The sequence below is a fragment of the Brienomyrus brachyistius genome, chromosome 18 (genome assembly GCF_023856365.1).
Source record: "Brienomyrus brachyistius isolate T26 chromosome 18, BBRACH_0.4, whole genome shotgun sequence".
NCBI lineage: Eukaryota > Metazoa > Chordata > Actinopteri > Osteoglossiformes > Mormyridae > Brienomyrus > Brienomyrus brachyistius.
Genome location: NC_064550.1, coordinates 15,095,531 through 15,166,666, shown reverse-complemented (window position 1 = coordinate 15,166,666; position 71,136 = coordinate 15,095,531). Strand labels below are relative to the sequence as shown.

At 44.7% G+C, this 71,136-nt stretch overlaps 4 protein-coding genes, 1 long non-coding RNA gene and 1 other non-coding gene across 6 annotated transcripts in view; 2 read left to right on the top strand and 4 right to left on the bottom strand.

Moving 5' to 3' along the window:
• si:ch211-105j21.9 (sialomucin core protein 24-like) overlaps positions 1-3,647 on the bottom strand; it is a 4,160-nt gene extending 513 nt beyond the window's left edge. The window contains exons 1-2 of the mRNA XM_048984187.1: positions 3,427-3,647; positions 2,456-2,614 (exon numbers count right to left, since the gene is read on the bottom strand). Of these exons, the coding sequence (XP_048840144.1) occupies positions 2,456-2,614; positions 3,427-3,640 (373 nt within the window). The 5' untranslated portion in view covers positions 3,641-3,647. The remainder of the gene's footprint in view (positions 1-2,455; positions 2,615-3,426) is intronic.
• A 3,882-nt stretch (positions 3,648-7,529) lies between these two features.
• On the top strand, positions 7,530-7,602 carry trnar-ccu (transfer RNA arginine (anticodon CCU)). Its single transcript has one exon. It is a non-coding gene; the product is annotated as a tRNA-Arg (tRNA).
• A 16,989-nt stretch (positions 7,603-24,591) lies between these two features.
• LOC125713215 (mitochondrial glutamate carrier 1-like) lies at positions 24,592-31,691 on the top strand. Its single transcript, XM_048984185.1, has 9 exons — positions 24,592-24,717; positions 25,047-25,172; positions 25,520-25,575; positions 27,411-27,501; positions 28,017-28,135; positions 28,222-28,414; positions 28,484-28,638; positions 28,861-28,936; positions 29,246-31,691. The coding sequence occupies exons 1-9, from the start codon at positions 24,698-24,700 to the stop codon at positions 29,403-29,405; spliced, it is 996 nt and encodes a 331-aa protein (XP_048840142.1). The 5' UTR covers positions 24,592-24,697; the 3' UTR covers positions 29,406-31,691.
• A 2,854-nt stretch (positions 31,692-34,545) lies between these two features.
• LOC125713216 (CD9 antigen-like) lies at positions 34,546-49,652 on the bottom strand. The gene is made up of 8 exons (XM_048984186.1): positions 49,454-49,652; positions 42,906-43,008; positions 38,938-39,035; positions 38,760-38,834; positions 38,453-38,515; positions 36,296-36,334; positions 35,638-35,721; positions 34,546-35,238 (listed from the first exon to the last, which is right to left on the bottom strand). The coding sequence occupies exons 1-8, from the start codon at positions 49,520-49,522 to the stop codon at positions 35,173-35,175; spliced, it is 597 nt and encodes a 198-aa protein (XP_048840143.1). The 5' UTR covers positions 49,523-49,652; the 3' UTR covers positions 34,546-35,172.
• An 11,359-nt stretch (positions 49,653-61,011) lies between these two features.
• Positions 61,012-62,737, bottom strand: LOC125713245 (immunoglobulin superfamily member 1-like). Its single transcript, XM_048984226.1, has 5 exons — positions 62,688-62,737; positions 62,254-62,461; positions 61,854-62,144; positions 61,471-61,764; positions 61,012-61,361 (listed from the first exon to the last, which is right to left on the bottom strand). The coding sequence occupies exons 1-5, from the start codon at positions 62,688-62,690 to the stop codon at positions 61,012-61,014; spliced, it is 1,146 nt and encodes a 381-aa protein (XP_048840183.1). The 5' UTR covers positions 62,691-62,737.
• Positions 62,738-63,469: 732 nt separating this feature from the next.
• LOC125713331 (uncharacterized) lies at positions 63,470-64,913 on the bottom strand. The gene is made up of 3 exons (XR_007383556.1): positions 64,851-64,913; positions 64,200-64,235; positions 63,470-63,765 (listed from the first exon to the last, which is right to left on the bottom strand). It is a non-coding gene; the product is annotated as an uncharacterized LOC125713331 (long non-coding RNA).
• Between the last annotated feature and the right edge of the window lie 6,223 nt (positions 64,914-71,136).

The window sequence follows — 71,136 nt, the reverse complement described above, 5'->3', positions numbered from 1 at the left end:
AACCCTCTACTGTAAGTGGCTTTGGATAAAAGCACCAGATGAAGGTAAATGGTAACACTCTACTTGATGGGTCATAAATACTTAGCAATAACTCAATTACTACTGAAATACAAATCATGAACAAATATCATCACTACTTGAGATGAAAGACGTGTCGTGATTCATTCAAACAGAGATCAGTATTCATGCTATTCGTTACACGTTCTTCCAGTCGTTCCCTAGTAGTTCACAAACGTTTACAAAATTTACAGACACGGTAGCAAATATATTAACTGTTTCGCATAAAATATGCATTGTGGTTCATAAATGATGAACAAACATGAGATCAGTATTTAACTTTTGATATTCATGACTTGTTCCTTCAGTATAGTTCACAAAGGTTTACAGAATTAATATGATATAATACAGACATATACAACAGGCGGTTGGAAAGTAGGAAATATACTTCTAAAGCATGCTAAATGCTTGAGTAACTGCTTGACATAAAACCTGAATCACAATTCATTAACGATGAATTAACATGAGATCAGTATGTAATTCAGACTTAGTTTGTGGTTAATTAATACATAAGTAGTAGCATAATGAATATTATTCATGTCCTGTAAAGTATTACCATGTAAACAAATAAATGCATTGCGCTGCCTGAGAAAATTGACAAGATGACTCAGCCCTACCTTACATGCTTGAAATGCTTATTTAGCCATGACACAGATCTCACTTTGAATTGTAATTGACATTACTGTCATTTCTGCTGAGTAACAAAACAAAATAATTGCGTTGTGTTATTGGGACCTTAGCTTACAACTTTAGGGAGGGGGGGGGCAGAGGGAGCTAATGTTTTTCCTGGCTCACGCAACACCTAGTGCCACACCATCAATCCACATCACAACGTCTTGGAAACATTAAACGAATAATGAATTACTAAGGATGCAGCCTCAGTCGGGAGGGAATAATGATTGTTGTGGAGCTAGTGAGAGATGCAAAAAACATCTCCAACTAACCGAAACAGCCCAATCATATATAGTACTGTGGAAACAGCTTATAGTGATCACGTCTGTCTGGGTGAAATTGATCACTATAAGCAAATGGTAATTATAATAGATTTTTTTCTTTTCTTTATGTCTCATGCAGATTACCATCTAATTGACATTTGTATATTTATCGCATTAATATAAGGTAATAAAACGGACAGCATCGCAATCTACAGAATTTCATTGACTCATTGAAAATACAGTACATGTTTCAGACGTTACTGAACCATGTATAATTCAAATATGCTATTATACAGTACTGTACTGTACATAAAATATACCTTATTGTAGTTTCGCTGCTGCATTTCATTGGCTTGTTCTTTGGCAGTTTTTCATAAACTTCGATGAGTCTATATTTGTGATTAGAAATATTGAGTTTCTTTTTCTGTCAGGTTTTCTGTGCATGCAGCACTAACCTCAGGTAGCTAATCAGAAGCAGATGCGTTACAGCAAGGTAAAGTAGGGCAGTCAAAGTAAAGTTAAAAAACATACCGTAGTTTTAATTTTTTTCCATGTTTTCATCTTTAAAAAGACCAAAAATTAACACTGTAAGCAGACTACTTGAGTACTGTAAGCTGATTATTTAGACAGTATCTGTGCAGGAATGATTCTGTCACGAACTTTTTGATCTACATAAATTGTTGATCACTATAATCATAATCACTATAAGCAGTTTCCACTCTGTTTGTGTTTATGGGATGTTGCGCGTACATTTTCACCAGCACATACTGGCCACTCATCAGCCAATCCCTGTGGTTATTGCAGGCAGCTCGTACATGAGAACTGACGTCAGCCAAACCACGAAATCTTACTCTTATCTTAGGAGTTGGCTCTTTTCCTAACTAAAAGTTGCTCTCAGCCTCTTTGTGAATAGATTTTAGGAAAAAAGCTCTTAATTAAAAACTTTTAGTGCGATTTAGGAGTACTCTTAGCGCTAAGATAAAATACTTTGTGAATACAGGCCCAGGTTGTTACTCTGTTCAATGGAAGTCTTTCACTTGGACGTCCACAGGATAGCTCAGGAGGTGCTCCGTCCCCAGTATCTCCCACATCCCTCATCACATCTCTCTCTTGCACTTACTGTCTGTATTTTCACCTGAGTATGTTTTACTTGGACTCTGTGTATTTATCATGCAAGCTTGAAATACTGTGCATATGTAGTTCAGAGATACGTCACCGTGCTTCACTTTGCCTTGTGTTGTGCTGACACAGAAGTTTTCCATTTTAGGGTGAGTTTCCTCAACACATAGTTAAATACTTTTATGATTTGTTTAGCCATACAGGACAGAGGACACGTGTATTTGAATGTATCAATATGGCTTCCCAGACTGCATGTAAACACACATGCAAAACATCCCAAACAACTGATAAAAAGCAACAGCTTGAAAAAAGCAGTGAGATGGAATTTATGTAGGATGACTCACCCATTTCCTCTGCGTTGTTGTAGAGCGGTCGATGGATGAAGAGGTGCCTCTTCTGCTGGCATATGGAAAGGATGTATGCCGCCATCGTGAGAACGATGAGGCCGAGGACAATGCTGATGATTATCGTGATGATCTTCTCCTCGTATGTCAGCCCACTCTCTGCAACAGAGTTAAATTAACCTCCGTCAGTGAATGTGTAACAACTTATTATGGGGCACTGACCTACCCATTATTTACACACTGCTCTTGTCGCTAAAGGAAATTTCACCTTCAGCTACACCACTTGTTTCCTGTTTATGGTAGCAGGAGTGTATGAGAAACCGAGTGTTAGGAACATAACAGTTTAAAGAGCCTCTTCTTTCGTAGAAATATCATAATATTGGGTAACGATTTACATTAAGTGCACCATCGTAATGCATTTACAATGCAGTAATAGAACGTTAAGTGTATCTTCATAATGCATTTATAATAAGTTCATAGAACATTAATAAGCAACTTATAGGTATACCTTATCATGTCTTAAAGCTTTATATTTATAACACTTGACAAAACATGACAGTGTAAATATACATCAATAACAAACATAATTGTGTATATAATATAAGATGAGATTTTAATGACTCTGAGCTATTAGTTTAATTCTCCCCAAGCGAGCTTGATGGGCCGAATGGCCTCCTCTCGTTTGTATAGTTCTTATGTTCTTATGTTCTTATATGTACTGTAAGGTAACGTAACAGCCGATGTAACAAGTCAAACTTCTTTACTGATTCAAGAAAGCTAGCACTAATCGGATTTACAGTCTTCCGTTAATACAAAGTAGCAATAAGCTGCAGAGATGTTCATTGGTTGCTCTTTGTAGGACAAAACTGAAGTGGATTTTTTGGTAAGGAGTAACTAGTGCACTGTGCCAAAAAAGGTGGACATACAAGTGCTCTGCTGGATGGGGTTACAGTGGAGAGAGACAGCCTTACTCAGACTCTCTGTGGCACAAGGTGGCGAGGATGCTGTTGTCGGGGATGATGCTGTCGTCGGGGATGATGCTGTCGTCAGGGATGATGCTGTCATCGGGGATGATGCTGTTGTCGGGGATGATGCTGTCGTCGGGGATGATGCTGTCGTTGATATCGGATGCTGAGTGGTGGTGGACGTTTTGTTTCCATCAGTCGGCCTGCTGCTGTGGCTCATCGGTGCTGATGCAGAGTCAGTCGATGTTAAAGCTAAAGTCTGATAGGTGGTGGTGAGCCCATCGCTGGCATTGGTCGGCCTGATGCCATGATCCGTCGGAGGAGAGTCGGGTGACGTCGAAGCTACCGTTTGTTTGGTGGACGAGGGTGCAGAGATGGTTGACCCAGAGGTCTGGCTTGCTGATGGGCTCGATGACCCTGTTACTGCCGCACTGGTGGTCAGTTTCTGTGGTGTTAAGGGAATCAAACTGGTGAAAGCGCTCTGAGAGTCCGTAGAAGGTGATTCTGTAGAAGTCTTCATGCTTCTGCCGCTCGAGGTGGTGGAGCTTTGATATCCCTCAGTTTTACTTTGAAGAACCTGGTTCTGTGAGCTTGCTCGAGACAAACTCACTGTGGTAATAACTAAGACTAACAAAGCTGAAATTGTCATCTCGCCACAACGATGTGCAGGCCTCATTTTTTTTTTTATCCTGAGACAACCTAGGGGGAAATATAATTCAGGAGATTTTTTAAAATGGCATTTTGTGTTTGATGACTAAATAGATACATGAATGTATTTGCAATTAAAGAATTCACTTCAATCAAAGCAAATAAAGGCCAGAATCACTCTGGGATAAATCAATATCCATTATACTACTGACAACTACAGGTAGTCCCCGAAATACAACGGCTCGTAAAGACAGAGGAACACACTACTTTGCGATACGTGAAAATGTTGTACAATTTCAGCGATATGTTGGCTCAAGATTCAGTACAGGACCTTATGTAGTTACTTTATTACTGTAAAATACGAATTATTATCATGTATTGCATTATTATTTTTCCGACTAAACCAACAAATTCTGTTTAAAGACCGACTTATGGAACAGATCTCATTTGTAAGCTGTGGGCCGCCTGTATCTACTTTTTTCTATGAAATGTAAAAATTGAAAACAAGGAATTGTTGTCTGACATACGTAGATCCTTTTCTGTTCTGTTTGTGACATCAGAAAGGGCCCAGTATAAAGGAATAGATGCTATGTCATGGTGAGACTGAAATGTTCCGGAAGGTTTTCATAGTGCTGCCATACAGAAGATCTGCATAGGCCGTAAACGGCCGATCGCTCCTGCTTCGTGAATAAGCTGCACCTCGGGGAGCTCTCTGTCTCATCCAGCTCACTTAGCTTGGCCTGAACACTTCGCTAACTGAACCGTCTTCACCAGGACCCTTATCAAACATGACTACGTCTGATTTTGCTAACGACACTTTTCGAGGCCACAGGCCAGCGTACCATGCAAAAGTCTGGACCAACACATTGTTTGCATGTGTCTAAAACTAGAAACGTGGATGTAAGGTCTGTAACTCACCCGATTTCGCTTTTTTGCTCCTGGAAGGAAGCCCGCAAGATCCTTAAAAGCCCCTGTTGTCCAACTCGTCTTACTCTTAGCTGCAACTCTTACGGTAAGTGTGGGCGTGTTTGCCCTCTGTGGACTTATTTTACAACATCAACGCAACATTGTTTGATGTCTTCTAGGCTACATGGGGGAGGAGTGTCCAAAACCATAATTTCGAATAAGACATGCAAATTTATTTATTTTAGGACTTTATAAGCCTATGTGTAAGAGACCAACCATGCAAAAAATAGGGGTTAATTACAATAGTCAGTAATCATGTCCTTTTAGCAAAACAATTTAAAACTTCCACATATATTATATGACTATAAGTTAAATTAAAAATACACACACATATTATTTCATATCTATACATATGAACTAATTTGTTGAAAATAAGACAACAGGGAGTCTTCACATTTTGTGTGGTTTCTGCTCCTGGGAGGGAGCAAAAATGTGGACTGTCTGATATGGAGCTCAGAGGGAGTAAAAACACGGACCGACTATCGAACCCCAAGGACTGGATTGGGAAACAGTGAAGTAGAGTATTTTCCTGGAGATGTTGTTACTAAGTGTTACCGCTAGGAAACCCATTGAAAAGGCATTTTGCATCCTGTCATAGAAGTACTGCAGATTTTGCATCAAAATCCTGTCCAGAAATACAACGTGTTTCAGAATTGAAGCTGAAATGAAAGTGCTGACGCTCTGTGAGTAACTTCACTCTGATGTCATTTACAAGCTTAAACTAACGCATCCAGGATTGTCTCATTGTCCATCATCAGGCAGCCAGAAACTGGTGAGAGTATTTGAGTGAAGCCCATTTGGTTTCACAAAGTACCAGCACAGCCCATTATTTAAGTCATCTAGAATGACATTGTTCCCGTTGTTGGTAGGTGATTGGCATCCAAAGACATAGAAACACAACTGTCTGACCGGGAACTTCCTGGAGGTTTGTTCTAACAGACCTCAGAATTAAGTGATTTGCGTTCAAGTCTCCTTTTTAATCATTATGTGAATTGATTAATGATTAATACCTTTATATATGCCGCCATAATAATGCTACATGGGTAAATAGACTGTGGGTAAAAGTCCTTTTGCCTCGGAGTGATCGAGATATGACGTCTTTTCTCTCTGGTCGCTTTGAACGAATAACACAGGAAGACAGCAAAGTGCATGTTCTAGAATTTTCCTTCTTCAGTCTGGGATTAAGTAAACGTCATTACTGCCAGGTAGACACTACATGCTTAGAAAAAAAACACTGTATTGTGCAATTTAATATTTAACTTACCTTAATGTACTGTTCTAGTTAATAATAATAATAATGCTAAACTACAGTGAAAATGTCTTGTTTGCATTACGTGAGCAATGCAGAATAGCCCAGACAGCCACATGGCTCACCGATAGCCTTGGCACTACCTGCCAATCCACCTGACCCCAAAGGCACAGCTTTCAAAAATACCTTAGATAACGTCAACATAGTCACCTTCAGCAGCCTTGAGGAGAGGCTGCTGCAGGTCAGACCTCTGTCTCTGGGATCGGTAGGCTGCCAGTTGGAATCCTGTGCTTGGAGCTGTAGCCATCTCTGCTGGCTGGGGGCTGGATATTATGGGGGGATGGGGGGCTGTAACCCCCCCCCCCCCCAATAATCAAAACCATTGAATAAAACTCCCTGGACCCTCTTAAATGGGTGGAGACCTCAACCCCCCCCCCCCCCCCCCCCCCCAGTGCTTAACCCAAAGCTATGCCCTTGTGTGTATATATATCTTATAAAAGGAGAACATGATGGGATATGTGAAAACCGACGTATTTCGATGCTCCTGTATGATTGGCAGCTAAAGCTTCATTTCATTACTCTGTTTTGGGGACGCTGTAAATGTGTAAAATATAGGGAATGTTGTAGAACATGCCGTGACACCTGTGACATGTGGAGGGAAGGAAGGAAGAGGAACAATTTGGAGGCGCATGTAAGAAGAGCAGCCGGGAAAATCAGTGTCATGGTTCATCGTGAGGATGTAGGAGTCGGGTCACAGGAGGGCTGCAGCGGGGAGCTCAGCTGGGAAACATGGTCTAAGTGTGTTGACTGAGGCAGAGATATTAAAATTCAATCGTATGCAACAAATGGCAAGGCTGAGATCAACTGAATGGATCAGCTTGTCAGCTGACTTTGCTCCTCTCGAGGATGTTGACTAGTTTTAAATATTATGGAGTTATCTTCATCCTGTGTAATAATCTAGAAGCCAGTGAGCTCTATATGGTTAACGTCAGAGGAGGACAAAAAACCAGACCGATATCGCAAAGAGGTTTTTAGCATGGTGCCGTCTGGCTCTGAGGGACATTGTTAGATGTGCTTTTGCTATAGAGTTTACAAAAGTTCAGCTAAATGTCAGTTACTAATTTAATCAATGGTAAGTAAATACATCCCGGCCTTCAATGGATACTGGGTGGAATGAATAGCAAACTAGTCGGGCTGTATTCTGTTCATGGCCTCATTATTTCCCTGCATAACCATCTGAAGTACAGCCCCAGTGGCCTAATGGATAAGGCATTGGCCTCCTAAGCCAGGGGTTGTGGGTTCGAGTCCTGTCTGGGGTGTGGTTGCTTTTGAATGTGAATTAGGACTCAGAAGGTTACCAATTTAAACGGCCGGACCAGAAAAATGGTTTCACTAATAGGCAGTTGAATAAGGCTGTTAACCCTCAATTGCTCCAGGCACTGGCTAACAATGCTTTGTCCATTGTATGAAGCTTTGTTAAAAAGATAAAGTAAACTGAAATGTGCATAGAAAGTGCGACAAAGCGCGTTTGACTTGACTCTCCCCATATTTGCTCTGGGTTCGGTGAACAATGGCTGCTTTTTGTTGTAAACGCATGGTGTTAATGTAGAGCCTCACAGCCGAAGAGAGAAGGGATTCTTCAGCTCAGTGATCTCCCAGACATACTGAAGATATCCCACAGCAGAATGGACTCCTCGAAGGAGGTCCATATGCTGGTAACAGTGACGTCCTCTCAGCTGTTTTGGTGGAGTGTATTTTTGAGAGCGGCCCCGGAAATAACAAATCCGACCCTGATTGGTTGGCATGCTTTCTGAAGCGGGTTCATTTGATTTTGATTGATTTAATGTTCATTGATTTTTGCTCCATCTTATTCCACAACGTTAGCATTCTTCATATCTTCATATCTATTATTCATATCTAATGTCACAATGCTTCGGTTGCTATGGCCAGCAAACAAAGACTCCTTTTCTCAGCTGTCGATTGTTTAGTCTGTCTGCTTGGCAAACAGACAGACAGACAATACGGATTGTGTTCTCTGGCCGGGGGAGTGAAGACTGGGAGGGCGGAGACCTAACAGTCACAGCTATTCTCCGGGCTATACAATGGATGCATTACTTTGCGTAAAATAACATATCAACAAGAAATTTCTAATTAAAAATCCTTTTTCTGGCTTAAGTCAAAGTTCACTGTCATTTCAAAATTTGCAGGCATATAATGAAATGAAGTAGTGTTTATCCAAGGCTTTAAAAAGAGCTTCACGCATGAGACAACATAAAACACACAAGACAATTATGAATAAGTGAACATTTATTTATATCGTGCTTCTCAAGCCAGACAGCACAATGTGCTTCACATCAAGGCAGAACCATCCATCCATACATCTTCTGTACCCACTTGTCCTGTTCAGGGCCACGGAGGGTCCAGAGCCTATACCAGAGGTTACAGGCACAAGGCAGGGAACAATTAACCCAGGATGGGGGGCCAGCCTATCACAGGGTACACTCTCACACCAGTCACTCACATGCACACCTATGGGCAATTTGGTAACTTCAATTAGCCTCAGTATGTTTTTGGTCAGTGGGAGGAAACTGGGGTAACCAGAGGAAACCCCTCGACGACATGGGGAGAACATGCAAACCCCACACACATGTGACCCAGGCGGAGACTCAAACGCTCGTCCCTGAGGTGTGAGGCAGCAGTGCTAACCACTGTACCACTGTCTCACCCCCCCAGAACCAACAGAAGAATAAAATAAAAGAAATGGCGTTCCAGACAAACACTGAAATTAAATGAAAAGATTAAAACAAACACAGGAAAAATGACACAAATGAAATAAAAATTGGTTTTAAAAAATTAATGAAGAAGTGCATTTACAAAGGTTGAATGATAAAAGTGTGTTGAAAATGTAGTAAACCTGACTTTAAAATGTAATTCTAGGAGGCTAGTTGTTCTTAAGTCTAGGCGCCATCACTGAAAATGCTTGATCACCTTTGGTCTTTAGCCTGCAGTTTGGAATGACAAGTAAACTTTGGCCAGATTATCATAAAGGTGTAGCTCTTTGATAAGGCGCCACCAAATCAGACGCATATTCAAGGGCCAAACCATGCAAAGCCTAGCAAGTGATCAATAAGATTTTAAAATAAATTCTGAATTGATCCGGTAGCCAGTGAAGTGACGCCAAAATTAAGGCAATATGCTCATGAACTTTGACCTTGTACTGTAAGTAGTCTGGCTGCAGTGTTCTGCATCAACTGGAGACAAGCAGTGAAGGAGCTGTTCAGTGCAGCAGATCTGGCATGTCACTGGTCCAGATGAGATACATTAATTACAGGCATGATCTGTTCAGTGTCTGCAAAAGACGGAGATGCTCTAGCAATATTTCTCAGTTGATAAAAGTTGAAGCTTGTTTACATGAGGCTCAAAGTTTAAGCTCGAGTTTACGATCAATTGCCAAAATTTGTTTATTGAATCAATCACTCGTTTGGCAAAACTTTAAACATTGCTCAGCTAATTAGACACAATTTGCATTGTTTTCAGGCTTTTATACTTTTATACTTTTTAACATCAGTGTTGTGTGTTGCCACATACAGATGGTACATAGAAAGTATTGTTAGAAAGATTTTCTTTCATTTTCTATAATAAACGTTTTTCTTCTTTTGGGTCTGCATCCTCTGTCCATCTGAGTGTTTTCCATCTCTCCAATTTTTCTAAGGCATCATTATCATCAGTTTCATCATCATAATCATCACCGTCATCATCATCAGCATCATCACCGTCATCATCATCAGCATCATCATCATCACCTTCATCAGCATCATCACCTTCATCATCATCAGCGTCATCATCATCAGCATCATCACCGTCATCATCATCAGCATCATCACCGTCATCATCATCAGCATCATCACCATTATCATCATCACCGTCATCATCATCAGCATCATCACCGTCATCATCATCATCATCATCATCATCACCTTCATCAGCATCATCACCTTCATCATCATCAGCATCATCACCTTCATCATCATTGGCATTAACTTCTACAAGAGCACAATAGAGAGCATTCTCCGATACGGGGCTACAGTGTGGTACTCCAGCTGCATGGTAGAGAACTGGAGAGACTTGGCCGGGATAGTTAAGATTGCGCAGAGGATTGTGGGTACCAAGCTCCCAGATCTGAACCATGTTCATGCTAACCGACTATGTAGGAAGGCTAGCAACATCATCAAGGACCCCACCCACCCGGGTTACAAACTGTTTGTCCCCCTCCTATCGGGCAAAAGATTCAGGACCATCAAGTCACGAACAAGCAGACCGAGGAACAGCTGTTTCCCGAGAGCTGTGTCCTCCGTCACGCCCCTTTAAGTAACTTATACACCTTTTCTTTGCTGCTGATATGCACTTGGTCACTTTAAATCACATTGACTTGTAAATACCTAATAGTCCCCTCCTTGAGCCGACACCTTACCGTGGTGGAGGGGTTTGCGTGTTACAATGATCCCAGGAGCTATGTTGTCTGGGGCTTTATGCCCCTGGTAGGGTCACCCAAGGCAAACAGGTCCTGGGTGAGGAACCAGACGAAGTACGGCTCAAAAACCCCTTTATGATGAGAAAAATCTTGGATTTACGGTTTCCCTTGCCCGGACGCGGGTCACCGGGGCCCCCCCCTGGAGCCAGGCCTGGGGGTGGGGCTCGATGGCGAGCGCCTGGCGGCCAGGCCTACACCCATGGGGCCTGGTCGGGCGCAGCCCGAACAAGGCACGTGGGTCCCCCCTCCAATGGGCTCACCACCCATGGGAGGGGCCATAGGGGTCGGGTGCGAGGTGATCTGGGCGGCGGCCAAAGGCGGGGACCTTGGCGGTCCGATCCTCGGCTGCAGAAGCTAGCTCTAGGGACATGGAATGTCACCTCTCTGATGGGGAAAGAGCCTGAGCTGGTGCGCGAGGTTGTGAAGTTCCGGCTAGACATAGTCGGACTCACCTCGACGCACGGCTTGGGCTCTGGAACCAGTCTCCTTGAGGGGGGTTGGACCCTTTTCCACTCTGGAGTTGCCCGCGGGGAGAGGCGCCGAGCGGGCGTGGGCATACTTATTGCCCCCAGGCTGGGCGCCTGTACGTTGGGGTTTACCGCTGTGGACGAGAGGGTAGCCTCCCTCCGCCTTCGGGTGGGGGGACGGGTCCTGACTGTTGTTTGCGCTTATGCGCCAAACAGCAGTTCGGAATACCCACCCTTTTTGGAGTCCTTGGAAGGGGTGTTGGAGAGCGCTCCTCCTGGGGACTCCCTTGTTCTGCTGGGGGACTTCAATGCTCACGTGGGCAGCGACAGTGAGACCTGGAGGGGCGTGATTGGGAGGAACGGCCCCCCCGATCTGAACCCGAGCGGTGTTTTGTTATTGGACTTCTGTGCTCGTCACGGACTGTCCATAATGAACACCATGTTCAAGCATAAGGGTGTCCATATGTGCACTTGGCACCAGGACACCCTAGGCCGCAGTTCGATGATCGACTTTGTAGTCGTGTCGTCGGACTTGCGGCCGCATGTTTTGGACACTCGGGTGAAGAGAGGGGCGGAGCTGTCAACCGATCACTACCTGGTGGTGGGTTGGCTCCGCTGGTGGGGGAGGAAGCCGGCCAGGCCTGGCAGGCCCAAGCGTATAGTGAGGGTCTGCTGGGAACGTCTGGCGGAATCCCCTGTCAGGGAGAGTTTCAACTCCTACCTCCGGCAGAACTTCTCCCATATCCCGGGGGAGGCGGGGGACATTGAGTCCGAATGGGCCATGTTCCGTGCCTCCATTGTGGAGGCGGCTGACCGGAGCTGCGGCCGCAAGGTGGTCGGTGCCTGTCGCGGCGGTAATCCCCGAACCCGCTGGTGGACACCGGTGGTAAGGGATGCCGTCAAGCTGAAGAAGGAGTCTTATCGGGCCTTTCTGGCCTGTGGGACTCCAGACGCAGCTGACGGCTACCGGCAGGCCAAGCGGAATGCGGCTTTGGCGGTCGCTGAGGCAAAAACTCGGGTGTGGGAGGAGTTTGGTGAGGCCATGGAGAACGACTTCCGGACGGCTTCGAGGAGATTCTGGTCCACCATCCGGCGGCTCCGGGCGGGAAAGCGGTGCAGCATCGACACTATTTATGGTGGGGATGGTGCGCTGCTGACCTCAGCTCGGGACGTTTTGGGTCGGTGGAGGGAGTACTTCGAAGACCTCCTCAATCCCACCGACACGCCTTCCGATATGGAAGCAGAGTGTGGGGACTTGGGGGTGGACTCGCCTATCTCGGGGGTGGAGGTCGCTGAGGTGGTCAAAAAGCTCCTCGGTGGCCGGGCCCCGGGGGTGGACGAGATTCGCCCAGAGTTCCTCAAGGCTCTGGATGCTGCGGGGCTGTCTTGGTTGACACGCATCTGCAGCATCGCGTGGACATCGGGGGCAGTACCTCTGGACTGGCAGACCGGGGTGGTGGTCCCCCTCTTTAAGAAGGGGGACCGGAGGGTGTGCTCCAACTACAGGGGGATTACACTCCTCAGCCTCCCTGGTAAGGTCTATTCGGGGGTCCTGGAAAGGAGGGTCCGCCGGATTGTCGAACCTCGGATTCAGGAGGAGCAGTGTGGTTTTCGCCCTGGCCGTGGAACAGTGGACCAGCTCTATACTCTCAGCAGGGTTCTGGAGGGTTCATGGGAGTTTGCCCGACCAGTCTACATGTGTTTTGTGGACTTGGAAAAGGCATTCGACCGTGTCCCTCGTGGGGTCCTGTGGGGAGTGCTCCGGGAGTATGGGGTACCGGGCTCCCTTTTAAGGGCGGTTCGGTCCCTGTATGACCGGTGCCAGAGTTTGGTCCGCATGGGCGGCAATAAGTCGGACTCGTTTCCAGTGAGGGTTGGACTCCGTCAGGGCTGCCCTTTGTCACCGATTCTGTTCATAGTTTTTATGGACGGAATTTCTAGGCGCAGCCAGGGCGTTGAGGGCGTCCGGTTCGGTGACCTCAGGATTAGGTCTCTGCTTTTTGCGGATGATGTGGTTCTGTTGGCCTCATCGAGCCGTGACCTTCAGCTCTCACTGGAGCAGTTCGCAGCCGAGTGCGAAGCGGCTGGGATGAGAATCAGCACCTCCAAATCCGAGACCATGGTTCTCAGCCGGAAAAGGGTAGAGTGCTCTCTCCGGGTTGGGGATGGGGTCCTCCCCCAAGTGGAGGAGTTTAAGTATCTCGGGATCTTGTTCACGAGTGGGGGAACGATGGAGCGGGAGATCGACAGGCGGATCGGTGCGGCGTCAGCAGTCATGCGGGCGCTGCATCGGTCTGTCATGGTGAAGAGAGAGCTGAGCCAAAAGGCGAAGCTCTCGATTTACCAGTCGATCTACGTTCCTACCCTCACCTATGGTCATGAGCTTTGGGTAGTGACCGAAAGAACGAGATCGCGGGTACAAGCGGCCGAAATGAGTTTCCTCCGCAGGGTGGCTGGGCTCTCCCTTAGAGATAGGGTGAGGAGCTCAGTCATTCGGGAGGGACTCAGAGTAGAGCCGCTGCTCCTCCGCATCGAGAGGAGCCAGATGAGGTGGCTCGGGCATCTGATCAGGATGCCTCCGGGACGCCTCCCTGGGGAGGTATTCCGGGCATGTCCCACTGGGAGGAGGCCCCGGGGAAGACCCAGGACACGCTGGAGAGACTATGTCTCTCGGCTGGCCTGGGAACGCCTCGGGGTCCCCCCAGAGGAGCTAGACGAAGTGGCCGGGGAGAGGGAAGTCTGGGTCTCCCTGCTGAGGCTGCTGCCCCCGCGACCCGACTCCGGATTAAGCGGTAGATGATGGATGGATGGATGGATGGATACCTAATAGTTATCTTAGGTTTATTATATTTACACCACATCTACGAGACTGTATTCTGTATTAATGTGGTATATTGATGTATATTTCTTTGTTGCTGAGCCGCGAGCTTGCAAACAAATTTCGTTGTATTTCTGATACAGATTAAATAAGAGATTAAGTCTCTTACTGTTATCATCGTCGGTACATTCTTGCCGCTATGCAGTTGTTGCTGTATTTTTTTACCTGACGGTGTCACACATCACTTTCTCTTTGCGAAGTATGATCGGAATGTTCCGCCTGGTGTAGCAATGACGTTAATTGTTGTGTTCTTTGTCCTGCCCTGAGGTCCGCACCTAGCAGAGACAACTGGTCATAGGGCTCATGGTAATATACATGCCACTTCCGGACTGAAAATAATTCCTCTTTTGGGTTGAGGAAGGGTGAGAAAGGTGGTAAGAACCACTGACATGCGATCATGGGCAGTAAACCGTTCCTTGACAAGATTTTAGTGGTGAAAAACTGACATTTTTTTACAATGTCCCAAATTATTACATAATATGGAAAATCAGGTTTCACCACTCCACTCATTCTCAGGAATGAGAGCATTGCAAAGCCCTCCCAGGGAGTCAAGGAGAGAAGCTGTATTATAAAGGTCTGATGATGGTGGAACGTGGTGCATGACACCGTCCTCTGATAGGGCAGCACACATGGTTATAGTACCACCACCATGACCTGGCACATCCACTGAGACCTATTAGGTTTCAGTCACGTCGCCTGACTTGTTCAGGTTAAATCCTGCTTCAGCCCCGTACACAGACGCGTTTTCCGGTGTCAGTCGCTTCCAGCTCCATCACTTTCTGCACAGCAGAAATCAACATATCATATCAAATTGCAAATCCAACCGTATCGCTCCTCTCAGAGAAAACATCCATCCATCCATTTTCCTAACTGATTATCCTACTGGGTCGTGGGTGGTCTGGAGCCTATCCCGGAAGCAATGGGCACGAGGCAGGGAACAACCCAGGATGGGGGGCCAGCCAATCGCAGGGCACACTCACACACCATTCACTCACACATGCAATTTAGTAACTTCAATTTAGTAACTCCGGGAGTACCCAGAGGAAACCTCACGACTACATGGGGAGAACATGCAAACTCCACACACATGTCGAACCCGGGTCGCACAGGTGTGAGGCAACAGTGCTAACGACTGCACCACCATGCCGCCCCCTCAGAGAAAACAGCTGTTGTATTGTTACAGCATGTCCCTTCAGCACATTATTTATGGTAGAGATACTGACAGAGGTGACGTTATGAAAGGTGCTGTCATCTTGTAGAATGATGATTTGGATGTCAGGAAGTAGAATCGCTTTATTAGCCCTCAATATATTAACAACTGCTATCTCTTTTTCTGGTATAAAAAAAATTGACCTTTGCCACTCGAATGGGGAAGTGATACAACAAGCCATAACTTGCGCCTGTAGAATGGGGTAGAATGGGGAAGCTCATTATTCCCAGAAATCTTCAAACAAAATGTCTGTTCCTGTATGATAAAAAAGGGTAATCTCTTCTGATTGGTTTACACTTGTTTCTGATTGCTTACACACTAAAAGAAAAAGTCTCCCACATTTGGCATAACTTTACACTCAGTTAGCAAAACATTGGCCCAGAGTCAGCTTTCACACTTCTTGCAAAACTCAACACATGGTGATTTGCGAACCGCTAAACACGCTTGTCCATTTCAAAGCACTGGCATTCAAATAACCTCACCCATGAACCATTTGGTTAAACACAAACAGCAGGTGTACAAACACTTAGGTGCTCAATTATAGACACACAAATCAGGTTGAGGCACTATAAAAGGGAACAGGTTAGTTAACCTGTCATCAACAAACATGGAGGACATGAGAGGAAGGAGAAGAGTGAGAATGAGAGGAGGCATCCATGCAGGAGAAGCGGGTGGAGGCCAAGGTAGAAGCCATGGAAGAGGCCAAGGCTGAGGTCAAGGAAGAGGTTGAGGTAGACCTAGAGGAGGGAGAGGATAAAGAAGAAAAAGACCAAATTTGTCCAACAAATTTCATGCAACCCCTGTTGATTATGTAGTAAATAATGGGTTGCAATTGAGGAAGGCAGGACTTAGAGTCAGATATACAGTGGCATCTGCAATCGGGACATTTGGTCAACAGCATGGGTGAAAAACATCTCCTCTTTTTACAGTAAATTGGTAGCTTACAGTATATACTTCATCAGAACCTTGTGGTATCCATGCCTCATCATGTGATATTTTACTGTATAGCCTACATGTATTTTGTTCTGTCAACAAAGGATTGTAGGTCGAACGCCAAGGAGGAAGGGGCCTCATGGGGAAGGGCCCCCAAGGGGCCCCATGTTCCCAGAAGACCAAGAAAGAGCCATTATAAGTATGGTTTTGGCCAATAATGCAGTAAGACTCAGGGAGATTCAAACCAACATTGTCAGTGACCATGTTTTGGCAACATTCACTAGGTATCTGGCTCAAATCCTAAAAAAGAAAATCACGTCCAAATGAAACAACTGTACAAAGTGCCATTTGAAGGAAATTCAGACCAGGCGGAAAAAATCTGCAGCATGAGTACATGAAGGTAAGTATTGGTCACTGCATGTCGGTGTGTTGAAAGTGTTACAGTAAAACGTCGTGCAACTGCCAAGCCAGAGTCAAGGAATAATATTCATTCTGCCTCATCATCATGTCTTAGGGCTGGATCAGGACGCAGAACTTCGTCTACATCACAGGAAATGCTCTCCCTTGTTGGGTGATGCGGGAAGAATCCTCTGTGTGACCCATTTGTACCCTGACTTTGAAATTCAACCCGCCTATAGTACTTGCACTCTCATCCAGCATGTATTCCATGTCGTCACTCTTTGTAATTTAAGGCAGAAGCTGAGCTAATGACATTCTTTCTTTAGAAGAAAGACTGATCATAGTCATTGAGGCAGAGGTGAGAGAATTATGGAATTTTGGGATGCCAGGCTACAAAGAAAAAAACGTGAGAACTGAAACTGATGTGGAAGCACTCAGCCGGGAGCCTTTTGCTAAGAGGAAACAGTTAATGGTTTCCTAGACATTTTGATTTCAGGATTTATAGCGCCGCCTGGTGCCTAGGATTATGAATTTATAAGACTTTTTTTAAATTTACATCGCCATCTACTGGTCAACTGTGGTGATGTAGATATTTATGTGGAAAAGGACGAGGCAAATGAACACATGAAATCCGCGGATTTTGTATGACCACTTATCCAGTGGAGTCTCTGTGATGATGCGCAGGGAATGACATCCTCTGTGAGCATTACAGGGAACACACAACCTGTCACTATCGGTGAAAGCGGGTAAGGCGTACGGGCAGGCGAGCGGGCAGAAAGCAGGCAAGTACGCCAAAGTCGGGGGAAACGGGATTTTAATCACGGACGGGCAGGACAGATCAAGGGTACTGACGCTCACAAACATCAATGACGGACAGGGCAAACAGGTAAGACCAGGACTTAAATAAGACATGACTAATCAAAATAAGCAGACACAGATGGGTACAATCGGGAAATCACACGTGGGTAAGCAGGGGGCGTAGCACACACGAGGAGCGGACGAGCCGGGCATGACACAACCACATACTGTTTTCTTGTAAGACTTTATAATATAGAAACTTGACTCTAACTTGTAATTAAGCACGATATACTGCTCTACAAACGCAAAACACGGTAACTGCTTATTATATCAAGACTGAGTTATGGCCAAAACTGGGTCTCTTAGGCGCTGTTTTGTCTCGCGACAAAATATATCGAGCTATGCTCGGTTTCTCAGAAAACCCACTAAAAATCCACACTAAAACTAAGACAAAACCCTACTTTTCCCATTTCAGTGTCAGCATAGTTACTGTGTTTTGCTTTTGTAGCACAGTGTAGTAAGTTAATGTTATTACGAAAATAAGATAACTTCTACGCTGTGTCAAATTCACGTGCTGTGTCCTGCGAAGGTTCACGTAATGAATGACTGTTACGTTTAAATAACGCTTTTCAAGATGCCCAAAGCACTTGACAGAGCCAATGGGGGGCCACTTCAAGCACCACCACTGTGTAACCCCCACCTGGGTGATACGACGGCAGCCATTCTGCACCAGTACAGTCACCACACACTAGCTAAGGTGATGAAGGGGCAGGAGAGAATTCACCAATAGATACAGAAGATGATCAGGAGGCCAGATTTGATAGGGCCACAGTGGGCAATTTTAATAGGGCCACAGTGGGCAATTTTAGCCAGGTCTCCGGGGTATCACACTTATTCTTTGGAAGGATGCTCAGGGATATGTTTTAACCTCAGAGATTTAGGACCTTGGTTTTATATCGCAGCAGAAGGACGACAATTCAGCTTTTCTGGATCCAAACCAGCTTAATTTCAGATGGATTACCTAGTCTGAACTGCTGGCATGAACTGACATTGGCTGCTCACAATGAATTAGGGGATATGTAGGACTGAAAAAGAAGGACGTATTTCTAGGCCACATTTGAAGGAGCCTTTGAAATGGGGCAGCCTTGTCACGCCACTCTGACGTGTTCGGTCTTCAAATGCAACCTTAGATGGATGCAGCCCCTGAATTTAGACACGGGCCTAGTGTCATGCAAATGACCGAGTCCTTTGTGGCAGCCGAACAGTACACCAATCAAGGTGATGGAAAGACAGTCTTTTACCCATAGTCACCATTTTATTGTGGTTTTATTTTTTTTTACTGGCTGTGATTAATGTCCTCGGTTTTAGAGCCTTTATAAGACTCTGCTACACACACAAAGCTGGGGGAAGGTGGAGAGAATGTCTCTGTGAAATATCAATCAGGAACAAACTCCCAGCCCCAAAGAGCGCTTCTGTGTTAGTTACCTTATGTGAAATTTCACTGTGAGAAGACAGTCATCATCTAGAGGAACCAAGTCTAGTGACTCTTTAATTATCCATCCATCCATTTTCCGAAACAGCTTTATCCCAACTGGGGTCGAGCAACAGTTTAATTTAATAGAATATAGGAAGTAGGTTACATTTAGATTCATTAATTATGATTATTCCTGTAATTATTTAACCAGGAGTAATTTCAAACTTCAGTGCCAATGTAGCATGTGGAAGTAATTATCCGCAGCTTATCAAATGTAGAAAACACACACTTACAACACACCCATGCTTAACCAGGATCAGCACACACCTGAATCAATGGCAACAACATAATCACCTGACTGCCCCAACCTCACTAAATCACACCCATCAACATAATCAATTCACTGAACATCAATACAGATATAAAGACCTTCTGTTTTTTTTTTTAAATGCACTTTGTTGTATTGGATCGCGACTGGACAGCGCTAAATGCAAGCGCAAGCAACCAGCAAAACGCATTGGGATCCGATCACTCAAAACAGCTGGTCTGGGACGCATTTGACCACATATGTGTTGTGGCGTAAACATTACTGCGTCCCAGACAAAGATGCTTCAATAACTGTGCAGTAACGAAATCTGAACACGTGATCAGCTGAACACCTTCAAAATGCATCATAATCACGGCTGTAAACGGCGACGTGTCTCAGCAGTCTACTGCTCCGATCGCCCAAGACACATTTTTAAACTGAGCCTAAACAGCGCCAAACAGTTTGATAATAGGGTCATTACTAATTATGATAGACTCCAAGACTAATGTAAATGCTGACATGAAAATTTCAATTATCAAGATATAACTCTGTAATCACTGTAAATAAACCGGTCAAAGAAAAAAAAATATCATTACAGTTCACTCAGTCTGCCCCGCTTACTGTCATTTGTAAGAATAATGGCTGTAAAAGTAAATTTGCTTGACAAGGGCACGTTAATAGATAATGCGCTGCAATAAATTTTACTGCCTACTAGGCTATAAACGCAATTAATTACTAATCATTACAGGGTAGGACATTCAAATAAGTAATAAAAGGAAATGTAACCCGCCAGTAACATAAGGAGGAAAAGTATTTCTGTGATCACTAATTGTGAGTTTTATTCCACTGAATCTGTCAGCAAATGGCACTCCTATATTTCTTTGCGGAGGAGCGTATTGTGCATTTTAATGTAATTTAGACTCTACAATGTATATTACAATTCCTAGCCGTAAATAAGATTAGGTTGGGGTGCACTCCTTTTGAATGTTTTATACTTTCTGTGGTGTTTCTTGGCTGAACACCCGTATCAGGGGAACTGTCAGTGCATTTGCCCCGATAGAGGAGTCGCACTTACCAGAAGGTGGTGCTATTCGACTGTCCCTTGGGCGGCCAATACTTTAGCACGGCCGGTGGTTTTTAATCCCGGCATTAATCCCATTTAAACTCCGTGTGAGCGCCGAGACGGTGACGGAGGTGTGAAGTTAGCGAAAGGCGCCTCTGAAAGTCAAAAGAAATTGCGTGTCTCCAGCTATATTCAAATCGTTTAACTTGGCAAATGAATGACAATTTGAACATTTTATTTATAATGAAAGAAAATGACCTGCAGCTGTCCAATTTTTATCTATTGGAAACATTGTATTCATTATGTTTATTGGTCTTTAAAACTGGTAAATTAAGATCACAGGAATGTAATGAATTGTCTGCCAATGAATGAATAATCCATCATTTACTATTTCAACACATAGGCTGAACCCCTGTTATTATTAATGCATTGAGTGTGAGACACACAAAACAAACAAAATGTATTATCGTCGTCATCACCATAATTATTATTATTATTATTTATTGTTGTTGTTATTATAAATCAGCGATTGGTTGGAATTTTCTTGTGTTCGGTGTCTTTGGTAAGGAGGGACTGGGGAGGCTATCTGAGCCCAACCAAGTCATTGAGTTAGACACAAACAGCAGTGAAACCTCATTTAGGTCTCCGATTACACTGTAATTCTGAATAAGGGTAGAGTAAACAGGAGAATGCAGTCATCACACCGGCATGCAAATAATTATTTAAAAAAAGGGGGGGGGTCCAACTAATTTCAATGGAGGTCAAACAAACTGGTTGTTTCATTACCTGGTTATGTGCCTGGAAAGAGAATAACACCCAAAGAGTGGCTGGCTTGTCTGTTCATTTATTGGCTGTATCATGTAAGTATTATAATGGCAAAGAATTGGTTCAAGCTCAGTTTTAGAGAAATTCTCCCGAACCAGTGCATACTGAGGCAGGCGCTTCCATGAAGCACTGAGCATTTCGTTGACCTTTTGATGAGTCATCGGAGCTGCTATGACCTGGATAAGCATGATGTTCTGGTTCCGATGGCAGGATCCTGTCACTCTAAAACTAAGGGTTTTAACGTAATTAATTTAATATGAAGCTGGTCCACCTTGTGTTGCTGTAAAAATCTGAACATAATGTCATGATCACCAGCCAATAACATTACTGGCCCTACCATCATGAATGTGAACATGACATCATGATCACCAGCCAATAACATTACCGGCCTAAACATCATGAATGTGAACATGACATCATGATCATCAGCCAAGAACATTATTGGCCCTACCATTATGAATGTGAACATGACATCATGATCACCAGCCAATAACATTACTGGCCCTACCATCATGAATGTGAACATGACATCATGATCACCAGCCAATAACATTACTGGCCCTACCATCATGAATGTGAACATGACATCATGATCACCAGCCAATAACATTACCGGCCTAAACATCATGAATGTGAACATGACATCATGATCACCAGCCAATAACATTACTGGCCCTACCATCATGAATGTGAACATGACATCATGATCACCAGCCAATAACATTACCGGCCTAAACATCATGAATGTGTACATGACATCATGATCACCAGCCAATAACCTTACAGACCCATGGTATCTAACTATAGAAATTGTACTGCTGGGAATGAACTCTCTGGCTTCTTACCCACCCCAAGACACACGACACTCATGAAAGCTCATCAAATCAGAATCCTGGCTTGACACATAGAGCTTTTTCAGATGCTGATACAACCTGCCAGCTACTAGTGAAACCTTATTCACAGACAGAACAGTTCACGGAACGACGCTGGATGCCAGGCCGCCCCTGGGTGTTTTGGGAGAACACCCTGCTCCCCCCCACAGCAGCAAAAAATAGATTTAGTCAATCCATTTATATTAAAAGTATTTCAGTAGCACACAGAATCTGGCTGCTAACTGCCTAGCTTGCATTTGCTTAACAAGTAGTGAAATTTCAAAGCTAGCCAGTCGGTCTATAATGGCTGTAATGTCACAGAAGGCAACCAGAGGTAATTCCGCTGTTTTTGTTCAATTGCTCCTTTGCACCCCCTAATTAAAAAGTGCAGTAACAATCACCTATTTTCTTAAGTGTCACTAATTTTTCAGTCTGGGTCAGAAGACTAACTACCAGTGACAAACACTCAAAGCCAGATACAAAACATGCTCCCTTTCGAGGAAAGTACAAAGTTCCTACAGTACCTCGAAACGTGTTTCTAAGCTATACACGTCCATCATCTGCCTCAGCCGCACTCTCCAGCCTAATACAGTACATCACCGCCATTAAATAGTTGGGCCATTTCACATGACAACTTGATAATTACTTTTAATGCAATCTAATACAACATGTATGTATGTATACCTTATTGTACAGTAACATACCTTAACGGCTTTAATATACATGAATAACAAACATTATATACTGTATTAACAAACATTATAGTCATATAAGAATTAAGGTATATTGGGATGTTAAGGTATACATTCATGGTACTAATCAATGTTCTATGATTGCAGTATGAAGATGCACGGAATGTTCTATGAATGCATGAGTGCATTATGAAGATGCAGTTATTGTCAAGAATTACAAAAAATATATACAGCACGAGATATATAGAGAGAATGAAAGTATATAAGTTGTGATATAAATAATATTAACAACATTTTTGATTGCAATAAAGGCAAGCCAGAGTTTCTGTACATTGTATTAATACGTATATACAGCCGCGGAAAACATTAAGAGACCACAGAACAATTCTTTGTCTCACACATTTCTCAGCTTATGGGTGTGCATCTGAGAATAGTTTTCTTTTTTGCAAACTCCATCCTGGTTCTTCCCTCTTTCTCATTAATGAAGGGCTTCTTCCTTGCTTTGTGGGACTTCAGTCCTACTTCTAGAAGCCTGTTACAGAGTGTCCTAGCAGTGCTCCTCACACCTGCACTTAATGTTTCCCATTCCTTTTGAAGGTCACTTCATGTCATGAGATTCGTGAGAAACTCTCGGATTAGTTAACGGTCACATCTCTGCCGTTAGACAGTCGCTTCCACCCTTTACCTGGCTTGTTTCTGGTCGTTCCCAGTGTCTCCTGCTTCACCTTATTCTTCTGTCCTGCTGTCTCAGAAATTTTGAACCTGGAAGCATCCTGCTGCTCAGAAGAACCATGATTAAAGCAGGATTTAAAAATGCAGATTTGTATAAAAACGTAGCAGCTGTATACAGTATATCTAGATAGGTATGAAGTGGAGACCTGGGCGAAGCAGCCGATGTTACTGAGACTCCTGCAGGAGTCAGGCTGTATTTATGCTCCTGGGAAGGTCCGTTTTGCTCTAAAATTACTGTTTTGGAACATTTTTAACGGGCAAGTCCTTACAAGGCTGGTGAGCTGTCCTGCTGTCTGTGTTTTAGCACGTTTGCCTGTGGAATGGCATTTTCTCAGGAAGTCCTCCCTGGTAAGCCCACTTTCCTGCAGCTGTACCGAACCACCGTGCGTGATCCCCGTCACAACTGGTTGTTAGACAGATAATAAGCAAACAAACCAACGTTATTGTTCTTTTTTTTCTACCAAACATGCTTTATTTGCCATTTACACATGTACCGGGACATTGCACTTTGTCTCTTTGCCAACCACATCTTGCTCTCCATAGCTTGGGGGGGGGGGGGGGGGGGGGGGCATGTCACAGTACAGGGTCTGCCATCGTGCAGCAGTCCTGGAGCTGGGGCGGTTTTAGGATCTCACTGAAGGGCCCACTGGGGGGGGGGGGGGGTGTTTAGATCTCACTGAAGGGCCCATGGACGTGTGACTGTTATTCTGAGGCCAGGGCTCGAATGGGTGACCTTTTGATGACAAGCACATCATGCATCATCAGATAGATAATGAAGGTTCTGTGAAGGTAGATTGCTGCCTTCAGAAATACCGATACAACACTGAGCATGATCTGACCTTTCGGACCCATGACCCAGTGTGGGACCTCTCTGCCCTTTTGCTGTACCGCTCCTGCAGGTGCCTTCGCCGTCGGCCTCTGTGGGCGGAGGGGGCCGGCAGGCTTTACAGTGATCACACGCTCAGAGGATCCCCTTTCATGGCTAACGGGCATGTGTTGCGATTTCATCATGCAGCACCACTATCTTGAGTTGCAAAATCTGTGCCTGCCAATCACTGACTTTTCTGGAGTGGGATTAGTGGGCTGGACACGAAGGAGGCGGGACTTTCTAGGCCCCGCCCAGAGGGCAGGTTTATATATGACCCTATGTCCCTCTGCTGAGTCCGGCGCACGTTGTCTACGTCCAGCCGCAGCTCCTCCAGCTCCTACCTACTGCTCCACTTTGTTCTCAGCATGTCCCAGCAGCAGATCAGGTAAGCGGATATCCCCCCTGACCCCCCCCCCATAGTGCCCGGGTCACTATGTCACTTAATGCCGGACAGAATGTCAAAGAGGGATACAAACATGCGAACGCGATGAGCCAAAGATACAAGCGCAACGAGCCGCAAATGACGACAGGAGAACATGACAGTTAAGGGAGACATTGATCATTGATCCTAATATCAGGAATCAGTCTGATGCTAAACATATGGCAATTAATTACAGCCTGTGCGGTAATTGTGAGCTATATGGTATTTACAGCCTGTAAGATAATTACGTGTAATTTTAGCTTGTGTGGTGATTATAGTTCTCCTTCATCCAGCCTGCCAGCCAAGCTCATCAATGGTGGTGTTGCTGGTATCGTGGGGGTCACCTGCGTCTTCCCCATCGACCTGGCCAAGACAAGGCTTCAGAACCAGAGGCACGGGCAGCAGGTGTACCGGAGCATGTGAGTGTGACCTCGGCGGACCCTTCTCGAGGGTCCCGGCCCCACTGGTCGCAGAACACCTCCAGACAGAGCCGGGATTGAGTTTGAGGGTGACCACACGCCAGGGAGGTGTCATTGTGACCAAGCCGATGGTTCCGGATCAGCTGGATCACAGAGCGTTGGTGCTCTGGGAATCATGAGGAGGGACTCTCGCATTCCTATAGTTCCACGTTCAGCCGTTGCACTAGACTGTCATGTCAGCTGGGTCATTTATTCCCTTGAGGGCTGGGCGTTGGCATCAAGCTACAAAAGGAACATCTCGGTGGAGATCACTCTTCTGTCAAGCTAACTTCTGCTCCGTGTTGCAGGGTGGATTGCCTCTTGAAAACCGTCAGGTCTGAAGGTTACCTTGGGATGTATAGAGGTGAGACGCTTCTTCAAAAACGATCATCTGTCAATGGCATGGAAACTGGCCAAACTGCAATATACAAATCTAACATCCGCAGTCATCTTGAACCTTGGATTTTTGGCCAAAAACAGGAGTAATTAACTTTAGCTTGGGTGATACAAATAGTGAATATTTGGTCATTCCTACCAATTAAATACAAAAACATACAACTTTCACAGCTCAGCTGTATTTTATGTGCATATTTTTAGTGTCTGTAGTTTTATTTTTGAATTCTATCTACCTGCAAAAAGCCAACCTGTTAGCCTAAGATGTCTGTAAACACAAGCGGTATGTATTTTTGTAGATTTTTCCCTCATGTTTTCTGCCCCCGGTGGCCATTTGTTGCATGTGCGCATTGTGCCATCTGTGTGAGCTGAAACAGTAATGACGTTTTAGTTTGCTATCTCAGGCCCCGATTAGTCCTGTTAACTGGATTGTGATTGAGGATAGAGCTCAGTGGCGTAGGGTCTCGACACCCCCGCAATGCTCAACGCCCTTGTATATATGCATATTTTTGCAAATTTTAATTACAAATATCCAAGACTCTAAATGGGGCCCCGCCCAAGCATGAGCCCCTCCCATTGGGTGTGCTGTACGGGCCCTTCGCCTATGCCACTGTACTGTTGGTTATAGCACGATCACATTAGCCCCTCTCTGAAGATTTGTAGAGTGGTATACAGCGGGTGCGATGCATTTTTCAGGACGCTGAGCGTTTGGCTCAGTGTGCATTTCTGTATGGCTGCTTCTAGAAGCTCCAAGCCAGCTCGCAAAACAGAATTAGCCTTTCTGATAACCGTTCTGCAGTGTGTCTGCCTCACCTGTACTGATGCTGTTGCCGCAGGAAACTACAGTGATTTTAGCCACTACCTTGTAGTGATATAACAGCGACAGTCACACCCCAGCCTCTTCAAGAATTACTGGCCACTCAAGCCTTTCTTGTACAGGGTTTGTATCTTAGCTTGTCGGGGCTAGCTTGTCGCAAAATCAGACTGTTGTAGTTACCAGTTGTATTAGCTTTTTGACATCAGAGGCGACCACCTTGGGCCCATCTTCCGCTTTGTTTCAGATGAGGAGTGTTGGTAGTGAAGCTTGCTTAGGGCACCACATGTTCTTTGAGCGGTACCAGTAACAGCAGCTAACGGCGGAGTGGGATTAGTGGTCCCCTATATGCAAACGTGAGAGGAACTGGGTGGGCTGCTTGCTGACTCGTATGGATTCAGAATTGGGTCACTGTGTATGCCCACCTGTGATCTGACCCCACCCTGCCGGCGTTCAGGGCCTCTGGTTCTATTTCAAAGCCCCCCACCCCCCAGTACTGACCCTGCATTTTCTTCCTCCTCCCGTCCACTGTTGCTACCTGCTCTTCCCAGATTAGACCTTGAATGCAATGTCACCATGTGTCACTGTGTTTTACTCTCACTGTAACATGTGCATTTTAAACTTTGTCCCCAACGTATCATACACTTATAAAGAAAATTGAGTTTTTTTGCTTGAAGTGCTAAATGTGCTGGCATTTCTCTTTACTTCACATTTTTCCCCATGCCTGGTCTTCAGATCAACTTCAGCTTGCGGCTCTGCTGTTGAGCCGTTTTCAGGGCTGCCTTTTTCAGAGTTGCCTCCCTGCTACGCCTACTAATCCTACCAGGGCTTGTGCTGTTCTCGTAATTCGAGACGTGGTGCAGTCTTTCACCTGTGACCCATTTTGTCCTGGCCAGAGACCAGCTTGGCGCTAGACCTCCGCTGCATGGTTTCACAGTCAGGACAGGCCCTGGCATATTGCACGCTAATTCCTACCCTGAATTCCTTTGCAGGTGCTGCTGTCAACCTCACGTTGGTTACCCCCGAAAAAGCGATCAAGCTCGCTGCCAACGACTTCTTCCGCCACCACTTTGCCAGAGACGGGTATGTTTTGTTCACGATCAACCCCAACATTAATTGTCTTCAGCGGGCACTTTTGTCCAAGGTAGTGTACAAATAAGACATACAGCATACTACAAACATACAGTTGTGAAGGAGTCGATAAGTGAACTAGGCTGAGCTCCCAATGAAAGCCCAGATACAAGACAGTGTAAGCAGGATTGGAGCAGGAGCTACAAAACATCTTCCAACAAAGCAAGAACCTAACAAGACCAAACTCCTCGAATCAGCAGGAGGTACAACATTAAGAGGATTCAGGGAACATGGACTGGTGTCGGGTTAGTAGAGGCATTGCTGGAACAGATGGATTTTGAGGCCTTTCTTGAAGGTGAAGAGTAGCGGTGGTGAAAACAACATGAACCATTCGCTGCATTTTTTGACCCTACTAGATGGTTCATGAGGTTTGGCCATCACTAGAGAAGAGCCATTCACATTGTGACGGGTTCTTGAAATCGTAACTGAGTGCAGCAGCGGTTCAGGGGGCTGTGTCTGTCGTACAGGAGAGGACTGACGGTCTTTCGGGAGATGTTAGCGGGGTGCGGCGCAGGCATCTGCCAGGTCATCATCACCACCCCGATGGAGATGCTCAAAATCCAGCTACAGGATGCTGGGAGGCTGAGTAAGTCACAAGGCCACCTTGTGGGTGGGAATATGCTGGTGTCGTGCCGCCTGGCCCCTATGTGACTGTCCCACTCCTCATGACAGCGGCGCAGCAACGGAGCCCTGCCATGACCCCCCCGCTGAAGCTGAGCGTAGCTGGCACTGCCGTACCAGCCAGACAATACAATGCCGGGGTAGCAGCTGTGAGAAGTGTGTCGGCCTCCCAGATAGCGTGGGACCTCCTGCATAGCCAAGGTGTTGGGGGCCTCTACCGGGGACTGGGGGCCACACTCCTGAGGTAAGGCCCGAATCAACTATTCCCAGGCACTTCCTATCTGCCTCCTACCTGACCCACCTCCATTTGCAGGGATGTGCCTTTCTCTATGATCTACTTCCCGCTGTTTGCTCACCTACACCGGCTAGGCCAGGGACAGCCCTCAGAGGCCCCGCCCTTTTACTGGTCCTTCCTATCTGGCTGTGGTGCCGGCTGCATTGCTGCTGTGGCCGTCAACCCCTGCGATGGTGAGTACTTTGGGGGGGGGGGGGTGCAATGGCCAACAGGGGGCAACGTGGAGCCTAGCAGTTTATCCCTCCCTGTCCATGATCAGAAGGTCACTGGTTTGAATCCTGTGCTCAGCAGAGTAGCAAAACCACTGTTGGGTCCATAACCCTCCTAAGAAACCTGTTCTCTTACATGTACAGTTAGCCAATAAAGCTCCATCTCAAATGCTTCTCTCCCCACAGTCATCAAGACAAGATTACAGTCCCTCAGCAGAGGAGCTAATGAGGAGAGCTACAGCGGCATTGTGGACTGTGCCAGGTGGGCCACCCCTCCCCGGAAACTTACATGGGCTAGGTCTCTGTGCCTCTGATCAGAAGGATACTGGTTCAAATCCTGTGTTCAGAAGAATAGCTACATCTTCATTGGGCCCTTGATCAGGGCCCTTAACCCCCTGAAAAATGCCCCAGGGAAACTGGATGCACAGCCTACCCTGCACTCAGTCTCACCTCTATATGTGTGCGTCTCTTAAAATGGAGAGCAGGATGAGATATGTGAACACTGACACATTACAATGCGTCTGTACAGATGGCAAATAAAGCTCCCTTTCATTTCATCTCGTCCCCACAGAAAGATCCTGCGGAAAGAGGGTCCGTCCGCCTTCCTGAAGGGAGCCAGCTGTAGGGCGCTGCTCATCGCCCCACTCTTCGGCATTGCCCAGGTCGTGTATGTGCTCGGAGTCGGCGAGTTTGTGCTCGATTACACGCCCAACGCTCTCTTCTCCGCCTAAAGATAAGCGGTGCGCCCAGATGTATCATCAAGACCACGGCAGCTTCAAGCCTCAAGAGAGTTTGCGAAGGATTAAAAACGAAAAACAAAAAAAAATTCTGAGCTGAGTGTTTCTCTCGGGAAAAATATTATTTTTGCCGAACCGAACAGCCGTGATTGGCTAGAATGTGTCATGTGATGCCATTCAGTTGTCCCGCCCCTTCATTTCTTACTTGACGGGATAATTGGATGGCCGTTAAACTGTTTCACTTTGGAACCACTTTGGAAGGCTGCCAGTGATGTTTTTTTTCCTTCCATTGGGGAGGGACATCTATAAAATCATATTTAGATGCTCGTTTGATGCAAAACATCCAAGATGGACTCTGTCTATCGTGCCCAAGCTCACCTGCTTGGTGTCTGACATGACTTCTGGTGGGTTTCACCAGTTCTATGTCCTATTTCTCACTGTGGTGATGCTACATGGCGGTGAATTTGTAAATGATAGTGTGACTCACTGTGAGGGTTAAGTGATTAAACTAATCTTTAAAAATGGTGCAGGTAAACATCCCTCTGTCAAAGGACACCACTTCATTTAAAATGCAGCAGCCATCGTTGAGATGTGCAGCTCACCGTGTTTCAGGTCTGCTAAAGGATTCCTAAAGGAGATAGGATCTTCAGGACGGTTTAATGGCATGTTCCTGACCATGAACGACCACATTGTGACATTGATGTAGCTAGACTTTCAAACATCATAATGGTCTCATATGACTTTTAATTGAGTGAACAGAGTAATTATTAGCATACAGTATCAGTGAAATGTTTGGACATACCTATCCATAGCAAGGTTTCTTTGTACTATTCTCTGCCTCCATGTAACATATATGGACGTATGCACTGAATTTGGCCCCTAACCCCAATTGCTCCAAGGACTGGTTGACCCCACTGTCTCCTCTATGCCAGTTCCATGAGGTGGCCTCCTGGGATGCTTTTCCAACTGTCCTGAAGGAGGTCCACATATATTTCCAGCACTCACTGGCTGCTTTTCCCTTATTCTCTGGTCAAACTCCTCCAAAACCATTTACCACTGTCCTTTGTACACGGCTTAGTGGGTTCAAACATTTGACTGGTACTGTTGGAGCCGTTACACTTAGTGTTATATTCTGGGTAGAACTGAAGAATTTTTGTTACTACTCTATTGGGCTAGTTCAATGAGAACCTAGTTCGTCATGCAATATTTTTTACTAGCTAGTAGGCTATTGTTCATTCTGTTGTACTTGCCCTTAGTCTAATTGGCTTGTCTCAGGCAAGGGGGCAGGCTTAATTTCCAGCCTCAAAGCATGAAAGGAGCAGCAACAAAAGCCATATACTGATCCCTGGTCTTCTGTGCAAATGCATTTAAGCAAAGGTGTATAGTTCGGGTTCATAAAGTTAAAATCCAGACCAAGATTTTGATTCAACCAACCAAATGAGTTCTCTGTGACTGTGACTCAACTGGTTGGTTGAAACAAAATCTTGGTCTGGATTTGTTCTTTCTCGAACTGAACTGTCCAGCTCTGGATTTATGATCAGAGACACAGGGTTTCCTGTAAACATAGTTAGGCGTATCAATCTGAGAACCCATAGGGTGGCCACCGGAGGCGCTGTCTCCGAAATTCTGGGCCGGTCTGCGTTCCACAACGTGACATCATTCCTGTGAAGGAACGATAAAAGATGACAAAGGAGCAATCAAACCAACCTTTTAGGTAGATCTTAATTTTTTTCTCATTTATATTTAATAAACCACCGACGTTCCCATGACGTTGATAGTTGATAAGGACCAAACTGCATCAGTCTGGTGTGCGGTGTTGTCTCCAACTAATCGAAATAGTTCGTACAAACATTTTGGACTGCGTAACGTTTGAGGTTTCATGTGTTTATCCTGTCAACGCTGAACATCAGAAGACAATCCAGTAAAGAAAACTATAATCCATATATATTTATTCATTCTTAAAAGGTTGGTGTTTCTGGAATTTACAATTCATAGTGAATTTTGTCAAGCTGTACAACAACAAGCAAAAGAACAGCTATGAACCTGTAGATATTGTTAATGATGCTTCAACTGTAACCAACATCCCTTAGATACAGTTGGGTGAGATGCAGTGTGAGAAAATGTACATTTTTCTTCTTCTCTTACTAGTTTAACTGGTCATTTCACACTGCTTGGTTCTCCTGTGCGTTCAAAGAACACTTGTTCCTCTAACCTTCAGCCATTGTGTCTGACTGTCTTCCTTTGTATATATGTGTTTCAATAAAATCAAAAGATACTCTCTGTTCTGGTTTAATGACGTGCTGATTGAATATAGACCGACAGTACTGCTGCCTCTAGGGGTGAGAGGGTTCGATTCTCACACCTAGATCTGTGTACTTGGATTTTGCATGTTCTCCACATGTTCTCCCCATGTTTGCAGGGGTGCAGCAGAGATTTTTGAAGTGGGGGGGACCAAACAGTAAGCAAAAGGTCTTTAAGCTTATGTAGCCATGCTTGATGAGCCATGCATTCAGCGTGATTTAATACACTAAACATTTAGACTGAAATTGGCCGACATAAGTACAATGTCACAGTGCAGTCTGGTACGGGATTGCAAATGACCCACAAATGGCCTATTAGACAATAGCACAAACAAAAGATTTCTCCATTGTTTGTTACAAGTTTAAATTCACTGAGCCCCAGTAGACTGTAACGTTACATAGTCATTTTCTTTGTTGTAGTAACATAAATTAGCCTATCAAAGATATGGGAAAACGATGCTGACAATTGCATCCAACATAGGCTTGGTATAGATTAAGCCTACATAGAAATTATATCAATTTACAATGGTTGCTATTTGAAAGAACAATGTGACAGATCTTTGTTTTTTTTCCTGGATGCTATTTTCTTTATTGCATAACTAGGCTAATAGGATGCATGTACTTCACTCTGCAAACAAGATAAAGGGAGACAGTGGGGGTGCGTGTGTACATGCATTGCATGTTTGCCTTTGGTTTTCTGTCTGAAACCATACAGAAAAGTGAATTGGTGTCTTTAAATCGTCTTTAGTGTGTAGCTTATAATGGCCTGTGTCAAGTAGTTATGACTACTTGTAGTAAGACATCAAAATTGTAAAATAACATACATGGAATAATGCACTGACCCTGCTCTCTGACCAGCTGACCCCACTGCCTCCTCCACACCAGTTCCATGAGGTGGCCTCCTGGGACGCCTTTCCAGCTGGACTGGAGGTCGTCCCATTTATACGCTGAGAAATCAATGGCCACTTTTCCTTCACTCAAAACCCTCTCGACCGTGTTTAGGTCAGGTAGCCAGGTCATGTGACGCAACACTCCCACTCTCCTTTGTTGGCCACTTCAGACTTTCGACTGGTACTGTAGATATCAGCTTACTTGGTCCACTTGCAGCATCAGCTAAAGCTGGAAGCCCAGCTGTGTTTTACATGGTCAGTAGGGCACACGATCCCAACAGGGGAGGGTAAATTTAATGCTCACAGGAACTGCTGAGTATGAATCACATGATGGTCTCATCTGGCCCTTGGGTATCACCATTTCACAGAGAAAAGCCCTTAGCATTAATCCCAAGAATACCATATTCCACACATCACACCTTTTTTAAAGAAGTGGAAACCGGATCCCTGCCGGAAACTCCTCATGGATGAGAGCTACGCTCATACTCTGGCATGGGCCCTGACACTTGGAAGCTTCCAGAAAGAGACCAAGACTGCAATGCGGTGCCACCCTGACACCAGGAGGCTACCTCTCGCACGCATGGTACGTGCGGCTACAACCCCCCCCAAATAACTCCAAGACGACCCCTCATTTCAGGACAAGAGACCATCTCAGGATCTTCAGACACATCACATTCTAAACTACTCCCACAGATCAGCCTCTAACTAGTGACTTCCTGTAATATCGCTCTGAAATGTTTTCATCATGGAAATCCAACCATTTCTGAATCAGCTCTAATGACATATTTCCTGGCTCTAATTTCCTTCCCCATTCTGACTTGCACCACATCATCGTTGATCTATTGACACATAAGCAGGTGTCTATTCTGTGTCTGAAGCTTTTGGACGTCAGCGGTGATCACCTCCACCCCAGAAGGTGGCCTCAGACTCCAGTTGGTTGGTCATCCATTTCTTCGGGGCTCCTGTGCTTGATTCCTGAGACTGGGGGCGCTTTTAAAACCTCCAGTACGAACCACTCAGCCCTGACAGACGACCCACATGACGAGAGCAAAAGCCCAACTGCAGACTTACGATTAAATAAATAAATAAGGAGAAGGTTCCGGTTCAGTCTTTGCACGTGTGTCTTCCTGAGAGGCTTTAATGTCCTTTAATATTCTCAAATGAAACCAGCCATTAAATAAATTAAACACAAGGTCCATCAAATCTACAATACACGTTACAGTACTACAAACTCTTAAATTTTCATTTATACAAAAAAGAAGCAATCAAAGTAATCTTCAAAGCGGGAACGGTTTCAGATTCAGAAGTGGAGGAAAGACAAAGGCAGAGGACAGCAAACACTCTAGACATGGAACCTGAAGTGTTTTTGCCTCCCAGTGCTGTGACCATGGCCCAAGATCTGCTGGTAACCAGTCCCAGTTATTGCTTAAATCCCTCCCCAGCACCTTGGTACATCCCACACCTCAATGAAGTGAACACTGAAGCCATAAAGAGAGGCGTGAATACAGCCGTGGCCACGAGGTCAGCGGAGGTACAGTCAGGAAGGTCCAGCAGGCTGCTCTGACCGTGGCGTGACCGTCGCAGGCTGCTCTGACCGCTCCGTCCCCCAGACTCAGCCTTCTGCCAGTTTTCAGACACCTGAGCCTTCATGCACAATATTACATTTTAGTCTTCCTTTTATGACATCAGGACTGGACATTTTTTCATAAAAAAGGCACATTAAACACAAATAAAAGCAAAAAAATAACATTACCAAGTCTACATATACTACTGTCTGTACAGTACACTCCAGATATATGGCTGAATAATAATAATAATAATAATAATAATAATAATAATAATAAAAATCATGTGTGTTGGGATGAAGAGGACCAGCTCCATGGTCTTGCTGCTACACAAATATCAGGACCTTCTCCTCCATCCCAAGCCTGACCAAAGTGACTGGACACGCCAGCTGCAGGCAAAAAGCTTTTCCATACTCCCAGGTGGACACAGGGGTGGGGGTGACTCTCAAACGCCAGGCTGCAGGGCAGCTGCATTTCTGAAGGGGGCGTCAGTAGGCTGGTATGGGGCTATTACTGCGGGAATAACACAGCAGTCATACTTCAGCTTAGAAAGAGCATCTGCATGAGTGTGAGTCTCTGCTTACAGAGGCAGACTGAGCCTCACCACAGCACAGCTTTACACGTTTAGCAGAGACGCCTCAGGTGAAGAGACTAGAAAATGGCCGGCTATGCTGAGGAGGGCAACAGGCCAGGACTGGGGATTAATAAGTAACAGTGAGTTACGACCCCTTTCTCAGGCTGGGAACATACTGGAGTCGACGTGGAACGGAAAAGGGACCAAGACACCACACTAACAGTGGCGTGAAAGTCGTGAAACTGCAGAGGATTGAAATTAGGCAGGTGGACTTCCTGCGTGGGCTTTAAAGCAGCGGGGAGTGCTCCCCCCCCCCCCCGTAAATCCTTCATCCGACTCCAGTGGGGCGACCCAGCTGAACAGGTGCCGTTTGTGATGGTTCCGTCCGTTGGGATCCGGGAACGAGGGGAGGGGGTAGGTGGAGGGAGATGTCTAGAAGACCTCTCTGCTGTTTCGTATCGCACAGCACAGGACCATGCTGAAGATCATGCCAATGATCTGGGGACACAAACACACACAGAACTGTCTGAGATGCTGCTTCTGCTCAGAAGAGAATTATTCTCAAGACTTGCGCTTAAGGGTCTTGCCCAAGGGCCTGGTGACGTCATCCGGCCCCTGGATTTGAACCAGCAACCTTCTGATCATCCCTTTTCAGGAGTCCTTTCCCCACGGACCACACGACACCCCCGAAGAGACAGGTGAGGCTGTGGGTTTTTAAAGGGCAGAAACCTTAAGAACCTAAACCCTACAGCTCAAGACTTTTACCGCCGAAGCCCAGGTGCCGCTGGCTCACTATTTCACTGCATTGCACACAAGTTTCTAAAGCTCTAATTACAAAGAGGTCACTTAAGGACCCTCCCCTTTTTGGGGAGGCGCCTCCCCCCCCAAAACCATTACCATGACGCCAGCAATGCCGATCCCCACGTAGCCAACGATGTACAGGTTGTTCTGGAAGAAGGCGCCGATGGCTGTGTTACAGGCCTAGAGGAACACAGAGGTTGGGAGCTCAGTTACACCTGGACGGGTACCAACGGTAATGGCCGACCTGGGAAATGTTACGGGCTGGAAGGAACAGGCACATTTAGCCCTCATTCGCATTACTGTGGAATATTACTGGGATTCCTATTTCCTATTTTTAGAATCGAAGATTCTTTTGCCTTTTGCACATCAGTACATAGGAATTCTTACTCGTACCAGCCGGTCAGCAACATGTGACTCCGGTCGACTTTACAAAGACACTCGCGAACATCACAGCAGACATTTAACTAAGTACTGCACAGGTACGTATTTATGGAAATTTATGGAAGGAGATGGCTGACACTAAAGATATAAGCTAAATATAAACATATGAAATAGCAAATACATCAGTGTAAAGTACAATGAGCAGGGTTTGCTTTGTCCAATACAGTGTGCTGGGTATTTATGAGACTGGAGTAATTATTATAACTCAGTTAGGAGTCATTATCTGCTTTAGGCATGGAGTCAGTGGGAAGTGCCCATGATGAGATGAACCGTGTGTGTATGTGTGTATAAACTCGCATGAGGGGTACTTTACCTCGAGGTCCTTGCAGTTCTTAGACAAATTGCAACATAGCTGTAGGAGGTTGGTAGAAAAGGGGAAACCTCATTAGAATGGAAAATCCCACATATGACGAACATTCAGTTTACTGGACAGCTGTGAGGATGCACTATGGGCTGCTCATATTATTCATTCAAACAGTAGACGCTTTTACCCAGTAGGCTCATGGGCCGAGCAGTGACATCACTCTGCCGACCATGGGATTTAAACCTATCAATTACGGGCGCGGCATCCTATCCTCTAGCAGCGTGTCTGACAGGTGGAGAGGTATTTAGGATTCATCTGCAGTACATGATAGGGCGATGGATGGTATACCGCATTCTGGCCAAGCAGCTTTCAGCAGTCATCAAAATTTGTTTGCTGCCAATCAGACGTATAGATAATTACTAAAATTACGAATATGACCCCCCCCCTCAAAATTTGCTTCTGCCCCTGCCCCCCAGTAGGCAAAATCTAACAAGGAGGACCCCCTCCCCCCTGGTGTGATTGGTTTGTTATGCTGTGTTCTTTTGGAAATAATCAAGAGTACGTCAAACAAAAAGTAAGGCAGTGCCTTTCGTAACTGATTTAAAAGATCAACTCTAATTTTATAGCTAATGTGGGAACAAACAAGGAGGCTAAAATATCACGTCCAAAACATATGCCTCACATTCAAATCTGTACTCTTCCACTTCCTGATCATGTGACAACAGCCCTCGTTACTTCATAATCTCTGGTTACTATGGTGACGATCCAAACATGATGGAGGAAGACAGGTGCTTGGAAATGACACACGCTGGCAGGCCTCCATAACTGCACCAACTAAGACAACACAGCTGATCCCTGTACTGCAAATTAGGGGCATTTTCAAAACGATGTGTTTGCTGTTGGAGAGGCTGAAAGTGCTCTTGCGGTTTCATGTCGTCCTGTGATCACTCCAGTGTTATGGGTAATAAATGCACAATACATGGATAATAAAGGTTTTTTTTTTTTAAAAAAAAAAAAAACAGGACCAAACTAAACTTTACAATGCTGGCTTAAGAGTTGAAATGCAGCCCTGAAGCTCTTTTATTTGAGTATTATTTAGCTTAAACATTAACATGAAGTTCATGCTCAAACGTGACTTCAAATTCAAATCCGTGACGTTTCAGGCCAGATTCAAACACGCCAGACTGGGACGGGCAGCTCTAGCGCAGAGACGTCTTAGCTTATAGCTTCGGATGACAAACCCTGAACCACAGAATTAGCGGCTGCGGAGATGCTAATCTTGGGGATTTACGGTTCTTTTCTATCAGCGAATCAATATCCTGTCTGGAGAATGAGCGAAAGCTGACACGTCAGCGCTTTCCCTGGAGAGAGGGCAGAGACTTGGATGGAAAGCTAGGGAAGGGTTCTAGCCTCAAAGCTGCTGATGGTTTAAAATTGGCCAGTAATGTGTGTCACGGCATGCAAACCGAGTCCGGGACGGACTTGGAAGAAGCGCCAGTGGTAAATATAGCAGGGGGGCACATGGCTAGATCAATAACGCTGCCCGGCTGTCAGCTGTATCCGTTTCCAAGCTGATCTCACTCTCCTGTAGTTCGAGCTGGAACACGAACATAGATGTTCCTACAATAACAGGACTACTTTACCGACTTCATACCTATAGAAATTCACAGCTATTGGGGAGTTAATTAATATAGATCAGCGTTTCCCAATTTAGTCCTCAGAGACCCACCTACAGTTTACATTTTTGCTCCCTCAGCTTCCGGGAGCACTAATGTAGACTATCTGGGAGGGAGCAAAAATGTGGACCGTCTGAGTCCCCGAGGACTGGGTTGGAAAACAGCGATATACATTATAAGGCAGGTTAGAAACATTCCTAAATTGCTCTACAGAAACAGGAAACAACTCGGTACCGAGATTAAGGGTTGTAACTAAACCAGTGACTTAACTCAACTTGGTTTCATCGTTGACAAAACAACCACTGAGAAGCGGATCTCCCCTGGGGTTTAGGACATGAAAGATAAACAAATCATTCCGTTTTCAAGCTTGTTTGATGAGAGAGAAGGGTCTTCTTCTCTAGGAATGAACATGGGTCTGATTCATGCTACCTGACAAGCTGCCATGGGTCGTGGTAAAAACAACGACAACAACTTGGGAGAGGACAGATACCTGTGTGGTCGTATTGGTTTTTCGAACAACATTCTTGTGGAACTCCTGAATTTCCTGCACTATCTGCAAAAAACAGGAATGATAAACAGAAAAATTCAAACCTGGAGTTGCACATTACTGAAACTCAAAGGACAATCGATCCTTAAATTTGAATCACATTACATTTCAGCAGTAACAATTCACGTCGCGCAGTTTTCCTACTGTATCATTGGCAATCTATGTGAACAATTTATTCAAAAGTTGACAGACTCGATCAGATAGACCTACAGGGGCATTATGGGAAAAGATACACGTCTAGTGTACGTACCACGTCCCTGTTCAAAAACCCGAACACACCAGCGGCGATCTCCGCGCCGAAGATGACCAGGAGACTGGCAAAGAACTGTAAGGTTTAGGAGAAGTATGGTCAGAGGGCACCTTTTAGCATGTAAAAACAGTATATACACACTGATAAAAGAAGGATGGATGGAGAGAGTCAAACTCACAGAGCCTAGGAGGCACTGGGACTCGCGGACGGCGCCACAGCATCCAAAGAAGCCCACCAGCATCATCAGACCCCCGGCGCCGATCAGGATATAAACGCCTGAGGAGACAGAACACAAAAATGGCTGTGTCTGGAAAGAGCGGATGAAGCAGACATAGTAATGATACTAATGTTTATTACTAAAGATACTAAACATTAGTAATGATACTAAACATTCGGAGTAGATAACAGATATCAGATATGATAAAGTGAGCATATTCTAACCCACAAACACATCTCATATAAGTTTAAATCACTTTATAAACATTAGATAATGATTCACCCAATTCTTTAATGTTGCGCGGATGAATCTGAAGACACACAATTTCAAAACCGCACACTTCAGCTCTGAACAGTTAGAAGTTAAAACGATTACTTCGATAAATAATAATTCTCGTGCATCGTATGAGAAATCACGAGGGACTGCATCTTTTAAATGTGCAATTTCCTTTTTTATTTTTATTAACAATACTTTAACACTAGATGGCAACACTCTACCACGGACTGCGGGGAGCCGTCCTGGAAAATAACCGTTCCTCTCAGCACTACAATGTATGACGTTTATTTATTCAGCATGTAAACTGTGTTTTGGCTGAAACAAAATCCATCTGCCATTTTTTGTTAGCAACTGTTCGGCAAGTACATTTTATTAGTACTGCATTTGTGTCCGTGGCCTCGTACTGATTTATGAAGCATAACTCTTAACTGATTGTACTGTGCTTGTTTTCTTTTAAGGGTTAGAACAATTTGCTTGTTCGTCTGTCCAGCCTTTTTGCGTCCCACAGATTCCCTGAAGTATTTTCTTAAGTAGAGCCATTCCCCTGAATGCTACGCTCCTCCCATATCGTCTTCATCGTATCTGCCTGAGGCAGTCAAGTGTTCCAGAAGACAGACATTGACTATTACTTTAAAAGAGTCATGAACTGGAAGGCTGGATTCGTCATAACCCATCAGTCTTCCGCTGACATGGGGAGGACCTGAGATATTGAGTCATCGGGTCGATTTCCTGTCGCCCCCTGCTTTCGATTCTGCCTGTGATGGCAATCAGGGGTGGGTATTATTTATGGGACTGGCCATGGGGCACTTTTTCTCTTCTAAAGTTCCACGTCCATGTTTAATTATTATTATCATTATTATTATTTTTTTAATGTGGGTTGGCAACAGGGGTGTCCACATATTTATTGATGTACAACAGGTAGGGATCAGAACCCTATTTGTGCATTTTGCAGCAAGTCCTGTGAAAACCTCCCCCTTGTCACTCACTGTCTGTACGTCACACCCTGGTCCTGGGGGAATGTAATGTCCCTGTATACCATGTATCTGAATAAGGATGGTTGGTCAATAAAGCCCCAATTATCTTGACATCACCATACAAACATGAAATGTAAACCTCTCTTAGTCACTGTCCACAGGATTACCATAGGGTCCACTATACTGTGCCTGAAAAACCGAATATTTGTGTTTGTGCAAATTTTAAAAGAATAATAAGCAGTTAAAATATGTTACAAAGGAGGCCAAATGTACACAGAATCGTTAGATTATATCTGGTGCAGGAAGCACTCAAACTGCCTGTGGTTTTGGTGACCATGACGTGCTCCGGCTGCAGGGGCTACTGATACAGACAGATTAGATATAATCCTCGACTGCGCAGCCAGTTTGTGGTGCGTAACTTGGCTCATCGCTGCTAAGCTGAACGCACCATAAGAGAAGTGCGTGGTTGGTCAAGAGCGTACGGCGACATGTTCAGAAGAACTCCCTAGTCACGGAAACACGGATGAACATCACCACCCCGTGCAACTTTTTCAAAAATTTCGCACACGCCCTCCAAGCATCGCCACCTCAGAGAGGGAGAGGACACGTCAGGTCGCCATGGTGACGTGATCACGGCCGGCGGTGCGATAATCTGAGCTTGGGGGGCGGAGGAAGAGCAGAGGGCCATCAGCACGGGGAACCCTAGGATACCCACGGCAGTCTGGGACATACCACCCAGACAGGAAAGGCGGGGACAAGCCTAGGGGACTTTCTCCACTATGCTTATATAACCTTAAAAGAGATGCTATTGCAGATTCCTAAGACACACAAAAATAATTTCCTATTTCAAGTCTTATCTGTTACCTTCCCAGGCCGTAGATGGTATCTTTACAAAAGCAAGCTTCACGTTGCCAGAGAGATAGTACGAAATGGTCGAGCTGTAGCTAGTTTCACACAAAAATGTGAAGAAGTAGCGCACTCTCGCACAACAGGAAAATTAAACACTTGAAATGTGCACAGCCCTGTTTCCTAAGCGTGTGCCAGCATAAAGCTGTTGGGGAGAGGAAAGCCTTGCCCACGCGAAAAGAGACGATGCAGCAAAACCAAAAGAGAGAGAGAGAAAAAAGACTATAAAAAATAAAAGCAGCGGAGGGCGACTGTAGCTTTTAGCGCCATGGCTCTGACCAGGCCAGCCGCTAACAATATTTATCCCGTCGACATGGCGACCCCAAACAGATCTTCGACAGGCAGCGGAGACTCCGGCCTGGGGTTCCCGCGGTTCCCCTGGCTGTGACATGGTATGAAAGGGCAAGCCCTGGTGCTCTTCCCATTCCTGCGGGCCAAACCTGGAGTTCAGGGACCCTCGAGAGAGTCCGTCAGCCTATTTTTGGCATTTCCAGTCCCAGAAAGAGACGGGCAAGCCTCACCCCTTTGGACGTTGGCGCGTTAGCAGACTGCGCCTGCAGCACAGCCACCGAGATCCATCACGTGACCGGCGATTAAGATGGTCGACTGGGGTTATTCGTTAATGACCTCTCTCCGGCAAATTTAGCGAAACTTTAGCGATGCCAGTTAAGGTGCTTTATTCCACTGTTTTTTTCAAGTTTAATTTAACTGATTCGCAAAAAATGCCACAGTCTGACTTACAGGACAGCAGGACAGAAGTGCTTAACATTTCTCCTAGTTTTATAAATGATTAAAAATAAATAAAACTGACTACTGTAAATGCACTCGTAAGTCAAGCAAGTTACTAAGGGTATGAAAATAAGCGACATTAAGAAAAAGACACTTTCACAGCAGCTGATGCTGAGTGAACGATACGAAACATGCTGCCTGACACTCCATCCTCACATGTAAATACTGGTGACCTCAATGCCCACAGTCAGGGCTATAGCTCCCGCTGAGAAAGCCGACCTGTAGTCGGAAAATTCCTCTTTTCTAGCCCCAAATGTCGCTAACAGCCATTTTCATGCAGTGACATCCTTCTACACAGTGATCACTTGTTACACACCCATATTGATACTGTTGATTAAGCCTCATTTGACATCGACTTATTTACCAATAGCTGTCAATATCACTTATCAAAAGCATTATTACATTGCTACTAATTTACCAGCCAGTGTTAAGTAAGGTGTGCATGTGTGAGTGAATGGTGTGTTGAGTGTGCCCTGCGATGGGCTGGCCCCCCCATCCTGGGTTGTTCCCTGCCTCCTGCCCATTGCTTCCGGGATAGGCTCTGGACCTCCCCGCGACCCAGTAGGATAAGCGGTTTGGAAAATAGATGGATGGATGGATGTTAAGTATGGTGACTGGTAAGCAAATGTCACTTTAGGCAGACTGACCGTGGGATTTGTGGAGCAGATGGACCAAACACATTAATGTAGCAGATGCTTTCATCCAAAGTGATTAGAATTGAGGAAACAGGGTCAGTCAGCCACTAGAGTAATTGGGGTGTAAAGGCCGTGGTCAGAGACCCAACGGTGACGTCATTCTGCAGACCCTGGGATCTGAACCAGTAACCTTCTGATCACAGGCACAGCAACCTAACCTACCGAGTCTACAATTACTCGATATAACGAGGCTGTATTTTGAAGGCCCTCTTGTGACTCTTGATGGCTACAGTACCACTGGTCCTAAAGGGCATTTCGGACCCCTCCCAGTCCTGCTCTTCGTACTCACCAATGAAGAAGGCAGTGGGAGCGTCCTCTTGGTTCAGCAGCGATGTGGTTTTCGAGTCAAACCTCAACCACAGGCCAACCGCCAACACCAACGAGCCGATCATCTGTGGAGGGGAGGAAGTGAGGGGCGGTCACAGGAAGGCCGTAGCATGGCAGTAAGTGTTTGCACAACACCACCTCTGCCTCTCATCTGTTATTGTTTTTCACATTTGCGCAGCTTTTCCGCCCCAGTGACCAGCGAGCCACCAGAATTTCCCAGCGTCTTGCATCCTCCATGCAAATGCGAGAAGCGGAGCCAAACCATCAGTGATTAAACTGACACAACAAGAACATTACAAACCATGAAATCAGAATTACGGATCGTCTGCTTTTATTTAACACCAAACTTCTGAAACTGACTAAAGCAGGATTGGCGAAGCATCCCTCAGTTACCATCTGCATTACGTTTTATTTATTTAGCAGGAACATTTATTCAAAGCGACCCGCAATTGCGACGACGCGCTCAGACAGCTACGGGAGCAATTAGGGGTTAAAAAGCGTTGCTCAAGGACCCAAAGCTGAAACCGCTCTTCCGACCCAGGGATATGAACCGGTGACCTTCCGATCACTGGTACGGCATCCAATCCCATTAAGACACACACTACCCAACACTATAAAAAAAATGGAGTTTCCTGCCATTGCAAGCTGCCCTTCACCTGCCCAACTTCACAGCGAGAGAGAAAGAGTCTCAGCTCGTTCAGAGATTACAGCCAGGGCAAGAACCCCGGCCAGTTCACCCCACGGGGCCTACTGCCTCACTTTAGTGCGTTAGTAAGACACGTAAATGACTACTTGGTTTATTATTAAAAGCATAACCATCAGGCTTCTCTCTGGGTCCTCTTCTGTCATGCGTACCTGTCTGCAGAGGCTCACAGAGACAAATCTCTGCAGTAATTCATCAAACGCACGGCATGCTGGGTAACTGAGATCCACGCAGCTCGAATGGCCCTTGGACACTAACCCAAACTAAAAGGCCCTGAGCATGGAAGAGCCAGTTTGCCATATACAGTGACTGTGTACAGCGCAGGGCCCAGCATTTTGCCAAATGGGCCTTTTGTTGAAGTGCATCTAAATTACATTTTATGTATTTAGCAGATGCTTTTATCCAAAGCAACATACATTTTTCAGAGAGCAGGGTTAGTCAGTCCCTGGAACATCTGGGACTAAGCAACTTCCTCGAACTCTTTCTGGTAAGATAACACTGCAGTTGTAGAGATTTGAACCTGCAACCTTATGATCACAACCACAACTTCCTAACCTACTGAACCACGCAACCACCCCCAAATTAAACCCATAAGAACCAAGAGGTCTATGTGTGTGGGTTTGGTGGTCCTGTGAGTGCTCAGCCTGGGGTGTGAGGACTGGGCAGAAGTATGAGGGCTTGGCTGTCCTGTGAGGACCCGACTGTCCTGTGAAGGCCCGGCTGTCCTGTGAGGGCCCGACTGTCCTGTGAGGACCCAACTGTCCTGTGAAGGCCCGGCTGGCCACATTCTCTGCCTTTTTTCCCCTCTGTCTCCATGACTACCCATTACCGTGACTTTCTGAAGGAAAGCCAGACTGATCCGTTAGACATGAAGTCCACGGGCCAGATGATGTTCTGATGAGCTGTGGCTTCCTGCTCACGATTAGCACAGACCGATGTACAAACCTAATTCAAAGACAGATTTAAGGTAAGCATTTTGAATCTTTGACCCCCCCCCCGAAGTTTCTGCTAAAGCCCCCCCCCCCCCCCCCCAGCCACAACCCCAGGGGATTTTATAACTAAATATAGACCCATCTGCACATCAGCACGCAGCTTTCCGAGCGGCTCTGGCTGCCTGGCTCTGTTTAATATTCAGCTGAGATGTTTCTGCAGGATGCCAGTTTGGGTAAACATCTGCCAGAGGGACGACACCTATTCCCGTGGACCAAGTCCCGGAATCCTCCAGCACCGACGCCGTTACCATGAGAGAGAGCGAAGTCAGAGAGGACTGGAGCCATTCATATAGCACCAGCAGCATTCATGGGGTAATACTGGTAAATCTCAGCTGGGTGATACTGGTAATACTGGCACATCTCAGCTGGATGAAGCATAATCACCGTTCATTTCAGATAATAACAGGTTCTGAATACAGGCAAAACCTGAAATTCTAACGTAATCAATTAATTTTTTTCCGCTAAGAAACAAAAGGCCTTTACTATAAACGCTAACCTTTCTGAAGGTAGCGACTGAACAGACTGAACGGCTCAAAGGTACAACATCACACCCCTCCGGGCCGTTTAACCAGGTACTGCATTGCAGTAGCGTTACTCAACACGGTGGCTGCATATCGGCCTCTTTCGCCTCACGTTGCAGTTTGGGGCGAGACGTGCAAACATTCGATATATTTGTACATAAACCTGCCGGTTCTCTAAGCTTACTGTCAACAAGCAGCGTTGCAGATCCAGTTTCCAACGGCTGTTCTTTCACCCAAACATATCAACCAAGCTGTGCTAAGACGCAGGTCTTAGTAAAATCTCAGCGTGGCTCCTTCCCTTTACCAAAATACGTATAAATTACTGATTGATGGGCAGTAAGACCCATCTCAGTCCAGGCTCACGAAGGAGGGGATGGGAGAAAACTCCTCGTATCCCAGGCCTTTCTTTGACAGGAATGATTCATCCAGTTTGCTCACCATGGGTGAGGTGGGCAGTTCCAGTCTGAAACCCACCCGCCGAAAACAGCCACACTTCAGACGACAGAGCCCACTTTAACAAGCGGGGAGGCAACTGGAATGTTTTTATGAGGCCTTGGAAGGAACATATAGGCCGGTCTGCTAGATTCATCTACGATCGCAATTGTTCTGCAGTCTAACAAAAACATTTAGCGATGGGGCTCAACAGAGACCGTGGGCTCTGACAGGAAACTGCTGGAGGGACGCCACGGCAACCGCATCGGCACCCATCTGAGCTGCACGGAGAGGTGAGATAAGGGAACCAGGCCGAGATAAAGGACGGCGCTCTCTGCATCCGAGGAGCGCCGGCACTGCATTCTGGACTCGTCAGCGACGTGCGGGGTCTCCCATACTGCACATGTGCAAGCCTGCACGCCTGAACTGACTTACATGACTGGACTCTTAATGTGTATCGTCACTCAGATACCTTGTGCAATGTGTTCCAGTCTGTCGTCTTCCTTCTTGTGTACATACTTACACATTGCATTTTGTATATAAACCCACATCCTGTCCCCCCACCCCAGCCACCCACGCACCCCCGTTTCACACTGTTCTGCATTTTTGTTTGTTTGTCTTACCACGGCCCTGGGGAGGGACAAACATTATTTTGCACCACTATACACCTGTATATGCGTGGTACGATACTAACTTAACCTGACTTGAGTGTTTATTGCCTTTTTTAACGGTCTAAATATATGTGTTGTGCTACTGTAAACCCGCAGTTTCCTTTGGAATTAATAAAGGATCTATCTGTCCATCTTCTAGGCTTGGCCACCTGAGAACCACAGGACTGCCCAAAACAGGGAGCAGAGGTGGCCCGACACCAGCCACACTACCCCCAACCAGCGGCGAACAATAACGGACAAAATCAAAGACGCACAAAAACACGCACTGCATTCCACCCATCTTCTCACTCTCCTTTTTCGTTACTACAATAATGTAAACGTCCAGCAGTATTCCCCTGCAAGCTGTGCAATATTATTATTACTGTCTACACTCAGGCATATTTAGTAATTTTTGCAGAATGTTTCAGAGACTCATTTATGTGAGTATGTAGGGCCTTGTACGCTGGGGAAACACCCTGGGCAGTCCTTGAGAGGGTTACGCTTCAGTAAAAGGGTAAACACCCAAAGGACCGACCCCAAAAAAGCCCTGAAAATACCCAGGGCCGCGGTGTCACTTTCTTTCTGAGAAGCTGAACACAGCTCGGCCGCGCCCTCTGCACCCCAGCACGGCGGACGGGTGTGAACCGAGGCAGGCTACACGCTGGCCTTGAGCCCCATACCTACAGCACGTTCCCGCCAGACCTGCAGGGTCACATGTTTTTGTACGTGGCCAATGGGGTCGGGTTCAAGATTCCAGAGTCCATAGTCATGTGCACAGAAAACCGTCAGTTACATCATGCAATAAGAATCTTACTCTGAACAATTACGACAAATAAGTACGCAAACACAGTGCAACGTAGACATATGGAAATACTGCGGAGGAGAGGATAAAAAACTGGCCATTCTCTCTGTTATTCAACGGAATCGGAGAACCGTGCGAGTGCAGGCTGTGGGAAATAATGCAAACTGACTCATTGATGCCACGCTTTTCTGTTTTCTTTGCCAACGTGAGGCTAAACATCACACCCATGGCACTAAAATCGCCCGTGTAGTTTAATGAGAAGTAGGACTCCCCGCAAGATCTGCTACCAGAACTGACCTACTGCGAGAACTTCCCGATATGTGCTTCAGCGAGATCAACCTGGTGACCTCATGTGCAATCGGTTATTGCCCCCCTGGCCCAGAGGAAGAATATATGAAATCCTAACTGGTTTCTAGCTCACAACTTCCTGAAAAACACTCATGAAGCTGAGTGCTGAAATACCCCAGCAAAACACCCCCATCCACAAAACATTTCAATTCTCTATTCAAACAGATCGAAAAGGGATTCTCCAAGGCTGATGCGGCTATTTTTAGATTGCGGCGACAGGGATAATATCACATTAATGACTGCATCCTTGCGGGATATAGAGATGAATTTCACGTGCTATGGAAAAAGAACAGGTTGCAGTGGGAACTAGTGACACACCAGCAGGTCTTGGCCAGAATCTGTTACGGCTTCCTTATTAGTGCGAAAACTCGTTGCTATAGTTCACTAAATTATTTTAGTTCCGCTGACAGGAAGTCACAAGTAGCGGCCCTGTCAGTGCACAGCGCCGAAACCTTCTCTGTAATGCACATTCTCCTCTTGCCCTGTAAACTCATTCTTTCAAGGTTTTCATTCCTTCTCCTCTATCCTTCCTGCTTTCTTCTCTATCTCCGAATGCTCATTCTTTACCTCGCCCACCGCTACCCCCCATCTTTTCCATGTCCCTAGATCTCTCTGTACCTCTTTTCGTCCAACTTGGAGATCCATCCCTCTAACAGTTTTCCTTCCACTCAAATAATCCCCCACTGTGCATCAACCCAGTGAAACTGACTCAAACACTGTAGCTGAACCACATAAAAACGACCCTGTCTTAACTCCCATATGCTGCCATTTTAAAATGTCTGCCTTTCACCTGTTCACTTATTGCATGCGCTTGCCCATAAAACTATTAATTGTCTACAGAAAACTAATGTAACCCAGCAGAAAACACCCCAAAGGCTGTAATGGTACATTTGCGTGAAAAAGGAACAGCTTTAAAAAAGACAATTAGTGATTTTACACTCCTCGTTCCCTGTACTTACACGCAAACGCGATTCTGTGTCTTGGAAATAAATGGATAGATTGCTTAAAGAGAAGCAACACACAAGATGAAACATGACGTTTCCCATTGATACTGAACGATCCTTTGCATCTCCCTGCATAGTCCATCCACCTATCCCAGACTGGACAAAGCAGGGCGGAACACCCTGGAGAGGGTGCCAGTCCCCTCTACACTTCACTGCATTGTGATTAAAGCCTAAATTTTAATCTTTCGCAGATCAATACCCACTAGCCAGGCTATAATAACCCGTGTGAGACACCTTAAACACATCGGGCAGAGGACGATCGAGTCCCCCAAGGCGTGCAACAGGGAAACGATGTCGCAACTCAAGCGAGGCGGAAAACGAAAACCCGACCTAATGTATCTGGTTCTTTAGGATTTTTAGAGCCGATTTCGTCTGTAAATCTGAATTTTTCATGCTTAAACTGGTGATAATCCATAGAGCACCGTCCAAGCAGCTGGAGGACGCTTCATTTCTTACTGGGATTTTAAATAAACATGGGGCATACCCCCTTTACCAGCACAATATCGTCGTGGAAAATAAATTAACGTGTAATACAATAAATCAGGAGCAGCGACTTCATGCGTTACGGTTAGATTTCAGTTGTTATTTCATACATTTGTGAAGCTGCGGCGCAGGCTGTCAGGCTCCTTGTTAAAAACACGCTCCGGCGGAGGGAAAAGGGGGCGGATTTTCCTCTATGGAAAATGTGATTTGAGTTTAGAGGCAAAAAAAAGCGAGGCAGCTCCGAAAAGGCATTCACACTCAGCGCTGCTTATTTTTAATGACAAATTCAAAGTCGGAACTGGAGTTGAAAATGAAGACAGCGTGCAAAGGCATGCAAATGTCAGGCAAAGCACCGCAGAGCCTCCGGGGTGGCGGTATGATGGGCAAGAGGCAGATAAAGCAAGCTGACAAGGTGTAATGGGGGCATTTTCCCAAAGCATGCACTTGCTGTTTGTTTGCCTGGTGGGAAACACGACCCTTTACATCCCACCTACATAAAACAGCATAAAGATAAATCGCAGTATATATATATATGCTTACACAAAAAAGTTACACATGACGGCGCTGAGACTTACCCAAAATATTAAGTTGAATATAAAAAGGAGATATTTAACGCATTTCATTCCGCCTCGAACTTTTCCCATCTTACTCGATTTCCCACTTGGTTCTTTCTTTTTTAAATTAAAGATGAATAAGTTCAGTATATGATAGCTTCCACTGATCTCTAACAGAGAAAAAACGACTCACAGACAGACTGAGCAGAAATGAGCGACGGGCTTTTTTTAACAGAATCTTTCCAGACCGCCCCTTTAAATGGGGGGCAACCTAGGGGGTTCCTCACACCCGCTAAAATCCCCCTGAAATACCTGCATTTGAATTTTTAAATTTCCTGAACCCGCTTGTTTGATAAAGCAGCAGCAGTATTTCCCTGACATTTTTTTCCTTGGACTTTAAATATGTTCTTATATTTGGCACAGGCGCTATATGAATTGTGTACATCTGAAGCTCATTCGCAGGGTAAATATACAACCAGTGCAGCAGTAAGTGAAACAGAAAGCTGCCGTTAGTCGAGATGAACCGCATGTGACATAACATGTAAGGTGACAAAATGAATCGTGAACGGATAGAATTTGCAGGTCGTCGTTGCAGACGGAGGCAGAAGTTTTATTAGTCAAATTTGAAGGCTAAGTCACGCTCGTTTAGCTTACAGTAAGAGCGATTCCCATAAGCCGTATAACATCATATAACGTTATAGCGGTAATATCTCATAATAAGATAAATTTAATCTAATTATGAGGACTCAAAATCTGAGGCATTATCCTTTGCCTCATGCAACAATTCAAGACTGTTAAAATGCGGTTTTCAAGTATTTAAAGAATATTTCAGAAAAGTGATTTAAACTTCACTTTTCATGTTATAAGCACAGCGTACGTTATTTTTTATAGCACTACATGTGGGCTAATTAAAATGTATAAAGATGCTTATACTAAAACGCAAAAATAAAAGTAATACCGTCCAAATACAAATTAAAGTCGGACGCTGCCAAACCCCTTTATTGAAACAGCTTCCTGTGGGTATTCGCAATGAATTAGAAACGCACACCATCATGTAACTAGAAATAATTAATTCCTAATTTTCTACCGAATCAACATTATGATTTTCACTACTTTGATTGTGTATTTTTGTAAGTGCATATAGAATAGCTGCACGCGTCGCTTATTCGCGTGTGCTCGGAAACCCCTTCGTCCCCCCAGCTATTATGATCAACAATTTCATCAGAAGTAGGTTTTCAATAACTTAACAGTTGCAATAATGCTAGAAATATCACGGTACGTATAATTTTACCTGGTCTTGGCAGAAATGTTAACTTTATGAATGCATTTTATGGCCAATTAGATCCAAATGTTGCTTTTAAAATGTGCATCTAGTTTCAAGCTTGTGAGAGTTTTGCTGATGGAAAAATCTTATCAGAGATTGGCTAGATTGCACATTACGTTACTTTCGTGAATTAGCAAAAATGTGTTTTCTTTTAATTTCAGTTGTCGTAACGCAAACACATTTCACCAAAGTATGCACCTCTAACTGTAATCAATAAGAGATGGAACTTGGCAAAACAGAGATAATACTCAAAGTATTCTATAGAATGTTCCAAACATTTATTCATGGGGAAATCCTGTATTGAACAGCTATGTGAAACTTCATTTCCAACTATTTAATACCCTGAAGACTCAAAAATATGATCGCTCTTATTGATGGAATTAGACTTCCAAGCAGCGTGGCTATTGCATTTTCACCGTAACGTGATACTGGCAGGTCTTAGAATAAGCTTTAAATGAATATGAAAGAGCTTAGATTTGGACTCCACCTGTATAAGTTTCACAGACCTCAAGCATTATTGAGGTATTGTCCGTGACAAACATAGCCCATAGTATAGTACAGCGTAATTATGGCAACGTGTACTACTGAGGTAATTCTGTTCCAACGTGAGCAAGAAACTGTTATACATTTATAGGTTATTAAAAAGAATAAAAGGTGCTGAGTTTGACCACAAGAATAATTAAAACATTTGATATATTAAATATTTACAATGGTTCATAAGTTTGGTCTGTCCAAAACGGAAATTAAATCCTGCTTTGGACTGGAAACACAAGATGTTGATAATCATCCACCAACTAAGCAAGACGAGAACCTAAGCTTTGTATCCTGACAGTAATCAGAAAGTTAAATATTATATATAAGGACTGTTCACTAAGTTACTTATGAATTAGTTATCATAATTCTAGAAAATAAAACGTCAATTTCAATAAACACAGAAATGCACATGCTATTATTAGCTTTTTGTTATCCTGAGCAAAGGTGTAACAGATTAAAATGATCTTGATTTTAAAATATTAAATGACTAAATTTTAAAATGTCAATAACCAAAACTGAGGTTACCATCGATCGTTTAAATATAATTATTTTTATGTTAAAATTAGCACGGTGTTGCACATTTTGGAGAACTCTTGTGTTCTGATATAAACTATAATTACAAAATGTCAGGGCTGCGGAATGTTTGGCCGAAACTGGCGCGGGCTTTATTTGGCCTCTTCTCGGGGTTTCCCTCATTACCGCACGCGCAGGTGTGTCATCTGTGATGCCCTGGCATCCTGCCCAGGGAGTCCCCTGCTTCCCTTGGCACCGAGCTGTCAGCAACCCAGAGCGGGATAAGGAGTTAAGTCAAATGCGAGGATATGAGAGAAGATGAAGTACAGGCCAGTGCTATGACATAATAAACGGCGCCATCTGCTGTTCGATACACGGTCACATGTAAAATCTCTTACAATCTTGCTACATTTGAAGTTAAACTTTATTAGTCATTTGCACGAGTACAAGAATATCGGGATGCTTCATTTTCGCATATTCCATCTTCTCTCTTTCAGACACACACACACACACGCATATACAGTACTGTGCAAAAGTCTTAGAGAGTAAAAAGAAATATTTTAAGCTATTTATCTGGATAGTACGTACATATAAAAAACACAATAGAATAATTACAACATATGCAAATTATGAGTAACACAATAAAAACGATTAAAAGTGTCTCCCGTTCTGATATCAGTTACTGATATCGAGTTGGATGGCTAGATGAACACTGCTTCAGTTCCCAAACCTTTCCGTGTATTTATTAAATTTCACCACAGACTCACTCACTTAATTAATTAATGTCATTAGTTAAATAATGACACCCAATATTCTCCAGGACTTTGCTTTTAGAAGTATGAATAAACTTGTTAGGAGAATTCGGTTCTCGTCTTACCTACTGACTGAGGGGAAGAAAACAACCTGTAGCCGATGATTTCAGTTGCATACGCATATACAAATGTATACAGTCAATAATGAAACAGACGGGTAGTCAGTACATACATACAAAGTCATAGAGGATAATGCGAGAGGACAGATTTAACTCAGGAATAGATCCATCGCTGTCCCATGATACTGAAAACAGTGACGCCCTGGGACGGGGGAGGGAGGGGGTGGGGGGGTGACAGAGAGGCTAAACCTGCTGAGCCAAACACTGTCATCTCGCTATATATAGTCAGTTTAAGACAAGACTAGACTCGACAAAGGAAGTATGTTTACAAAAAGAACTCGTAAAAAGTCTGAATTTAAATTAGTTTTCAAATGCTGCGTATAAACTTAATCTATTTAATCAAGCCTGGGTACTTGTTAGTGCCCTTAAAGTGCAGCCTTTCGGTTGATTGCTTGGGGATGGACAGTATAGCAACTGAAATCACTAAAAAGTGTTTCAGACGGCGGCACCGCAGCGACGACATGCTGCCTGTAACACAGCCGCTGATACATTCACAAGGTCTCTATTTCATCATCAAGAGCATGAAATTTTAACAGTTTGTATTATACAAAAGTAAACACAGCAAACATGCATACGGCGTATAACAGTGTGTTAACTAACCTGAGATTACAATGTGACTAATTCAGCTCATTGTTCAGGATTACAATAATCTTAAAAATATAATTTGATCAGGTTTAATGTTCAGTTTAACACTGTAACAATACATAGGGAACAAACAAGATCTTAAAAAGGTCATCTATGCCAGTAATAATAATCAAGAATGACAAAAAAGTTACAGAATATCGAGAATTGCACAGTTTGGTCATATTGTGAAGCAGCGCACTGTCCAGTAAGAGTTTAGGTAAGGAGCATTCGTACTGTACAATCATTCCTTGTAGCTTAAGTTAACCCAGCTAATAATATATAATTCTACTTAACTCTATCGCTGTCTCAGTCATAATTTACCCCATGTCTCTTTTTGCAAGTTAAATATGTGTTATGCCAATCCCCCGTTATTGCTGTAATAGGTCGCGTTCGCCACTTGATGGCGGTATTATTCTGCAATTATACTGTAGGTATATTTCTAAAACACTTTGGTCATTGTGTTAACTCTGCTACAGGTACATACACTATACGGACATAAGTATTGGGATCCCTGGCCATTATGACTGGAACTTTAATGACGTCTCATTCTAAAAGCATATTGTTTACGAGTTTTGCACAGACTTAAATGGGTTGGAATTCATAGTCACATCGTGAAATGATACGATGTAAAAAAGATTTTTAAATAATTTAAAAATAAGCCTGCAGATTAGTCACACACCTCGCCGGCAAACGTTTCTATCACATATGAGTTTGAGGAAGGCCCTTTTCTGTTCCAGCATGACTGTGCCCCAGGGCAGAAAGCAAGGTTCATAAAGACATGTTTGGGAGAGTTTGTTGTGGAGGAACTTGACTGGCCCACACAGAGCCCTGACCTCAACCCCATTGAACACTTTGGGATGAACTAGAATGGAGATTGTGAGCCAGGCCTTCACATCCTGGAAGGAAAGTGAAGAAAACATACAGTAAAGATGAACCATATTATGCATGAAAATGCATATTCATTCCTTTAGACTTGAGAAACGCAGTTAACATCCTTCCTCTGACTTCCATGCTCCAAGCACCATTTGATGTAAGGCGCCTCGCACAATGAGACATCAACAACACTAACTAATTATAAAACAATTATTAAAAGGGGGCTACTTGCACACAGGCACTGAAAGAATGGGTATGACATCATGGTGTGGGGAGCCATAGGGTATGACATCATGGTGTGAGGAGCCATAGGGTATGAATGACATCATGGTGTGGGGAGCCATAGGGTATGACATCATGTTGTGGGGAGCCATAGGGTATGACATCATGGTGTGGGGAGCCATAGGGTATGACATCATGGTGTGACATAGGGTATGACTTCAGCTTATCTCTGGTAGCGATTCGGGGGATCCTGATGGCACAGTGCTACGTTAGTGACATCCTGCATCCGCACGTCTTACCCCTCCTGAGACAGCACCCTGGTAAGTCTTTCAGCAAGATGACATCTGTCCACACATGTGTGTCTATGGACTGCCTGTGTCATGTTGTAGTCTTCCCATGGCCTGCTAGGTCCCCCGATCTTTCTGCAGTCGAACATGTGTGGGATCAGCTCAGACATCAACTCAGACCCAGTGCCAATCTGGAGGATCTCGAGGGTCACTTACAACAGCTGTGGGCTGCAGGAGAGGATACAACCACCCACAACCACCTTAGGACGGGGGGGTACCACACCTTACTGACATAGGACCAACAGTGTGCCCATACTGCCAACTCTGTTGTCCGTTTGATCTGATATTACAATCATTGCGATACAGTCAATTGTCTTTCACCACATGTAGATTAATTTTATTTCCATCACTCCGTCTGGGTGCTTAACTTTTTTTTGTCACTGAGTGTAGTATGAAGTTGCTCTTCTCATGCAGTCTGTGTGATGTCCAGGGTCCCTCACATCCTAATACATCAAACGGTAATTAATCTGTACTGGTGTGCATTTGGAAATTCAGGCATATCTGCAGTCAGCACAGATGGAACTGGAAAGACCCCGGAGAGATTCATGAACATCTGGGCTTGGATGTTTGATGCCTTGCAGCTATATTTTTAAAGACAGAGGACAGGCATGGAGTGTTAATATTAACCTCTATATCTCTGATTAAAGGTAAACTCTGTGATAATCGGCAGTAGTTCAGCTTTCAGTCAGACGCTGAACCATCTCTGTCAGTTTCATAATAGCTGAGTGCTGTGGCTTTGGGTTTCTGCTTAGTTTTTGTTACTTTGAGCTGTCCCAGTTTCACAACATTTCTCTGAAAACAAAAATGCCAAAAAAAAATAGGGTACAGCACTCCTCCCTTTCTGCCATCTGGCTTGTAGGCTTCCATAATCAGCTCCCCAGAGGTCTATGCCAAACAAGCACTTTAATGAGCTGATTAAGGGCAGTGCTGATACCCATGCAGTCAGTGACAGCTACTGGTGACACAACTGCTTACCCTGAACTCCTGCTTGGTCTCCAGATCCAGGTCCACAGAAAATCCCAGCAGACATCAGGCGCAGAACTGGGCGCTGAAAGTGGGGCAAACCACTGAGACTCGCAACACCCTATTTACATTAAGCAAAAACAAGCTACATCCTTCCCAGTGCCAGTTGTGGGTCCCTTCTGTCACACATTATTATTTATGTGTCAAATGCACAGCAGGGGGCGTAGTGGTTAAGGTACCATGCCCAAGCAGGACAACTACTATGGGTCCCTGCTTTATATAATTATATTACAGCCAGCACAGGAACACCCTGGACAGGATGGCAGTCCATTGCAGGGCACACACACAACAAAAGAGAGCCTAACTGCATGTTTGGACTAAAAGAAGAAACTGGAGTACCCAGACGAAACCCGCCCAACACAAGAACATGCAAATTCCACATATACAGAGCAAAGATGGGATTCAAACCCCCAAGTTCTGGGGCAGCAAGTTGTGAGCCTTTTCAAGCTCTGGCTTAACTACTGTGAATCTGCGATTTCCTTTTGGGACTAATACAGTGTCTGTCGGCCTTCTTGTCTGTCTCTCTGCCTGCCTGTGTGCCTATCTGTTTGTCTGTCTAACTGCCTGTCCCTCTATCTACATGCCAATGTCTCTGTCTAACCCCCTGCCTGTCTGTCTGTCTGCCTGTTTGTCTGTCTATCAAACTGCCTGTCCCTCTATCTACCTGCCAAGGTCTCTGTCTAACCCCCTGCCTGTCTGTCCGCCTGATTATCTGTATATCTAACTGCCTGTCCCTCTGTCTACCTGCCTATCTGTCTGTCCGTCTGGCTACCCGTCTATCATTATTATGTTTACCTGCCAGGTTCTCAGTAGTCTCTCTATCTGACTGTCTGCCCATCTATCTGCTTGTCTACCTGCCTGGCTTGTCTGTCTGTTTTCGCTACAAGGAAACCTACAGTATGAAGGGAGTATTCAGAGAGGGTGTGCAAACCCAGGGTCATGTCACTACAAAAAACACAGCGCTCACAGACTTAGTTAGTCGCCCCCTTTCTTTTTGGTGCAGCATGGTGTTAATCAACGACCTCGCATGCTGATGAATACTTGTCCTAATTTGCATACCTAGGTTTTTGTATTGATGGAGAGATGCCTCAGGACTCGATACAGTATCCCCTTCACATTCGTAGGGGTTGGGGTCAGCAGATCCCCGAGAATGTGACGATTCACCAATAATACTTGCCCCCCCCCCCCAACCTCTACCCATAACAGTCTGCTGACCTGAACAATAACATAAAAGTCTAATTATTAGCGCTACGTTTTGGGCTCATTATTAAAAGTGCAAAATTAACAGCACTGAAAAAGTTATTGTCACAAAGGCACCTACATCAGCTGAGACAAAGATGCGTGTCGTACCCAAACCGTGACTTTTATTATTAAAGATGTACTATCCATTTATGCTAACAAATATTATGTATTACTAAACATATTCATATATTGTATGATTTTATGTGATCCAAATCATTTTCAATATCGTGGGGGATAAAGCAGATTTTTAGCCTTGTTGTGTGAATACAGGTGGACCTGCAGAGTTTGTCTGAAAGTAAGAGTTCATATAAGGAATAACTGGGGTGGGATGTGTCTTTGGTGATGTGGAGGGCCTTCGGGTGCCGGCTGCTGGTATGGATTTCCTCCAGGTTGTGGGGCTTTGAACCAGTGATGTGATGGTACAGTATGTGCGTAGATGGAATTCAGCTTCCGCCACACTACAGGGAAGCGGGGAGGTCTTGGTGTTGTGGCTCTGCGGTGCAGCAGAAAAAGGGAAAGAGGCCGTCAGGACCAGCAGAGCGCCACAAAAACGGTGCATTTATTTCAGCGTGTCTAAACACCCGAAAAACCTGCGTCGTCGCTTGGGCGTGCGTGCTCACCACACCCCGTACGAATGAGCATAGATAAGGAGGAATGAATTCTGGCCAAAAGGTAGGAGCCCCTACTGTGTCATGCTGTGGGATGGTGACAGAGACTGGGAATATAGTGAGAAATTAAAGAATAATGTATAGAGGAATGAATCTATTAAAGACAAAACAAAGCTTGTTATATGATTCATCACTGACCACAAGCGAGAGAACAAAGTTATTTAGCGGAACTCGGAAACCCTTTTAAAAGACTTCAGCAGAACGTCGTGTGGTCGTTGCATGACAGTTTTACCCACAGACCAGAGGCTATGCTGTGTTTACAAAAAGATACAAAAACCACTGAATCACTCAGCAACAGTGTAGGTGAGACTGAGCCACGCTCATCGAAATGTAGTTACATTTATAATCATTTATTTAGCAGAAACTTCTGTCCAGCAAGAGGCAAAAAGAACAGGCAAAGATCTGCTCACATTTTCCATCCATGCAGGTGTTAATAAAATGTGAACACTATATGCAAATAGTCTACCAGGTCTGTAGTTGAGGTATAAAATAAATGATCATTTAGAAAATAACATAAAACTCAATAAGAACTATATTTTATGCCAAAAGCTCAGTGTTATAGAAAATGTATTAAATTTCATAATTAGACTGAGCTGGTATTTTGTAATTAATGCCGGCTCAATCTGAAGACTCTGACTGAACAGCTCAATAAAAGGCATGTTCCTGAGCACCTGAAACAAAAGATAAGTGTGATTCACATGGGAATTCAGGAAACACACTTTAGCTCCATAGTACTGTGGCTGATTACTGTATGTTCCAGTGTGTTTTAGGACATGAGAGACGCCTGGATTAGTGCCAGGTCCATAAGCGAACACGGTCACCAGAACTCACCTGCTGTTCCTGTGGCATGACTGACCTCTTCATAAATGGCGGGAGGTTGGTCTGCGTCTCCTGGGTAACAGACAAAGGCGTCAACAGGCACAGAGGCACACGGTCAGAGGACGGAGACCATCGTCACTTACCTGCACACACATCTTCTTAGCCTTTGACTTAGACTTGACTTGGCTATGAGATCTTACTTTAATAAGACATCTTGGTGTATGACGAGGACAGGGTGCAAAGTCAAACTATTCCTTGTACTATTTTCCAACGATAAAAAGGCACATTAGCAAACAAGGAAAGGAATTTGTGATGGTAAGCTGTGGTACCAAATTACACATAACTACTGACCTAGGATAAGAGGCTTCTTGGTGGAGCTGCCGATCAGGTTTGGTCTCAGTGGTTCTCATTCTGATATGGAAGCCAGGTGACAGCAGTATCACTTAAGCTATTTATACCTGATGGATCTTCATTATAAGTGGAATAGTGGCTGGACGGGTCTCATACTGCCAGGAGAGGAGGGGGGGATTCAAGCCACATCTCTGCTCTGTGGGTGGGTGCGTGGGTGGGGGGGGGGTGCATGTTCTCCACGTACAGAGTGGGTTTGGTACAGGTGCTCCGGTTACCTCCCACAGTCCAAAGTCATGCATTTAGGCTAATCGGTGTCTCCAAACCGGCCTTATTCTGTGAACTTTGGTGTCAGTGTGCAGTGAAGGATGGGAATCCCACCCTGGAATAGACCCCAGACTCCCCGCGTGATGCTGACCAGGGTAACGATAGTTAGATCACTTTCATTATGAGTTTAAAAGGTTTAATCTCATTCCACGTTAAAGCGAATGCACAATTTAAAAGAAGACAAAATGTAATGAAAACCATGAAAAATAAAGTCTGTCGCACGTCATATTTTATTGAAATCTAACAAAATATCAAAATACAGATCTAACATTGTAAAATAAACTAGGATTATCATCAAAATGTATGCAATGTGGGAAATTCATAAAGCCGGATGAAGGGTTACACATGCTGAACTTGTCTTTTTAAGCTACAAAAATCGGTCACTTATCTCAGTTCTGGTGGCTGATTAGTCGCTAGACATTTGCGCAGTTTTTACTGATCTCTTTGTCTGGCATGTACAATGTTTCTTGGGGCTGCACCACACCTTGGTCTTCCACAGAATTCTAGCATCAGAATAATTGAGAGGAGAATCATAACAGCCAATCCAGCACCGATCCGAGACACATTCTCCACACCATGTGAAACTGAAGGAGAGACCAAAATCACACATAAGGTCTGTAACAAACCACAGCTGATCACACAGAGGTATCTTTGCAGCTCAGTATGATCTGAGAAGTAAAATAGGTCAGAGAGATTTTCAATTTGAGACAAGTCTTCACACACATGCACACACATTTACATGCATGTAACAGTTTTATTACATTGTAAATAATCGGTGGGGTTTGCAAATTACCCCAGTCTTTTAGATGCAGCTAACTTTAGTTTCATATTGGAATAATATAGATTTGCTGTAAGATTTCTTGCATAAACGTCAGAATCTGAAATGATGGCTGTCAGTTCTGATGAGAGACGACAACCCTGAGTGTGTCAGTTCTGTTCCCTCTACGTTAGATAAATATTATTGATACTAAGGGGAACATCGCTTACATACAGCAGTAAAGACTATTAGCCTCACATATGTCACTTTGGACAAAAGCTTCTGCTCAGTAAAGTAAAATGCAGAGATACAACCAAAGCCACAGCCCTCGAGGTGTGAGACCAGAGTATTACACATTCAGCCAGTGACCCACCGCTGAAGGTAACAAGCCAAGTGCATTAATAAAACAATAATACTTACTAATGTTGTTGGGCACCAAACCATTGCTGATTCTGGAGTAAAATGGTTCTTCAGTTCTGTTCCCTCTACATCTGTATTCCCTGTGATAGGAGCCATTCCCAGAACTCACAGTGAAGTTCTGCCCATCCTGGTCTTCAGGAAGCTGAGATCCATCTGCGTACCATGTGTAGCTCCATCCAACAGAGCTTCCCTCAACCTCACACCTCAGCGTCAGACTGTCTTTGGTCAAGATCTGCAGAAATCCAGTATCCAGACTCAGAATAGCCTGTGGACGAACTTAAAACATAAATATCAGCTTTTAATATCCATCCATCCATCCTTCCATCCATTCACACGCGCTGGTCCTATGCAGGGTCGCAGCCCATCCCAGATGCAACAAGCACAAGGCAGAGAATAACCCAGAATGGGGCACAAACCCATCACAGAACTGTTCATATATTAACATGATATACTGTAGCAGAAATGTTTCAGTTTTAAGAAAAACAAATTGTACACAAAGACTGATATTAAAGAGAAAAAAAGAAAGAAAGAGGGAACAGAAAAGGTGTAGAACACATTAAGCTCCAGGTATTACAGGAAGCATTACTGACCCCTTACACACAGAAGCTTAATCAGAAATCATTACGGCATCAGTGAAAAGTTTCTTTTTCTCTCTCACTAACTTACCAAGAATGTCGAGCTGCAGAGGGTCACTGTACTGAGAGTAAAAGCTCCCTCTCTGAGCCCGACACCAGTACTGTCCACTGTGGGACAGAGCAGCAGAGATGATGGTGTAACTGGAGCCATCAGTGCTGCTGTTGTCAGGGTTGGACAGTTCTGTTCCCTGTCTGTCTTTGTACCAGAGATACTTCCAGCCAGAAGAGGCTCCCCTGACCCTACAGCTCAGACTGATCCTCTCTCCTGTGTAGGTCTCTCCATGTGAAGAATCGAGGGATAGTTCCGGCTTTGGGATTTCCCCTGAGGGAATGATGTGGGGAAATTCATCATGTATGACATAATATTTTTCAAAGCAAATTATATAAAACGTGTCATTCAAAGAAATATTCAAATATAAAATGATACATACGATTCACAGTCAGAGTAATAGGGTTGCTAATTGGGGAGTTGACTGTTCCCCTTGTAGGTCTTCCAGAACATTGGTATTTCCCAGGATGGGATGGACCAGCAGAGTGGATCCTGTAATTGTTTCTATCTGCTCTGCTGGAGTCACTCTCATCTGCAGGAAGCTCCTGTCCATCTCTGTACCATTTATACTCCCACTGTGTAGAGTCACCCTGAAGTTCACACCTCAAAGTTACTCTTTCAGTGGGAAACAAGTCTGTCCATCCAGACTGCAGCGTCAGCAGGGCTTGGGGTAGATCTGAAGATAGACAGACAGCAGTCAGATGGTAAAATACAATGGCATAGTGCAGCTTTTAACCTATGAGTGTTTCTCTTTCACTAACTTACCATGAATATCCACCTGCAGAGGGTCACTGTACTGAGAGTAAAAGCTCCCTCTCTGAGCCCGACACCAGTACTGTCCACTGTGGGACAGAGCAGCAGAGATGATGGTGTAACTGGACCCATCAGTCCTGCTGTTGTCAGGGTTGGACAGTTCTGTTCCCTGTCTGTCTTTGTACCAGAGATACTTCCAGCCAGAAGAGGCTCCCCTGACCCTACAGCTCAGACTGATCCTCTCTCCTGTGTAGGTCTCTCCATGTGAGAAATCGAGGGATAGTTCCGGCTTTGGGATTTCCCCTGAGGGAATGATGTGAGGAAATTCATCATGTATGACATAATATTTTTCAAGGCAAATTATATAAAATGTGTTATACAAAGAAATATTCAAATATAAAATGATACATACAATTCATAGTCAGAGTAATAGGGTCGCTAATTGGGGAGTTGACTGTTCCCCTTGTAGGTCTTCCAGAACATTGGTATTTCCCAGAATGGGATGGACCTACAAAGTGGATCCTGTAAATGTTTCTATCTGCTCTGCTGGAGTCACTCTCATCTGCAGGAAGCTCCTGTTCATCTCTGTACCATTTATACTCCCACTGTGTAGAGTCACCCTGAAGTTCACACCTCAAAGTTACTCTTTCAGTGGGAAACAAGTCTGTCCATCCAGGCTGCAGCGTCAGCAGGGCTTGGGGTAGATCTGAAGTTAGACAGACAGCAGTCAGATGATAAAATATAAAAAGACACAAACCGTCCTTTCAGGTCTGTTTATTGAAGAATAAACTACAAGGCTAAATTCAACATTATATGATTATGAGTGTTTCTCTTTCAATAACTTACCATGAATGTCCACCTGCAGAGGGTCACTGTACTGAGAGTAAAAGCTCCCTCTCTGAGCCCGACACCAGTACTGTCCACTGTGGGACAGAGCAGCAGAGATGATGGTGTAACTGGAACCATCAGTCCTGCTGTTGTCAGGGTTGGACAGTTCTGTTCCCTGTCTGTCTTTGTACCAGAGATACTTCCAGCCAGAAGAGGCTCCCCTGACCCTACAGCTCAGACTGATCCTCTCTCCTGTGTAGGTCTCTCTCTCATGGGATGTCCAGGTTATAACAGCTTCTGGTTTCTCTCCTTCTAATCAGCATTAGTACATTTATTAGCCGAACGTGCATGAAACACAAAGTATATGAGATCTGAGATGTTATAATTGTTATTTGCTTTTTACTCACGAGTTACATTGAGATACAGAGATGCAGGTAGAGACTGAATTACTGGGTCACTTCCTCTTACTGCCTGACATATATATTCTCCACTGTCAGATACTTTAGCAGACTGGACAATGTAGTTCTTATATGTTTTTTTGCTACTGGGAGTCAGACTCTGCAGTCGTGTCTGTGTGGTTCTTTTGGCCCATGAATATCTCCATCCAGATCCTCCTCTTATATCACATTCAAGGGTCACAGTTTCTCCACTGAACCACTCAGGTCCTGGAGGATTCTGACGTATGACAGGCTGTGCTACATCTAAAGAAATGCACAGTAAACAAAAAGAAAATAACATTTTGACATTTATGATGTATTTTTTCTTTATTATTAACTGCACTTCGAACAATGTTTCTCCTGTAATAACTTACCATGCACTTGCAGGCTGTGAGAGTTGCTGTAAGAAAGTTCACTTCCTCTAAGTCCGCTACACTGATAAAGTCCTCGGTCAGACTTTCTCACAGGTTGCAGGATGTACGTTTCACCATCTTGCCCACTGCTGCGCAGAAGCTGAAAGGTGGCTCCATTTGTCTCTTTGGTCCAGATATATTTCCATCCCTCAGACCCAGTGACCCGACAGGTGAGAGTAACATTCTCTCCTAGGAACACGTCTGACCCTGGAGGATCTGCTGTCAGCCGAGCCTGAGGCCAGGACTCTGGAGCAGAAACAGAAGCAAAACTCAGGATGTACCACACATGTCCTCCATATCTGTCAGCATGTACCACACATGTCCTCCATATCTGTCAGCATGTACCACACATGTCCTCCATATCTGTCAGCATGTACCACACATGTCCTCCATATCTGTCAGCATGTACCACACATGTCCTCCATATCTGACAGCATGTACCACACATGTCCTCCATATCTGTCAGCATGTACCACACATGTCCTCCATATCTGTCAGCATGTACCACACATGTCCTACATATCTGTCAGCATGTACCAAACATGTCCTACATATCTGTCAGCATGTACCACACATGTCCTCCATATCTGTCAGCATGTACCACACATGTCCTCCATATCTGTCAGCAAGTTATTTAATTTCAAATATTAGTTTATTTATCTTTGAAAACGCAGTCTTACCTGCCGATTGGCTAAAATAAACCAATGCTGTGAAACCTAAGATGGAAAAGTACAGAGAAGGTGAATTCACAGTCAGTTACTTTCTGTTTTTCTTCATTTTTGGGAGGTAATTAAGTGAACATTAGAAAACATTATCGCCACCTGGGTCACATGTGTGTGGAGTTTGCATGTTCTCCCCATGTTGTCGTGGGGTTTCCTCCGGGTACTCCGGCTTCCCCCCACAGTCCAAAGACATGCTGAGGCTAATTGGAGTTACTAAATTGCCTGTAGGTGTGCACTTGTGAGTGAATAGTGTGTGAGTGTGCCCTGCGATGGGCTGGCCCCCCATCCGGGATTGTTCTCTGCCTCGTGCCCATTGTTTCCGGGATAGGCTCCGGACCCCCCACGACCCAGTAGGATAAGCGGTTTGGAAAATGGATGGATGGATAGAAAACATTAAAACCTTCTGGGCTTGAAATTCACTTCATTTAAAATGTCAAAAACAAAATAATTTATATACCAGATAACATCATGAAGTATGAGCAAGACATAACAGTAACAGACCACTGTACTTTTCATGAAGGTTCTTACATTTCATATATTTCCTTTTATTTATACCTGTTAACCACATATTACAGCTGCACATTAATAAAGCATCAACATTTTACTTACAGGTCCATGGAAACATCTCACACAGCCTCATCTTGCTCTCATACGAGCAGCTTAATGAAAGACCTCAGCTGGAGTAGCAGCAGAGAGGAAATGGTGGTAAATGGCAACAAGAAAAAATCTAGCATCTCCTTTGAGGTCAACAGTGTTGCACGTAAGCGTGTCAAATGTCAGTTCAAATCTCATATCCTTTATGCAGTTTTTCTTATTGTTATATGCTATAGTCATCTCAATTTTGGAGGAAATGTACATTAGCAAACTGTTTTATTTTACTAAAAGCCTATAACAGTATTAAGAGTAATAATACTGTAGTGTTAGTGTCTTTCACATTAGCTCTGCCAATCAGTCCTACACTTGTCTGTACTGCTATCAGGCTTATCAGCAAGAGTACCTTTGCGCTACACATTCTACGCATCTTTAAACATACTTTCATGTAAAAATTTCCTCTCATGTCCGTTAGATGCTGGTTCTGGCTTGGTTGGTAGAGTTAAGATCACAGCATTCTCTATTTAAGTGGTCTACAAACTATGGTGCATGTACCACCAGCGGTACTCAGAGTGGCTCCAGGTGGTATGTGAGAAGAGTGGTAATTTCTTGTACACCATGAAAAAAAAATTAAGAAAATCACTCCATATAAAAGCACATTTACTAAGTTGTTTTAAATTTTTTTACATTCTGTGTTATGGAGTATTTGAGAAGGATTAATGTACCCTGCTCAATAAATAGTGCAGTATAATATAACATGCATTTTCTGACGTTCACTTAGGTATATAACAGCAGGGAGGCTGACAGGTGAGTCGCCTGACATAAACATGCATTTTCTAATGTTCACTTAGGTATATAACAGCAGGGAGGCTGACAGGTGTGTCACCTGACATAAACATGTATTTTCTAATGTTCACTTAGGTATATAACAGCAGGGAGGCTGACAGGTGAGTCGCCTGACATAAACATGCATTTTCTAATGTTCACTTAGGTATATAACAGCAGGGAGGCTGACAGGTGAGTCACCTGACATAAACATGCATTTTCTAATGTTCACTTAGGTATATAACAGCAGGGAGGCTGACAGGTGTGTCACCTGACATAAACATGCATTTTCTAATGTTCACTTAGGTATATAACAGCAGGGAGGCTGACAGGTGAGTCGCCTGACATAAACATGCATTTTCTAATGTTCACTTAGGTATATAACAGCAGGGAGGCTGACAGGTGAGTCGCCTGACATAAACATGCATTTTCTAATGTTCACTTGGGTATATAACAGCAGGGAGGCTGACAGGTGTGTCACCTGACATAAACATGCATTTTCTAATGTTCACTGAGGTATATAACAGCAGGGAGGCTGACAGGTGTGTCACCTGACATAAACATGCATTTTCTAATGTTCACTTAGGTATATAACAGCAGGGAGGCTGACAGGTGAGTCGCCTGACATAAACATGCATTTTCTAATGTTCACTTAGGTATATAACAGCAGGGAGGCTGACAGGTTTATCACCTGACATAAACATGCATTTTCTAATGTTCACTTAGGTATATAACAACAGGGAGGCTGACAGGTGTATCACCTGACATAAACATGCATTTTCTAATGTTCACTGAGGTATATAACAGCAGGGAGGCTGAGAGGTGTGTCATATTCTAATGTTCCTATTTGATTGATGTGGAATTGGAATCAAATTCAGTCAAATGGGTTTGAACCACTGGCTTCTGAAACAGAACTGAGTCCTGGCATTTGTGTCAAATATCCAGCCTTATTTTCTGTTTTTGGGGTGGCTTTCGGTTAATAAATGGTTGGCCTTTATAATGGGTTATACAGTATAATGAGTATAAGGATTCCAATTTTCAAATACGTATACAAAATTTTCAAAATGCTATTTGACTCTCCCTGCCGGCCCCTGGAGGATGGGGTTAGGGTTAGGGCTTCCTCTGCTGCCCCCTGGAGGATGGGCTCCCCCTTTGGGTCTGGTTAGTGTTAGGGCTTCCTCTGCCGCCCCCTGGAGGATGGGCTCCCCCTTTGAGTCTTGGTCCCTCCCAAGGTTTCTTCCTTCTAGGGAGTTTTTCTTTGCCACTGTCGCCTCTGGCTTACTCACTGCGGGCTTTGGGTGGGGATGCTGTAAAGCACTTTGAGACCATGTAATGCTGTGATAATGCGCTACACAAAAATAAATTTGTTGTTGTTGTTAATATATTCAGCCTTATTTCAGCATTAAAAACTGACCCAGGGCTGAAACGAGAGCTAAGACAGATTAGTAGCTGGGAAATGAACAAGGGGGTAGAAATGCAGGGAATGGCACTGCAGTGTCAGTCTTATCAACCTCATGAACTAAGGTTTTGATACACTGTGACTTTGGCAAAGGAGCGTGCATTCCAGGGCTGTTGAAAATAGAGGGAACGTATCCACCCTAATATTCACTTCCGCTCCCTCTCTTCCCTGTCATTAAATTAATACGTAATCAACAGCGCATCCCTTATCTTCCGTTATGAATCCTTGTGTCATTGAGAACAATTCGCTGCGCATTCAAGGATGAAACCTAATGAAGATTGTCGTCATGTTTCGGACTGAATCATTTTATCATATAGATCAGTTATTTTTTAGGTAAGTGATGTTTTGCTATGAAACTCTTACTCTTAACGATGTTAGTCTCATTTTAATTGAGCAGTACGAGCTGACAAAGGTGATAAGAGACAGCTAAGCTTTCTTGTAGTGCGCAGAGCAGCTACCGTATCAGGACATCATACACCCTGTGAGGATGGACGCCCCAGTACGCCTGTAGAAACTGGTGATGACTGTGGTGGGCGTCCAGGATCTCCTCAGACGCCTATGGAAATAAAGGCGTCGGTGGGCCTTTCTGGCGACAGCTTCTGTATGCTCCGTCCACTTGAGGTTATTGCCCTGGGTGACCCCAAGGAACCTGAAGATGCTGACCCTCTCTACAGCATCTCCTCTATTGTAGATAGAGCATCTTGTTTCCCGAAATCCATGACCAGCTCCATCGTCTTGCCAACATGGAGAAAGAGTTTGTTCTCCTGATTCCACTCTGCCAGGAGTCTCACCTCCTCTCTGTGGGCCATCTCATCGTTGTTAGTGATCAGGCCCACGACGGTGGTGCCGTCAGCAAGTTTGATGATGGTGTTGGAGCTGTGTCTGGTCATGCAGTCAAGTGTGAACAAGGAGTACAGAAATGGCAGCGTAGGGGAAGTGTCTTTGCCAATCCATACATGCTGAGGTCCGTTGGTGAGAACGTCCAAGACCCAGTTGCACAGAGTAGCTCCCAGACAAAGAAGCTGGATCAGCTTAGAGGGAGTGACCATATTAAGTACAGAGCTGTAATCCACAAATAACCGCCTGGCATCGCAGTTTTTATCCTCCTGGTGAACCAGGGTAGTGTGAATTGCATCTGCATGCATCTAATGTGGGGGCATGCATACTGCAGCATGTCTAAACTGCCTGCAATGGAGCCCTTAATGTGTCCCAGCACCAGTTTCTCAAAGCATTTCATTGCAAATGGAGGCTAGTGCTACAGGGTGGTAGCCATTTAGGCAGGTCACTTTGTTTTGTTTGGGGGGCAGTGGAGCTCTGCAGGGAGGTGTTAAATATGCCTGTGAAGACAGCAGACAACTGCGCACTGCATGCTTTTAAAACATGACCTGAGATTTCTTTCTGGAGCGGTAGCATTGCGGGTGTTGACAGCGTTAAAAGTCCATTTCGTGTCCACAACAGAGATTGTGAAAATGATGTCATGCGGCGCTGTGTGGGCTCACACTGGAGAATCTGGGTCTGCAAGCTCAAAGCATGCATGAAACGCATTCGGTTCGTCAGGGAGGGACGCGGCGGTAGCAAATGAACGTGCATGGCTGCAGCTTATAATCCGTTGCCGTCTGAATTCCCCGCCTTATCCGACGTGCATCACACATGCAGTTAAACTGGGACTCCACTTTACTGCTGTTCGCATGTTTCATGCTTCTGCTTTCCGAAGATCGCATGCGACCGCTGGCGCTGACAGGGCTGACTATGAGGACCACGGCAAATCTGCAAATGTGTGTGGAGATTTGACTGCGTGGAGGTTTTGCGGCCTTAGGGCTTGGCGCTGTCCCACTCCCAAGCTTTTCAGAGCTTAAGAATGGAACACCAGAGTGTTCAAAACATTTACAAAATAAATTACAAAATGGATCATCAAACTGTGGCCTAGGGTCCACTTATGAAGACCCTTATATTTGATATATGGTGTTTGTTATGGTTTCATTGCTCAGATTCCAATTGGTCAGGCCATTCCTTCCTTTTATGGTCATTACCCCCCAGCAGAACAAAGGAGTCCCCAGAAGGGGCGCCCTCCGACACCCCATCCAAGGTCTCCAAGAAGGCCGGATTCTCTGGACTGGTGTTCCCCGCTTACACGCAGACAACAGTCAAAGCCCATCCTCCGACTCGAAGCTGAAGGGAGGCGACCCTCTCATTTGTTCATTAGGGTGAACGCAACGTACGGGCACTGAACTGGGCAGCTAAAAGCAGACCCACCCCTGTCCAGCACCTCTCACCAAGGGCAACTGCAGAGTAGAATAGAATCCAACACTTCTCCAGAATTCTGGTTACAGAATCCAAGCTGCACGTTGAGGTGAGACTCACTATATCTAATTGGCATTTCTCTGCCTCCCACATCAGCTCAGGCTCCTTTCCCACCAGAGAGGTTACATTCCATGTATCACGAGCCAATCTCCATCCCCTTCGCCCCCCCCCCTGCAGGTGGTGGGCCCACAGGAGGGCAAACCCATGTTACTGGGTAAGTCTGGCCAGGCCCCATGGTTGGAGGTCCAGCCAGCAGGGGCCTGCCGACGAGCTCCTGCTCCAGGGCGAGGCCCCAATCTCCCCAGTCCAGGTGGGGTAACATGGTCCATTGCATCATTGGTCAACAAGGGCCATGCTCTGAATCGCCCTCAGTCTGAACACTCACCTAGGACCAATTTGCCTTGGCAGTCCCCGATTGCCCCTGATAACACAGCTCTTAGAGCACACAACCCCCCCCCCTCCCCCCCCCACCACCACAATAAGGTGGTGATTCATGGAGGGGATAATAAGCCTAATGTAGCAATATTTCAAAATTTAAACTCAAAATACCATGTTGACCTGAATATAAGAACCTTTCCCTCAAAATACGTCTTTAAAAGTGATGTTGCCGTACATTCGGGGTCTATTCTAAAACGGAATAGACAGCGTCAAATACGATATGTTATAATGAACTTTTTGACGTACGGTAAAATTGATTTGCTGGGAGATTTCTCGCGTGAGCATGAGAGTCAAGAAGGGTGAGTGTCAGGCCAGAAGCGTAGGAGCTGGCAGCCCTGTCCTGTAAATTGTTGGCTTCCATGGTCGTGCTGCTGCTGTTAGTAAACGCAGAAACACTCATTTTCGAAGGGCTGTCATATCACTCATTAATATGGCTCAGCCTCTCTCCGCTGAACATCACCCTCTTCATGCGGGCTGTCTGCATTGAAAACATTCTGCACCCTGAAGGATTGTGGAGCTTGTAATATTCATTATTATGTTTTTTTGCAATGTCAGCTGTTCAATATTCTATTTGTAATCCAATTGCATGTGGTTGCTGGTTAACTTACATGTACTTATATGTGCTTATGAAATAATATTATTTTTCATCTCATATTCTGAGCAATATAGTAATTAGAGAATATCGTACTACTGTTGGGGTATGCAGTGAGCGTATCTGGCATACAGGTGGCAGCGTCTCTGAGCTGTACAGTCGCCATTTTTCATCTTTTTGCGTGTTAAAAGTGTAGCACCCCAATGCCCTATCAGCGCCATGCAAAGCATTCGCCACTGGAGGGCAGTATTGTCCTGAAATTAAAATTTACTGTATTGACTCCAGAGGGATATTTTAGAACATGTTTCCACCCGGATTCGATCCAGGGACCTTTAGCTTGTTTGAGGAATGTGACACAGCACTATGGAAGAGACTAATATACGGAAAATAATCACGATTAAGTTCCGTATTCGCTCTGTGCTCCTGCCATCGTGCAAGAGGAATCAGGTGTAACTTTGATTTTTCTTGTGTGTTTTATTCGCCTATTTCACCATGATACCATCGGATCTATTGGGTAATACGCCACAGTGTCATGTGTGTTGTAAAGAGATGCATTATGTGCTTTGCTTAATTTTTCACTTGTCTCCCATGATTAATCCTTGTTCTCTTCTTAGCTGCAGCCCAGCTGTGCACTGCATGCACTGCTTGCCTTTTCCTTTTCTTTCTTTCTTTCTTTCTTTCTTTCTTTC

What these genes read in the sequence shown, in the direction of transcription:
- LOC125713215 (XM_048984185.1), top strand. Translation starts at nt 24,698, where the DNA reads ATGTCCCAGCAGCAGATCAG. An exon ending in CAGCAGGTGTACCGGAGCAT is followed by an intron (nt 25,173 to 25,519) that starts GTGAGTGTGACC and finishes TCCGTGTTGCAG; the next exon opens with GGTGGATTGCCTCTTGAAAA. An exon ending in CTGGGGGCCACACTCCTGAG is followed by an intron (nt 28,415 to 28,483) that starts GTAAGGCCCGAA and finishes CTCCATTTGCAG; the next exon opens with GGATGTGCCTTTCTCTATGA.
- LOC125713216 (XM_048984186.1), bottom strand. Translation starts at nt 49,522, where the DNA reads ATGGGAAAAGTTCGAGGCGGAATGAAATGCGTTAAATATCTCCTTTTT. An exon ending in AAACCAATACGACCACACAG is followed by an intron (nt 36,335 to 38,452) that starts GTATCTGTCCTC and finishes AACCTCCTACAG; the next exon opens with CTATGTTGCAATTTGTCTAA. An exon ending in TCGGCATTGCTGGCGTCATG is followed by an intron (nt 35,239 to 35,637) that starts GTAATGGTTTTG and finishes TTGTGTCCCCAG; the next exon opens with ATCATTGGCATGATCTTCAG.
- LOC125713245 (XM_048984226.1), bottom strand. An exon ending in TATTACTCTGACTATGAATT is followed by an intron (nt 62,145 to 62,253) that starts GTATGTATCATT and finishes TCATTCCCTCAG; the next exon opens with GGGAAATCCCAAAGCCGGAA. An exon ending in TCTGCAGGTGGATATTCATG is followed by an intron (nt 61,765 to 61,853) that starts GTAAGTTAGTGA and finishes GTCTATCTTCAG; the next exon opens with ATCTACCCCAAGCCCTGCTG.